Raw genomic sequence first — 72,089 nt, 5'->3', positions numbered from 1 at the left:
TTATGCAAGTGCCCAAAACGACTTTGAGTATTATAACCAAAGAAAGACTTTTTCTCAACAAAAGGAAATATGGACCTCTGATGAGCTTGCAGGTCATTGAAAAACCTCTTAAAAAGGGCACGTTGCCCACATGTGACAATATGAGCCTGAAACAACAGAAATGTAGGGAAAAAATAAAAATCACCATTAACTATGTAATGTAAAGTGATGTGCAACAAGAAAGACCAAGACTATTATAAACTCCAGAGAGAGGTCATATTAGGCGTACAATGGTACACAAAATCTTGCCCTGCATGATGGCTTTATTTTCTTGGTTAAATCTAACCAAAGTATTTGCAGTGTCGTATGGTTTGGGTGTGGTGGTAGAAGCCTGGGTGAGTCACGCTGATGACCAATTGTGTTCTTTTTCTCTATAGTGAAGAATTATGGTTTGCTCAGTGTATCAGCCAGGTCTAAATACTTTCTGCACATGCTCCAAGCAACAGTTCTTAATGGGTAAAAGACATGCTGAGAGAGGAAATTAGATGACTATTTTTTGAGTGGGAAGGGTAGATTAAGACATATAGAAAGGATAAGAAAATTAATTTGAAAACTTCTGTATCACAAGAATATAATAATTCATACGTAAAAGTTGATTCCTATGAACAACTTTGTCTTGGTAAATTCCAGACAGAAACAACACATTAAAGGATTAATCTGGCTTTGTTAAGAATCTGAGGCAAGCTGCTTGCTGTTGAGAGAATTGGGCTGCTAAAATTTCTATCTAGAAAATTAACTTAATAAAAATGGTGTTTGTGAGTGAAGAAAAATGGAAGTTAGAGGGAAGCAGCCAGGTTTCAAGAATATAACTTAATTTCCAGAGATCCACTTGCCAGCCAGAATATTTAATTGCATGACTGATTCCTGTGTTGCCTCCAGGCCTGAGGGGTCATAATGAACATGGTACTATCCCAGGATGGGAACTACAGGACTTAGGGTTTGGGGTATCCGTGACCATGAACACATCATCCCAAACTTGTTTCCCTGTTGCCTAGCAAATACTGGAGCTATTTCAAATAACCAGGCATTCTATCAGCACAAACACAAATGAAACAAATATCTCCATCAAGTTCATATTTCCTGAGGAAACGGAAAAGCACCCATTTTCAGGCATGAACACGTCAGGGCGAATTCTGCCTGCCAGTTCAGTCAGATGCGTGAGTCTGGATTAGAGCTTTCCTAGAGTACTACTCAGCTGTGGATCATCCTATGGTCCTATGGTCTAGAGAAAGTCCAGAATGCTGGCTGAATGGGGACAGATCTAAAACATTCATCAACTGGACAGGACATTGCTTCTGACTTGGGATCCAGCCAAAATTGGTTTGCCCCTGTCCAAAAGATACTCTATGGTTTAAAAATTTTCAATTAATAATGATGATATATGCAATGTAATAACTGCAACCAGCATTTATTTGTACAATTATCATACACAAGGCACTAAGCTAAGTGCTTTTATATGTCACCTCACTCAATTATCAGAATAATCCTAGGAAGTAGGCATTCTGTTTTATTATCCACAGGAAACAGATAAGGAAACTGAAGTTCAGAGTGATTAAGTAACTTGCTCAAGGTTATGCAACCAGTAAATGGCAGAGCTGGGATTTGAACACAGCTGTGTGAAGCTAAAGCTCTTGTGTTTCATGCACTTTGCTGTCTTGCCAAAACATGATGGCCTCCAGCAAATGGAACTGACGTTCACTTTGGTGTTTACTTGGCTCTGTTCTTTACTTCTCTATAGAAATTCTGAGTCAGTATATATTTGTATGAAAATCTATTTCTAATTATTTTTAATATATATTTTAAATTTTAGAATAGTTTCAGATACATGGAAAAGTTGCAGAGATAGTATAGAGAGTTCTTATATAGCCTGCATCCAATTTCCCCTATTGCTAGAACTGCATGTTACCATGGTACATTTGTCACACCCAATGAACCAACATTGGTACATTACTATTAACTAAACCATACTTTATTCTAATTTCCTTAGTTTTCCCCTGATGCCCTTTTTCTGTTCCAGAATCCCATCCAGGACACACACTACATTTAGTCATTACGTCTCATTAGGCTCCTCTGTGCTATAAAAGCTTCTCAGACTTCCCTTGTGTTTTGATGAACTTGACACTTTTGAGGAATATTGCTTAGGTATTTGAAGAATGTCCCTCACTTTGGATTTGTCTGATGATGTTTTTTTTTTTAGTCTGGGATTATGAATTTTGGGGAGGAAGTTCCATAGAAGTGAGGGGTCATTCTTATAACATCATATCAGGAGTACTCACTATCAACATGATTTATCACTGATTACGTAGATCTTGACTGCCTGGATGTTGCAGTGTTTGTCAGGTTCCTCCACTGTAAAGTTACATTTTACACTTTTCTATACTCTTTGGAAGCAAGCGATGAGACACAGCCCACACTCAAGGGGTGGAGAGTTATGCTCAACTTCCTTCAGGAGGGAGTATCTACATAAAGTAGTTGGAGTTCTCCTGTATGGGATATTTGTCTCTTCTCTCCTACTTACTTACTTATTCAATTATTTATTTATATCAGTGTGAACTCATAGATATTTACTTTATACTTTGGATTATATCTAACACTACACTATTTCTTTTGTTGCTCAAATGGTTCTAGTTTTGGCCATTGGGAGCTCTTTCAGGTCAGCCTATGTTTCCCTTTGACATACCCCCATCGTTTTGCTTTTGAACACTCCCTTACTGTCTGGCACTACAAGATGCTTCAGGCTCATCTTATGTATAACCTGCTGCAGCACTAGAAATTAGCCATTTCTTCAAGGAGTCCTGATTCCTTTTGTTGGAAAGTGGTATTAGAAACCAAGTTTTGGGGGTTGGGGGGGGGTGATCATTGCTACTGAGGTGTCATAGCTTCTAGGACAGAGCTAGGAAATATGTGTATGTATACTAACCCATGTTTATATACCGATCTATAATTATTACTGTATATTAAGCTTAACATGAGTTCATACTGATATATCCAACTCTAATCCATTCTACAGGGTCCATTCTAGCCTTCTCTTTTGCTTATCTGTAACTTTCAGCCCCAAAAGTGAGAAAACTGGATCTCATGATCTGCCACTATTCACTTATTTGTTCAATCCCAGCTTACATGTACAGTGGTTCCAGAATTCTTGATCTTCACTCCCATAAGGAACAGCTTTATCAACTATAGTACAGCATTGATGTGAAGTCCCCTTTGTCTTTAGTTAGAACAGTGTTTTCCATTGTATGTATGTGCCACATCTTCTTTATCCATTCATCTGCTGATGGACACCTAGGTTGCTTCCATGTCCTGGCTATTGTAAACAGAGCTGCAATGAACATTTTGGTACATGACTCTTTTTGAATTATGGTTTTCTCAGGGTATATGCCCAGTAGTGGGATTGCTGGGTAGTATGGTAGTTCTATTTGTAGGTTTTTAAGGAACCTCCATACTGTTCTCCATAGTGGCTGTATCAATTTACATTCCCACCAACAGTGCAAGAGTGTTCCCTTTTCTCCACACCCTCTCCAGCATTTATTGTTTCTAGATTTTTTGATGATGGCCATTCTGACCGGTGCGAGATGATATCTCATTGTAGTTTTGATTTGCATTTCTCTAATGATTAATGATGCTGAGCATCCTTTCATGTGTTTGTTGGCAATCTGTATACCTTCTTTGGAGAAATGTCTGTTTAGGTCTTCTGCCCATTTTTGGATTGGGTTGTTTGTTTTTTTGATATTGAGCTGCATGAGTTGCTTGTAAGTTTTGGAAATTAATCCTTTGTCAGCTGCTTCATTTGCAAATATTTTCTCCCCTTCTGAAGGTTGTCTTTTGGTCTTGTTTATGGTTTCCTTGGCTGTGCAAAAGCTTTGAAGTTTCATTAGGTCCCATTTGTTTATTTTTGTTTTTATTTCCTTTTCTCTAGGAGGTGGGTCAGAAAGGATCTTGCTGTGATTTATGTCATAGAGTGTTCTGCCTATGTTTTCCTCTAAGAGTTTGATAGTGTCTGGCCTTACATTTAGGTCTTTAATCCATTTTGAGTTTATTTTTGTGTGTGGTGTTAGGGAGTGCTCTAATTTCATACTTTTACATATACCTGTCCAGTTTTCCCAGCACCACTTATTGAAGTGGCTGTCTTTTCTCCACTGTATATTCTTGCCTCCTTTATCAAAGGTAAGGTGACCATATGTGTGTGGCCAGGACATGGAAGCAACCTAAGTGTCCATCAACAGATGAATGGATAAAGAAGATGTGGCACATATATACAATGGAATATTACTCAGCCATAAAAAGAAACGAAATTGAGTTATTTGTAGTGAGATGGATGGACCTAGAGTCTGTCATAAAGAGTGAAGTAAGTCAGAAAGAGAAAAACAAATACCGTATGCTAACACATATATATGGAATCTAAGAAAAAAAAAAAAGGTCATGAAACACCTAGGGCCAAGATGGGAATAAAGACACAGACCTACTAGAGAATGGACTTGAGGATATGGGGAGGGGGAAGGGTAAGCTGTGACAAAGTGAGAGAGAGGCATGGACATATATACACTACCAAACGTAAGGTAGATAGCTAGTGGGAAGCAGCCGCATAGCACAGGGAGATCACCTCGGTGCTTTGTGACCACCTAGAGGGGTGGGATAGGGAGGGTGGGAGGGAGGGAGATGCAAGAGGGAAGAGATATGGGAACATATGTATATGTATAACTGATTCACTTTGTTATAAAGCAGAAACTAACACACCATTGTAAAGCAATTATACTCCAATAAAAATGTTAAAAAAGAAAAACAGTGCTTTCCAAAGTTACCTAGTTCTTTTTAAAAATTATTCTCTTATTATGAAAACAATATAGTTTTATTGTTGAATGTTTGGAAAATAGAGCAACGTTTAAAGAATATTTAATTATCTTATATTAACTACTATTAACATGCGGTTCTGTCCCTCTTTCCTCCTCTGTCTCTATGGATATATACATCAATACAGGTATCTCTCTACATGGAACTCTCTCCATATATGTATATCTCTCTATGTTTATGTAAGTTATCAAAGGAGCATTGTAGTCAGCAGTGGTTATGCAGAAGATTTAGAAATGATTCTGTAACCAATTTTTAAATTGAAACTTGATAAAAGCCAAGGGCATAGAAAATAATTCTAGTACATTTAAGTGGATCTAAAATACTTCCAACACATTTCTGTCTGGTGATCTAACTACCTGTAACAGTAGAACTTATGTCCTTTAAGTTGTCTAGATGTGAAACTGCCCTCATCTCTATTAATAGGACCTGAATAGCAATTACATCAAGACTGATCTCTCTAGAGAATGCTGTAAGGGCAACTATCCTGCTTTGTTGACCAAAAAGAAATCCCCAGCTATAGATACCCAATGTCATGCACCAGGTATCACATTCCTCTATAAACATTTTGGCTCCTGATAGTACGTGCTTGCCCACAGCTGAGGACAATCCACTAGCTCAAAGAGGAAGACTACAGAGGAAACTCCAAGAAAAGCCAACTTATTTTTTTCTCAGACATGATTTTGTATGTCATTAAAAACACAGATGAGTGTTTGGCTGAGACTTCACATTTCTATTCCACAGAGCATAGAAGAGCTAACTGTGGCCTCCATAACTCTAGGGATAGATTGTAGTTCTTAAACACCTTGATCACAAGTGTGGGTCCCTGCAGTTCAAGCTTTATGAGCTTCCTGGGAAATCTCTCTCCTTTTGTACACCTTCATTGGTTTACAGCAATTTCATCTTTCCCAGATGCATAGGATGAATAGGTCTAAAAATAAGAGTTATAAAATGTTGGTGGATGATTTATTGATACTGAACATGGAGCAGGACCAAGAGCCAACACATGAATTGAAAAAAAAAAAAAAGATGAAATAGTTCTCAAGAAGAATACAGAAGCCACATACCAGGCCCAGTGTGTCTAGAGAAGGGGAGAAGTCCTCAGCGGCAGGCTGGCCCTTTTTGGTAAAAATCTCCCTGGGGGCTGTAGGAGAGAGAAGGAGAGGAAACTGAGAAGGGATAGAGAAATGCGTGGTAGTGAAAGGTTCCTCTGCAGCATATGTATGCTTTTTTCAGGAAGAAACCCTTGGAATTAGATGGAGCGGATATAAAATATTGAGACCTGTGAGTTTAAGAGACTTATGGAAAGTGAAAGTTTCCTTGGTGTTGATAATGGCCGTGAATAGGTTCACTGTGGGGGGATGTACAAGTTGGGCTTTTTATAGTGTTCTTTCTGGCTACCCCAGAACAGAGGGTTTGAGCCCAATGATCAGATGATAAAGAAAGGAGGAAGTTTCAGCTGCCTTGTATTACCCCAACCTGACACTCTCTGGCACAAAATACTCAAGGTCTTTGGGGCAGCCTCTGGGATCCTCTGAAGGATGTAAAAGGCTTTTTTCCAAAGGAAGAGAAGCAATTGAGGTGTAGGGCCTGGTAAGGCCATCACTTACAGCTGTGCATCTCGTATGTGCATAAGAACACTCTAGAGAGGGGCCCTAACTCTCCCTTGCCAACCCTGTGCTCTGCCTGACACTCCACCTACTCAGGGAAGGCGGCTTTTCCAGCTGGTCCACCCAGAGGAGAAGTCTGTCTCAGATCTGCATTAAAGCTTTACAAAACACAGTGGTGACCCAGGGGTCCAATCATCTTTCTCCAAGGCCCACTCACATTTCTCTTCACACTATGAACTCTGTATATAAGTTTAACCTTTAAATTTTTAAACTTACTTAGGTGGACAGAATATTACATTATCATATTTTGCTTAAACAGTAAAATTTATTTATATTGTAAGACTGTTTTATCAAATAGAATGTCAACTAGTTATTAATAAAAAATAATAATCTGTATTTAGATGAGAAAAATGAGCTCTTTTATTGGGCTTATTTTGATGTTATTCTTTTGGGGAGATATCTTTACCCTAACTCTCAAAGGTTCATGAAGCCAGGCCAGTCTTTATCTGCTTAATGTTACTTTATGGTCCTGAAATTCCTTTGGTTACTGATCCTACAACAGTTCACCAGGGGAAGTTACTTGCAAGATGTGTCCCAAGAAGCTGAATTCATTTACTCCTGGACTAGGATTAGTTAGCTAGGATTAGTTAAAATGGAATAATGGAATGCTAGAAAGCCACATTCCAGAAATTTTTGGTTATATGAGACACTCATGAGTTAAAAATCTCTGAGTAGCTGTGTGAATGTTCTAGCTGAGTAGGCTTGGGTAAGCTACCTGGCCTCTGGGTGCCTTAGTTTCTCATTTGTTGCTATGAAAATTAACTGAGAAAAGAAATGTAAAGTGTTTAGGACTGCACTCAGCACATAGTAAACACAGTAGTAAAACTACATTAGTATTAGTCCAACTGCTGTTGTGCTGACCTAAGACATAATTGGCCAACCATTCAGCTTCTTTTAAAGATTACTCTTTGGTTACTCCTATAAAGCCGTGTTATCTGCATAGGAAGGATGCTCAGAGAGAAAGGGTATTTATTTACGTCATTAAATTGTGATATAATCCTGTTTTTACATGATTTTATATTTTGAGTCTCATTAATATATGGATATGAATGGCTGATTCATTTTGCTGTGCAGTAGAAGCTAACACAACATTGTAAAGCAACGATACTCCAATAAAAATTAGTTTAAAAAATTAATTGAAATTTTATTAAAAAACATAAGCAGCTCTTAACATATGAAAAGATGCTCATTTTAACTCATAATAAGAGAAATTAAAATTAAAATTATACTCATTACCATTTTTTCTACCTCTCAGAACTGGCAAATGTAGACAATTTCAATAATGGTGTATCGGTAAGAACATAGAGAAACAGGATATCAAATAATTACCAATATCTATCAAAATTCAAGTGTATCTAACTTTTGACCCATAGAACTTCTAGAAATGCATATTATAGACATATTTGCACATATACAAAATGGTTCTAGGAGTTTTTAATTGAAGTACTGCTTTTAATAACATTTTGGAAACAACCTAAATTTCTATCAATAGGGTATTCATTAAATAAATTATGGTGCATACAGCCATAAAAAAGAATGAGGAAGCTCTTATTGTATTACTATGGAATGGTCTCCAAGGTATAAAAAGCAAAGTGCAGAGCAATATGAAAAAGATGCAGCTATTTGGCTAAAAGGGGAGAAAAAAGAAAAAAGATATGTATGTGCTTGAATATGTATTGAGTATCTATGGAAGATGTACAGGAAACCACTCATATTAATTGTCTATTAGAGGAGGAACAGGTTAGCTGGAGAACAGGGTGAGAGGAAGAGTTTTTACTGTATATCATTTTACCTTTTTTGAATCTTAAATTTGTAAATATACTGCACATTTTTCAAATAAATAATATAAAGTATACCTCATTGGTCAAGAGATGATCCTTACTCTCCCCAATTCTGGTGGTAGTTTTAAACATAGGCTTTGATGAGATCGTGGAAAATCTCAATTTCTTGAAGTTTAAGATTTTAGGTAAGAAATGAGGATAGTACTATTATTATTATCCTTTTGCAGATAAGAAAACTTGAGTCATAGAGAGATCAAGTTGGGAATTTAAGTGTTTTTGACTTTCAAAATCCTGCTTCTTAAACGTGGCTGTGTACCTGGACCAAACGGAATTTGACACTTCCAAGATTAAATATTAGTTATTGAGAAAAACCAGGGTCTTAGGAAGCAGGAGGGAGGATGAGGTGATGATAGGAAAAAGTAGAGGAAATTATGCCATTCAAGATTATCTCTTATGAGCCAAGTTGAAGAATCTTCAACCTGAAGCAGAAGCAATTTTCTAACTCAGCACAGATGAAGGTAATTTACTATTTCAAAGAGGCAACTGAATGGCAGTAACCCAGTCTTGGAATAGCTAGCGGAATGGATGGTGAGCATCTCTTCCTGATATCCACTCGGATGGAAACAGATGCTTGGGCTTAGGTCACAACAAGAGATACTTCAGTGTACTAAAGAAATGATTTTCTGATGTGGAGGTTGATTTGGAATTGTAAAGTTACCAAGGAGATCATATTCTCTGTATCTAGAAACTTTAAAATACAGCTTTAAATCAGCCTAGGACGACTTATACCTTACCCTGCCTCAGCCCAGAGAGATGGAGTCCATGCATTCAAGATCCCATGCAACCTCTCGATTTTATAAATAGTCCACAGTTCCCAATCAACTCAGAGGGTGACTGTATCTAAGTTTTCTTTCAATGTGTGCCTAGTAATATTTGTTCCTTCTAGACTCTCATCTCGCCCGCTCAAAAACAAAACAAAACAAACAGTTTGGATTTGGAAACAAAGAGAATAGGGAAGGCTATATAATTTGATTCCACCTACTATTATTTCCCCGTAACGTCCCATCACAAAAGCCTATCTTAGGTAAAGATTTTTTTTTATTTTTTGCAGTACGCGGGCCTCTCACTGTTGTGGCCTCTCCCGTTGCGGAGCACAGGCTCCGGACGCGCAGGCTCAGCGGCCATGGCTCACGGGCCCAGCCGCTCCGCGGCACGTGGGATCTTCCCGGACCGGGGCACGAACCGTGTCCCCTGCATCGGCAGGAGGACTCTCAACCACTGCGCCACCAGGGAAGCCCAGGTCAACATGTTTTAAATCTCCTCACCCTGCTGAACATCAAGACCCATTTCCGGGTACAATGTCTCTGCTCACATGGCTCTTCCAGCACTTGAGACATTCTTTCTCATAGGCAATCTACCCACCTAATGTGTCATATTCTACTCAGTGTTCAAGGTCTCACTCTAGTCATAAAGCCTCTGAAGATCATCCTCGTCTCAGAATTTCTATGATACCTGAAGTCTGAATCACAAAGTTTACTGCTGAATTACACTGTGATACAATACCTATACTTCCAAATAGATTGTGAGTTCCTTAAGTAAAGAAACCTTGTCCAGTGCTTTTCTGTATCCCCCAAATTGCTGAGCAGTCAGAATGAAAATATTTGTTTTTAATCACACAAAATTTTGTAGGTTTATTTTCATCCTTGAGGTTTAATGAGCTTAAAAGCTCAAAAAGAGTAAAAAAATTACAGTCCTGGTAGAATACCAGAAATTGGTCAAAAATGTAAACTATGTTGGGTACAACACATCTCATTTCAGAGGGAGCACTACTGACGGTTTTTTACTAATGGGGTTCAGAATGGAGATGCCCTCAATGTTCAGGAAATGAGGCTGCTTCTATCCTCTCCAATCCCAGCTCTCTGGTCCCCTATTTCAAGATGAGTCCATTCTGCTTGACTCACTTTATCTGAAGTTTAAGTGTGGAAAGCATGCCATATTTTGAAAAAGAAGGAAAGGGGGAAGAAACTAACATACATTAAGCATCTATTTGCAAGGGGCTTTATATACATAGTTTCAGGTAATCATTACAACAACCCTGCATTGTAGAAACTGACTTTCATGAAACTTAGATAATGGGCATAGGTCAATGAATAAAAGAACAAAGATTTGAACCACTTTTATTCTTTCTGATTCGATTATAAAAGTTAAACTGATTTAAAAGCACAGTAAAAAGCTAAATGGAACATGCACACTCTGCTAAAAAAAATTGTGCACATTCTTCCAAAATCAAAACATTGCTATGTGCCCTTACAGATGATAAGTTCATTATGCAGTCAGAGAACACGACCATAGTGTACACAGTATAATATTTGGTTTGCTCAAGGAACTTATACTACCAGGCTAGCCCGAACTCAGAAACACTAAGGGAATAAAAACATAATTTCTCTCCTTTTTTAAACTGGGGGAATTAGGTTGAGTCATGAGTTGTTCTAATTGGTTGGAAAATTAGAGAAGAGATACACACTGGCTGTGATTAAAAGAAGAGGAATAGATTTTAAGAAAGGGAAGATCTGAGATGCTATCTCCCAGAATGACCAGTGTAGACTGTGTTTCTGAGTAAAGCTGAGGCTTTTGCTAAAATTACCAAGAAGACAGGCCTAGCTTCATGCCAAGACTTTGCTATTTCTGTCCGTCTTCTTGGCCTCTCATAATCAAAACATTATAATCATTGATTTCCTCCTCTTCTTCAGATTTAACCAGCCACCAAGTCCCAAGAATTCTTAATTCCTAACACCTCTCCCATCCCTTCCTTCTTTCCCATTTCTACACATATTAACATACACCAAACTCACCTCCACACAACCATACTCGAGCAAGTTCCTGGCAGGAACACTCCAGGCTGACATTCCCCTAATACAAATCACCTATCAATCTTCTTCATACACTGGTAGAATCATCCTCATGTCGCTACTCCCCTTTGTGTGGAGAGTGAAAGACCAGCTGCAGCCTCTGTCCCATCTTCATCTCCAGACTCATTCCCCATTCCTCCCTCTCCCTAGCACTCCTAATTGACCTGCTCAGTCTTATTTAAAAGCCTCAGTGGTGGCAATTCTTTCCTCTTTTATATTTTCCATAAACATTTACTGGGTTCCTATTGTATGACTGCCCCTAAGTAAGCCTTTGGGACAAAAAAGGTGAACAGAACATGGTCTCTGCCCACAAGTAAGGGAAATGCACATTACACAGATTTGGGCCTTTTGGTGTATTGCGGTGGGTATTATAATGTGGATATATGCCAGGTAAAGAGAGAACACTGAGTGGAGAGTTATTTCTTCTCACTTGGGGGAGTAAAGGTCACGGAAAGTTTTACATGAGAAGATGCTTAATCTGAAAACCAAGAAAACAATTCCATTTATAATTGCACCAAAAGGAAAAAAACACTTAAGAAAAGATTTAACCAAAGAACTACAAGGCTTATATACTGAAAACTACAAAACATTGTTTAAAAAAATTAAAGAGGATCTGAATAAATGGATTGAAGACTTACTGTTGTTAATATGGCAATACTATTAAAATTAATCTACAGATTCAATACAATCCCTGTTAAATTTCCAACTGCAAGGGACACAGAATAGCCAAAACAATCTTGAAAAAGAAGAGCAAAGTTGGAGGACATGCGCTCCTGGTTTCAAAACTTACTACAAGTCTAAGTGGTCAAGAAAATGTGGTACTGGCATACAGATGGTAATATAGACCAAATGGAAGAGAATTGAGAATCCAGAAATAAACTCACACATTTATGGTGAATTGATTTTTGACAAGAGTGTCAAGAACATTCAATCGGGGGAATAATAGTCTTTTACGAATGGTCTGGAACAACCGAATATCCACATGTAAAAGAATGAATGTGCATTCCTTTCTCACACGATGTACGAAAGCTAACTCAAAATGTATCAAAGAGCTAGTATAAGAGCTAAAACTATAAAACTCTCGGCGGAAACATAGGTGAATATCTGCAAGACATGGTATTAGGCAATGGTGTTTTAGAAATGACACCCAAAACATAAGCAATTTAAAATAATAAATAAATTGGGCTTTATCAAAATGAAAAGCTTGTGTGTGTCAGAGCACACTGTTAAGGAATGAAAAGGCCACCCGCAGAATGGGAGAAAATATTTGCAAATCATACATCTGATAAGGGTTTAGTATCCAGAATATATAAAGAACACTTACAACTCAACAACAAAAAGATAAACAGCCCAATTTAAATCCAGGCAAAGGGCTTGAGGAGACATTTCCCCAAAGAAGATATACATGAAAAATGGTCAACATTATTAGTCATTAGGGAAATGCAAGTCCTCTTTGGATCATAATGAAATATTACTTCATAACCACTAAGATGTCTGTAATAATACTTAAAAAAAAGACAATAGCAATCATTGGCAAGGATGTGGAGAAAATGAAATAGTCATACATTGCTGGTGGGAAGGCATAGTGATGCAGCTTCTGTGGAAAACAGCTTGGTAGTTCCTCAAAATGTTAGTCATAGAATTACCATATGACCCAGCAATTCCACTCCTAAATATACCTGAGAGAGAAAACAGGTGTTCACAGAAAAACTTGTATGTAAATGTTCAAAGCAGCATTTTTCACCATAGTCAAAAAGTAGAAATACCCAAATATCTATCAGCTGATGAATGGATAAACAAAATTTGGTATATCTACACACTGGTATATTATTTAGCCACAGAGAGAAATAAAGTACTAATCCATTCTGTGAACCTTGAAACCATCATGCTAAATGAAAGAAGCCAGACACAATAAGCCACATATTGTATGATCCCAATTATATGAAATACCCAGAATAGGCAAATCCATAGAGAAAGAAAGTAGATCAGTGGCTGCTAAGGGGGTAAAGGGGAATTGGGAATAACTGCTAATAGGTACTAGAGTTCTTTTTGGGGTGATGAAAATATTCTAGAATCAGGTAGTGGTGATGGCTGTAAGACATAGTGAATATACTAAAACCCACTAGAGTATATACACTTTAAAATGGTGAATTTCATGTCGTTTTCTTGAATGATTAGAAGATGGTTTTCTTCCCTCTTGTATTTTGGTCTTCAGCTTAGAAGTAACTTAACTGATCAATAAATGAAGGATGTCTGGGTATAATCCCTCTGCCTGGAATGCTCTTCCCCTGACTCTCCGTGGCTCACGCCTTCCTATCTTTTGAGCTCAACTTAAATGTCTTTTTCTAGAGAGGACTTCCCCGACCCCACCATGAGTAGATTCCCACTGCTCACCTTTGTTCTCCATCACTGCATTCTGTTAGTAGTCTTCACAGGCAATTATGTTTATTTGTTTGTTTATTGGGTTTTTATCTCTAGTCCAATAGTAAGCTCTGAGGTCAGGGAACATAACTGTGTTAGTCAGTGATATGTCCCAGGTGCCTAGGACCGTGCTCCATACAAATTAGTTGAATGAATGCCTAACTGTAAAGGCAGAGAGCTGTGATCAGGAGATCCAGCCTCCTCCAGGTCAGGCCCCGAGCGACCTGGCATTGCCTTGACTGAAACCGATACTGTTGAGCCTTGTCCATGATATCCTGGGCTTAGCTGGTCTAGGGCTCGGCTGTAGTTTAATTTTGTGTTTGCAAAATTTATAGCACTTGATAGCAAAAGAAGTTCATCTCTACCAAAGTCATCACCGGATAAGGGTTGTGACACACAGCTCAGCCTGGGTAAGTCACAGTTGGGCAGAAAGGGGTGGGGAGGGCATTTCTCTAAGGCAGCAGAGCAGTGGATTTGAAAAACAGGAAGTAAGCAAGCCCAAGCTGCTCGAGTGGAAGCTCTGTAATTCTACCTTTAATGTTACTATCTTCAAGAAAAGAGAAAAGAAAGGCAGGGAGGAAATGAACTTCATTGAAGTCCCAGTGCCAGGCTCTTTCCATATTATGTGTTGTTTAATTAGGAGGAATTCTTTCACAGATAGATCACTGAATGTCAGGAATCAAGATGCTCCCTCTTATGCCTGTGAAATCAAGGTCTTATTTGTTCCAGATGCTAAATTCTAAGTACTTCTGGATGAGATATGCAGTGCAGACTCCGCGGGAGCCAAGAAGGGCCAGCATAGATGAAAAGCAGTTTGTGTAATCGTATGACTGCTTCCTTCAGTGACAAGGTCTTTCTTAATTGTTTGTGTTCTAATAGCGCAGGGAAACAGCATCGCATTCTTGCTTTCTAATCTGGGCTCTGAAGGTTAAACTGGGTAACTTTGGGAAAGCCACTTAACATCCCAGGTTTCTGTGACTTAGGTTATCTCAGAATATTATTATCCTCACTTTACAGATAAGGAAGCTGGGGTGTGAGTGATGAATGATGTCCTAAGGCCTCACAGGTGACAAATGGCAGAGCCAAGCCTGGGCAGATCTGCCTGCCTGGCTCTAAACCAACATACTTTCAACTACATCAGTCAGTCTCCCAGATTCTTAAAACAAAGAGGTTGATTGGATGATTTCTACTGATATATTTCCTTCCATTGTTAATGTTTCGTGTGCTGTCAGGGCATACTTATCACACGGAAATAGAAACCTTATTCAGTTCACATGCACAGTTTTAATGCTATGTATTTATAGAAGGGTTAAAACTGATTCTTGCCATCTTTGGGGGCAACTCTTCTGAGCAGCATGTAACCGAGTGACACCCTTTTAAATTCCAAACATTTTAGCCATGGGGGAGTATCTGATCTGCTAACATAATTTATTCATTAATTTTCTTTTCTATAGAGCATTTTTAAACAAGTTTAGGTAAATTGCCAAAACTATTTAGTGCATATCATTACAAATGGGGCCTTTGTGTGGTGAATGATAAATGGATAATTAAGCAGAGAAAAGTTTTTGTGCACTGAGATGGTCACTTTAAAAGGATGCTTCAAAAATCAACAATGTTTAAAAGGATTTACTTCTCAATGTCTGTAGAAGAAAAGGTAACATTTATTTTCACTTAAAACAGGTATTCGGCTCCTATGATAGAATCACCAATAGCAATCAACAGACCAACAAATCTTTCCTCTTCACCTTGTAGGATGAGGCACATGCCCAGTGAAATGAAAAGGAAAGAATGGCAAAAGGCTAACTTTCACCTTCAACATTCGCTTTATGACCAGGAAACAGGGTGCCTGAGGCATGGGACTTGAAGAGGGTCCTAACACCTTCTGGTGGTATCCTAGGGGCACAAGGAACTAATCACCTTGTTGGGCCCTTCTCTTCCTTCCCAAAAACCCTGCAATCAAAATCAATCCAGGAGACAGTAAGGACATTTACATTTCTGGCCACTGAACACAACCTTCTTCCCTTCAAACAGGAGTTTTCTCAGGAAGTATTCTGTGCTTAAATAAGAAAATATTAACACCTCATTTTTTTTTTTACGCTTTTTTAGCTATCCAAGCATTTTCACATGGTGGATTGCAGAATTTTTGGGTTTCACGACTAGTAAAATTATAAAAAGAAAAAAAAGTATCAACAGAGTGTCCAACTTGTATTTTGTCAGATAAGATATTTAAGAGAGAAAAAATTATCCTATACAATCACCATAGCAAAGGAGCAAGGATGTCATTTCATATAAAGAGTCCTTGAAGCCACCTAAAATTGACCTTTTGGAAAATACGCTACACTACCCTGAATTTTCTCTCTCTCTGCAGAGGAGTAAAATTTTCGTCAATGACTTTCACAACCAGCCTCTAAAGTAGGCGAAGCGTGTACTACTCTCCTCTTACCTGTCAAGAAACATGGGCTGAGAATGTGAGGTTAACAAGCTCTGGTGATGCTGACACAGCTCGCCCACAAACCACTCTTTGAGGGTCAGAGACCTAGATCCTGGGCTGGAATGCTGGTTTCGCGGCTCACCAGCCGGGAAAGCATGGGGGGACATTTTAATAATACCTGAAAGCCCTAGATGAGCGATATGCAGTCAGCTTGCCCGGAGGGCCTGGAGTTTTAGTGGAGGGCCAAGGAGCAGGTAAAGTTTCATTGGCTCAGGTGCCTCTTCTTGGCTCACCTGCAGATTAGAGTCACCTCCCCAAGACCGGGTCACTCTGTGTCTTTCCTGGATTTCCCAGATTATAGCCAAGGTCCAGTTCACTGAGCCAGCAGAATGCCATTTGTGCCGGTTATTTCTCCCTGGCTTTGCAGACCCCAGAGAGACAGATGTAATTAGATACTGCTCTTCAGAGACTGGCCCTCTTGGAAAGCCTATGAACTCCCTAGTATCCTTTAACAAATTCCCTTTCTTCTTAAAAAAATACTAGGGAGAGTAACAAAATAAGAGAAAGAGGGTTGCTGTTTATTCTGAAAATCTAGACCTACATCCCTGAGTGTCGGGATAAATTGGGTGGGTATAAATTTAATGTACCATTAGATAAACCAGCTTGTATCTCCCCCAACTGTATGGATTTTGGGGGCCTGTGAATACATTGCTTGAACCCGAAGTGAACGATAACCTGAAAATTCTTTGGGGGTTCATATGCGTACTTGGCCAGCAGCAAGGCGACCTCTTTCATTCTTTCTTTCTTTCTGTGAACCCTGCACTTATGGAGGAAAAGGGAACAGAAGTTGTGTTGGAGTGGGGAATAGAGGCAATCCTACTTTTCTATTTTCTGCTTTATCACTCTTCTTTCAAACTAAGTTGCCTTACTTTTATTAGCTTAGATGATTTTACTGATGAGAAACTGAAAGCACAGAGACATTAGGGAAATTGTCCACGATCACAGAGATTGTGGTAAAATAAGATCAGAATTCTGCCTCCTAGTGTTCTATACAATTTTGTTGCTAGTTTCAAGCATTTACCAGGAAAACACTACAAGGAGAGAATTTTGGACAAAATTTTGGTCTATCCTATTTCAGTAAAGATTAAGGGAGAATTCATATTCTACTTTCTACAGGGTGTGTGTGTGTATATATGAGAGAGAGATGCAAAGAGAGAATATAGAACCTTAACTAGAAAACTAGAAACACCATCATTGTCACACTCTACACTAACTAGTAATCCTAAAAAAATTTTGTTTTGAGATCTTCTTAAGAGAGAACTTTCGTGAAAAATGAGATATTTGTCAGAGTACTAGTGCTCTGTACTGCTGCTCAGAATTGCTGACATAAATGTAAATTCTGAGAACCAAAATTGTATCTCACTTCTGCTTCAAATATTTACTATAAATGAGACAGTCTCACAGGAAATTAACCTTACTAACTTAGAAGGACCATGTGTCCATAAAAATTGCACACAGTAAGTAGCAAAGGCACCAAGAGCTCTTCCCTGAATCTAAGTATTGACATGGAAATAGATAACCAAGATGATACCATGATTTCCTATCTCTAGAAGCAATCATTGTACAAAGGGAATACAAACACAAAGCCATATGAAGGGATGAGAATATTTGCTCACTAAATGATGCTGGTTCATAGTGATTAACCCCATGGTAAACACTTTGGCTTTGCCATTTTTTCTTTTTGAGACCAGTTTGTCTTTCCAGCTTATGAAAAGTGTCAAAGTCAATATCAAAGATCTTTATTATTAATGATCATGTTCATAAACAAGAGACAGTGTAATACTATGAGGCTTCATGCTATATGGCTGTGCCTCTAGCCACTTATTCCATGATTTGGGAACATTAAAAATATCACTTTGGGGTGCATTATATTAGCAATACTCATTTATTTTATGAAATTTGGAAAACACCAAAAAGAAAAAAACACTTGGAATCCTACCATTCAGTGGTAACTATTGTTATAATTCTGGTATAATTCTTGCCAGATTACATGCATATATTATAAAACAAACTAGACATGTGTGTGTATTTACAAGATTGGAATCTCACTATACTATTTTCCCAGACAGTTCTAAACTTGTTCAATGATATACACTTCGTCAGTGGGAAGAAATGCTCTGTTACCTTTCCCACAGAAAGGTGTGCCTAGAAAATGCATGCACAGGGTGGGTATCAGAACACTTCCTCTTGAAATAGTAGTGGTTATTTCCTCATTATATCTATAAACATTTGTGGAGAGTGCTGGTATAGCACATGGATAAATGCTAGGTCCAAATAATAATCTAGAAAAAGATACAGAAAGCTTTGGGAGCAACTTAGATCTGACTAAAATAGTGTGGCTTAAATTTCATTGGAAAATTAATTAAATTACGGTGATCTAAAAAAAGGCCTTAACATCTCTCTCCTTTTCTTCCAAGAAGGTATGCTAAAATAATGTCAGAGGAGAAAGGAATTTGAACCTTCATGAGGCAATCAAATGTAGGAGAAAGTAGCATGGGTTTGGATTCAGACAGGCCCAGATTTAAATAACAGTGCCACTTGATCTCAACAAGACCTTGAGACTTTCTTTCCTATTCTGAAAAATGGGGACATAAATACTCCCTTAGAGCACTGCTGAGAGAATTAAATGAGACTATGAATGTAAAGCTATATGTAGAGTGGGTTCTCCACTTAGCTGTTATTATTGCTAGTACTGACTTTTGGAAGAATTAACCCAAGGGCTCCATGCTCAACCCCATGTATTATACTATGGATTTAGCAGTGTCACTTAGCTTTAATGTTCTCTTTACTGATTGCTTTGGAACTGATGAAAACAAGTGCTATTACTATGTTTTAGACCCTGTGACCTGTCACCTAGACACAAGCACAGAAGAGGACAGTTAAGAGAATCAGGTTATAAAAATTACTGAGGCACATTGGATATGATGCAACTTATGAAATACCAGAGATAAAATCTATTTGTGGAGGAAAACCAATTTATATTTCTCATGCAATGAGGCATTTCACTAAGAGACACAATTGGACATGACTGCTCTGAACTCAGAAGACAGCACTAAGTGTTCTTTCTCCATCAGGGCTTATGTACTCTAGCTGCTCCTGGCAATGTATCATCTCCTTCTGGAGGGTTCCACAAAGAATGAGTCAGCAAATGGCAACTGCTTGTACATTTCAAATCTTGCTTTTTCTTCCTTGAGAAAAAGGCCTGCCCATTCCTGTTTTTCAGTTTGGAATGGAGATAACTCCTGGTTGACTTTGCTTTCAGTGTTTTCCCTAGATAGGCACTTAATTCACATATCTAGTGATGCTTCCGTCATGGGTCATAGCTGTCATATTTGTGCAGCCAACTCTAGCACTTACTTCTCATCACTATTTTTAGCTCAAATGTTGATTTGGTTTATTGCCTGTACTTCTGAGATTAAACCTGAATATTAGAGAGAATCATGTGTCCTTAGGAAAAGAGTCAGAAGAATTCCTTTAGCATCAGGCTAAGTACTACGTGCATTGTACCCAGCTGATGTCTTTAGCAATGTTAGCTCCAGTTTGCACATAGCAACGAAGCTGAAATGATTTACTCCTTGGACAGGCTAGAAATTGTCTCAAAAGATTTCTTTTTCTGCAGCAATCAGCCACCACTATATTACCAATTCTAAGTCATGAGCTGAAGGTTCATTGGTCATTTTATATTTCCTATGTGAGTCATGATCAATAAATGTTAGAGAAGAAATAGTCTCTGTTCTTAAGCGTTCCTGGCTGCTTTCAGAAGTTAATTTCATTACAGAGATGAGGAACAATCAGGAAGCTATATATAGAACCTAGGAAAACACAACAATCCTTAAGCCCCCAGATAAATGAAAAGTCTATACTGTAGGTTTTAAAAATCCTGAGACCAAACATCCTTTGGAAATCTGACCCAATGATCAGTATACCGGATAGTATAATTCCCTTCATTCTTTCTTTTATTGATCACTGAGGGGTGACTACATTTGGGCTGGTCACCAGAACTGGGGTACAGAGAGACCTGAAGCTACAGTGATTCTAATCAGCCAGCTGCCAGGGAAAACAACAAAACTGTCACTAAGTATGGGCTCCCCACTTGGTACATTTTCTAGGTGCATTTTCCCCTTTCTTCCTTAGTATCTGAACCCTGATTTTATGTAAGGCTGAAACTTACCCAGAAAACAGTATATTTCCCAATATCTTTTGCAGCTGGTGGCAATCACGTAATTAAGCTCTGACCAATGAGACGTCAACATAAGTGTTGCCTGGACTTCTGGGAAAGCTGCTCAAATGGGACTGACTCAGCAGTCAGACTCTGTACACGTTTACCTTTCCTCTTTCTTATGCCTTAAATGGCCTGTAATGATTGGAGCTCCAGCAGCCCTCTGGGAGCAGAAAGTGACTTTTAGAATGGAAGCCAGCTCTGAGAGGGAGGGAGAGAAAGCCTGAAGATGCTTTGGTCCATGACGGCTGTAAAACTGCCAAACCAGACCTTTCATGAGGGAGCAGAAATCAACTTCCATCTTGCTTAACTGCTATAATCTTATGTTTTCTCCTATGGGCAGCTGAACCTCACGGAACTGATGTAGCCATCAAAGCATCAGACTCTCCGGTGTGAGAATTTCCTTCACTGGGAGACAAAGACTTTTATTTTACAAGACAGATTTAAAATGCCAACACTTTTAGGAGTTTCTTTACTTTTCTTAAAAATAAATTTATTTATTTATTTCATTTTTGGCTGCATTGGGTCTTCATTACTGCAGTCAGGCTTTCCCTAGTTGCGGTGAGTGGGGCTACTTTTCGTTGAGGTGCACAGGCTTCTCGTTGCGGAGCATGGGCTCTAGGCGCGCAGGCTTCAGTAGCCGTGGCTCATGGGCTTAGTTGCTCTGCATCATGTGGGATCTTCCTGGAGCAGGGATCGAAGCCGTGTCTCCCGCATTAGCAGGCAGATTCTTAACCACTGTGCCACCAGGGAAGTCCCTAGGAGTGTCTTTTAAATCACTTGAAGTACAGATGACTGCTAGCAACTCCCTTTCCTAAGGGCAGATTCTGAGGGGGGAGGCAGGGTGTTTGAGGTGCCTGTGGGGAGTTTCAAGAGGAAGAAGGTGTGGGAGGAAGAGAAACAAGGATTTGGAAAGGGAGTTAAAGGTTGGCTTTGCCGCTATCACATTTTAATCTTGGGCATGTCCTCCTGATTCCCATGGATTGAGGGCCTCATACCTGCCCTAGAGGCCCTAGGGGACTTGGAGGAGGGAACTGCAGGTGTTTTAGTAGCCCCGAGGCACCCCAGAAAGCCTGGCCTTCCTGGCAACAAAGGCAGCAGCACAATAACAACAACAGTATCACTGAAAGACTGCCCTTCTGCTTGCTGACTGCCTGCTAAATCCTGGGGGTACTACACAGGTGGTCCCTGATTTACGGTGGCTGACCTTTGATTTTTCGACTTTATGGTGGTGAGGAAGCAATGAGCATATTCAGGAGAAACCATACTTCAAGTTTTGAATTTCGATCTCTGCCTGGGCTAGCGATACACGGTAGATACTCTCTGGAGATGCTGGGCAGCAGCAACAGAGCTACGGCTCCCAGTCAGCCACGTGATCATGAGAGTAAACGACTGATACACTCACAGCCATTCCATTTCTCACCTTCAGTATAGTAGTCAATAGATTACGTGAGATAGCCAACCCGTTATTATAAAATAGACTTTGTGTTAAATGATTTTGCCCAGCTGTAGGCTAATGTAAGCGTTCTGAGCACGTTAGAGGTGGGCTAGGCTAAGCTACGCCGTTCAGTAGCTAAGGGGTATTAAGTGCATTTTCTGTTGTGCTTATGATATTTTCAACGTACGATGGATTTACTGAGACGTAACCCCATTGTAAGTTGAGGAAAACCTGTACATACATTATCCCCATCTAATCTTCGCAAACTCTGAAACACAGGGTTGATAGCCTTACCTTACAGATGTGAAAACTGCAGCTCAGAGAGATTAAGCATCACTTAATCCAGAGCTCAAGTTGCGTGACCAACTATCTTGGTGTGCCCAAGACTGAAGGGTTTCCTGAGATGCAGGTGCTCTTTCAGGAGAGCACCAAGCAAACCAAGATGGTTGGTCACTCTAGCCGTCTGATAGCAAAGCTCTGTTATACCATCTTCAAGCCCCAAGAAGCACAGAGTCCAGACAGAGCTCCTTAAAGAGCTGGCTCTAGCTTCCTAAGATGCTCGACTTTTACCTTCAGCCTGGGAATCTGCTCCCCTCTCTAGAGGTGGACTGTGGAGTAGACTTAGCAGGACTGTATGATGGAACTAAAGTCTCCTCTGGTCTGTCTTCCCAGTCCAAACTAGGACCCCCTGTCCCCAGCTCCACGCACCCAGTAGCTAACAGCAAGTGAGAGCCCTGTACTGTGCAGGGAGCAGACCCTAGCGCTCCGTGGGGCAGAACCCAGGTCCTTGTCTCACTGGGAAATGTCCTCCAAATCTTTCTCCCTCATTTTTTACCAGATGCAACCACTTCAAACTATTAAAATACCTTTAAATTTTTCCTATGAAAATGCTTTTTCCAGAGTTTTAAAAGCACTATTATTTATGTCCACCTAAAGTTGTAAAAGGTACAAATTTAAGATGAATAACTTCCAAATCCTATCCCTTCTTATTTTAGCTTATCCCTTACTAAAGGGTGTCAATGGCATTTTGTGAGTGTGTCTTAATTTAAATAACCCAAATAACAGCCATCTAAGGCAGGGGTTCCTAGCTTGAGGTTTCTGGATTCAGGGGGGACATGAACTTCCCTGAAGTTGTGTTCCCTTGTGTGTATGTGTATGTGTGTGTGTGTGTGTGTGTGTGTGTGTGTGTGTGTGTGTGTGTGTTTATAGGGTAGAAGGTCCATAGCTTTTCACTACGTTCTCAGGAGAATCTGTGACCAAAAGAGAGCTGAGAAGCCCTGGTGAAATAGCAAGAATTAACTTAGATGACTTTTAATTTTTTTAGAAAAGATGTCTTTGTTTTATGAAATGATTCACTGTAGCAACTGACCCCAGCGTATTAACCTGTGATTCAGGCTATGGCCTTGATACATCAAAGGAAGAAGGCAGAGAGCCATAAGGAAGATGTAGTCACGGTAGCAGCAGGGAAATGTGGCTGAAAGCTCTAGTGCCTGGGGCACCACGCCCCACAGTGACAGAACCGGGGTCCTCAGACCCAGAGGAAAGCCATGGGGTTCAGAGCTGATTGCCTAAGACTTTCTTATTCTCTTTGTCTCTAACCTATCTCTAGATGATTGGTTTCTTATTTCTGGTGTTTTGTATTTTTGTTTATTTGTTTTACAAAGTACAGCTTCTCTTATAAATAAATGAATTCGATAAACAACTATCAGGTGTTATAGCGCAGTGTCTGAGAGCCCACTCATTGGAGTCCTGGGTTCATAGCACAGCTCCACACTTTGTAGCCATATGACTCTGGAGCAGTGGCCCTGACCTCTCTGAGCTTCCATTTTCAGGGCCCCAGTGGCATGAAACCTGTTCCCTGAGCTCTCTTTCCTAGCAAAACCTTGAAGCAGCAACCCTTAACTAATAGGGTCACTGAAAATCTCGTAACCACGATCTTCTTAGGCTCCCTGGCCTGCCTAGCTTCTGGAGCAGTGGAGCAGGTTACTTTCTCAGTCAGTGCTAATCTCAGCCAAGCACAGCCTCAAACTACCCTTTTCTGTTTGCTTCATTCTCTGCAGTGCCCATTTGCCCCACTGATGAAGCAATCTGAAAGACGGTGGCAGTGCGCTCTGAAAGATGCATGCTGACTGCATCAGTGGGAGAGGTGGTAACTGTAGAATAAGGAGAGATGAGGAGATGGGACTGACCTAAGCCACCACATACTTGAGCCTGCTCAGGGTACACTGAGGCTGACACTGGGGCCTCCCCAGTGCACAGGCTTATTCTTGTGAGCAGCTACAAGTCAGGAGTCCATTCTCCTTCTTAATGAGGCTGTTTTCACCTTACCAAGCTCAGGGTGGGAACATTAGGATTCCATTCCATGATTTAAAAAAAAAAAAAATTTTTTTTTCAGAAGAAGAAGAAAAAAAGAACTGAGTAAGAGGGATGGCCTGAGGACCCTCAGTACAAGCTAGGCCTGGGCTCTGTCATGAAGCTAATGGTCCACAGACATATTCCTTGGATTTTCCCTGAATCTTTGGACTCTACTTCAGGTTTATCTGCCTGAACAGTTTTCCCTTCCGCCATAACGAATGAATCATTTCCTCCTCTCATATCCTGCCAAATATTTCAAATCATGCCTCTCATTCTTGGTTAAGTGCTTAAGTTGAACTTACTATGATGGAAAAGCAACTGATAGAAAACCATTTTTCATTCTCATTTATAAGCCCCTTGAAATAAGCTTTTCGGGAGAAGCTGTGGTCATGATACCCTATCCCAGCTGGATGCTCTTGCTGAAAATCCACTGTCCACAGCGAAGCGCTATGGTAGGTAGGATATCACAGAACCACAGGGTGAAGGGAACCTGATTCCTCTCCTTGAAACAATCTAACAAGTCAGGCATCTGCCAATAACAAGCCAGAGGGAAGTGGAAAGTCAGTCCTGGTAAAATAATGAACTTCTGCTGCCATCTGGTGGAATTATCACCTTTAATCATTGTTAATTAGATGGTCACTTTCCAGAGAAAACTATAGAGCCGTGGTTCTCAAAGTGAGCTCCTTGGGTGTTACTGGTCATTTACTACCTATGACAACTGGCGAGTTACTTAATCTTTTCAGGCTTAGTTTTCTTAGTTATAAAATGTCTAACTCATAGCATTATGAGGATTTAAACAGAAAATGTAGATAACACGAGCAGTAATAATAAAAGATGTAAAGAGCTTAGTATTAAACCTAACAAAAAACTGGTAATTATGAAAAAAGGTATAACATTTCATTGAAAGATATTTTTGGATGCCTAAATAAAGGAGCTCCTTGGAAAAGAAGACTCTCAGACTCTACTCTAGACCTACTAGATTGAGAGGTACATTTAACAGGATCTCCAGGTTATCTGTGTAGACATTAAAGTTTGAGAAGCACTGTTCTTGATGTTTTCCCCAGAGAGATAAATGATTTTATTATTGCTATTTTGTGCTTTTGAAAACAAAGTTGTTTAATTAAAAAATGTTATCATTGAAGACACTCATCACAAGACAGTATGGACTGGAGGCGAAGAGCACTGGATTGGGGGTCAGACAGCACTTATTTTGTATCCCATTCCTGTCACTTGCCACCAACGACATGTGATGAGTTGCTTAATCTTTCTGAACCTTACTTTTCTTAGTTATAAGATAGAAAAGAAAATATCTAACTCATAGCACTGTGAGGATTTAAACAGAAAATGTAATTAACGTAATTTAAAATATAAGGTGCCTACTATTAAAACTAACAAAAGATGTTCGATTGTAAAAAAAAAAAAAAGTATGAAATTTCATTGAAAGACATTTGAAAAGACTTAAATAAAGGGAGAGAGGAAACCAGGTTCAAGGATAGGAAGACTCAATATTGTAAAGCTGTCAGTCCTCTTCAAATTCATCTCTTCTAATGCAATTCAAATGACAACCTCAACTGGGATTTTTGTTGAACTTGACAAGTTGATTCTAAAGTTTGCGTAAAAGAAAGGGGCTAGGAATAGCTTAAACAACTTTGAAAGAGAAGACCAGATGGAATAGTCACTCTACCAGCCATCAAAACTTACTATAAAACTATAATAGTTAAGGCAGTGTGGCGTGACACATTGAAGGACATAGTGACCAGTGGAACAGAATAGAGAGTCAGAAAGAGGCCTACACATATTTGGGAATTTGATATATGACAGTGGTGGCATTACAAATCAATGGAAAAATGCATAAGCTAATTGATAAATGGTCCTACAATAATTGGCTATTCATATGGAAAAATTATACATACACACAAAATTTGATCTCCTCTTTATATCATATACAAAGTTAAGTTGTTTCCAGATTGATTAAAGATCTAAATGTATAAAGCAAAACTAAGAATCTTGGAGAATATTCATGATCTCAGTGTAGGGAAGAAAATATTAAAGAAAATCACGTAAGCCAAAACTATAAAGATTTTGATACATTTGATTACGTTAAAATTTAAAAATTCTGTGCAAGAAAAGACACCATGAACAAAGTGAAAAGACCAGCCCTGATTGGGGGAAGATATTTTAATTGATAATTGACAAAGGATTCATATCGGAATACATAAAGTACTCCTATAAATGAAGAAAGACAGATAACCCAATGGAAAAATGGACAAAAGTCATGAATGTGCCCTTCACACACACAAAAATACTACATATGTTAGACATATGACAAAGTGCTCAGCCTTGGCACTTAACAGCAAAATGCAAATTTAAAAACAAAAAAATTATCTTACAACCACCAGCTTGAGTCTGATGATACCCAGTGAAGGAGCATTCTCTTTGACTGTGGGGTGAAAACTAGCCCAGCATGCCTGGAAGACAATTTGGCATGACCTTGTAAAGTTAACAGCAAAACCTTGTAAAGCCATCAATCCCACTCCTATGGGTTTGTTCTGGAAACACACCCAAGGAGGCATTTACAAGGACTTTATAAAGCTTTTCTTGTAAAAAACAAAATTATTGGGAAGAACCTAGAGATACACTAACACAGTAGAATAGATGAATACATTTTCGTGTGGTATTGAATACTATACAGCAGTTAAGACAAATGGATTAGAGATGCACATAACAACACATACCGGGACTTCCCTGGTGGCACAGTGGTTAAGAATCTGCCTGCCAATGCAGGGGACACTGGTTCAATCCCTGGCCCGGGAAGATCCCACATGCTGCGGAGCAGCTAAGCCCGTGTGCCACAACTACTGAGCCCACACGCCACAACTACTGAAGCCTGTGTGCCTAGAGCCTATGTTCCGCAATAAGAGAAGCCACCGCAATGAGAAGCCCTCACGCCGCAACGAAGAGTAGCCCCCACTCGCCACAACTAGAGAAAGCCCGCGCGCAGCAACGAAGACCCAATACAGCCAAAAATAAAAAACCCACATATCTCAGAAGCATAACGTTAGGCAAAAAAAAAAAAAAAAAAAAAGGCAGTTGTCAGATACGGGAAGAAAATAATACCATTTATAAAATGTTCTAACCTGTAAAATGTTATTAAAATTATTTCTGTATATGTACCTATGCACTAAGAAATAATATAGGTATGTGAATAATAATCACCAAATTTAGGATAGTAGCTGTGTCTGGTGAGGGAGAGATGATGGCATTCCAGTAAGGATACTGTATCCTTACTGGAATAGGATCTGTAACATTTAATAATTCAATAAGATCTGTATCATTTAATAATTTAAGGTTAGTGATACTTTTAAAATAATATTTTCTGGAATTTTTATGTTTGAAACAGTTTAGAAAGAAAGATAATGTATATAAAATGAATGACATATATTAAAATATGGCTATGATCATTAAAGAGGATTGAAATCCTTCCAAATAAATGATTCTGAGATTAAATAATTATATATGGGAGGAAATTTTAAAAACTTTTCACCTTAAAAGATCTCTTAAGCCTACTTCGTTTTATGAACATGTCTACAGAGCAAATTAATCAACCAATAACTTTTCTCTGGGCACCTATCAGGGGTCTAGCAGCAAGCTGTTTACTATGGGGAGGCTACAAGGGGAAGAACAGCTGGCCTGTAACATACCTGAAATGAAGAAAAAAAAAAAAAGAAAGAAAGCGGGGGAGAGGAGAAGGGGGTGGGGAAGGGAAATGGGGAGGGGAGGGAGAGGAGGAGAAATATCCCAGGCAGGATGGAGTCAACTTGCACACTGCTATTTTAGCAAACACACTACTTCATACATAAAAATGAAGGCTATCTCATTCAAAGTAGCCCCCTCATGACTTGGACATTTATCCTGGTGATTTCACTAATAATTAAAATATTTTTGGAACTCCTCTTAGAACTACTTTCAGGGTATATAGCACTCTAGCTTGAGTTTCTCTAATTGGGAAGATATCTGGGAGATAAATTTGATTTTGGAGAAGAGCCAAAAGAGTGGCTAAGTCAGATAAAATGGCTTTTGGTCAATAACTAGGTATGACCAAATAGTAGTGCCTTTTTTCCCCCCAAACTACGAAATGCTATTTGCATGGCACACTAGATAAAATGGATGAGGCTGTTTATGACCAGATGTGGAGATCTTGGGAGCTCCCTCTGCTGCCACAATCTCTGTGCAGCCACCCTGAGACCTGAAGTGTACGGTATCTCCACACACCTATAACTAATCACTGCATGTGACTGTGTCTCAGACACTGGCTGGAAAGCTCTTTAACACAGTGCAGCTGATCGTCCAGCCCAGCTTGTAAAATGACACTGGCTATGTGGCAGAACCTGGCAGATGCTCACCAATACCGTTTCCTTTATCTGGGCACAGGGATTTGGGAGATCCTGTGTGCAGTTAGCTGGGGGCCACCTGACTGGGTTTTGACCAGTGGACTGTGGGAGCCCTTCTGGTCCTGATCATAGACCTCCTGTGCAACTGTCCCATGTTCCTCTCCCTCAGCCTGTAGCCAAGCATTCTAAGGCGCCAGAAGCTCACAATGGAAGGAGCCTTAACTCCTAAATCAGTATTTGGAGCAGAAAGTCTCCAGGGAAGGCCCCAGACCTGCTTTGGGCTATGGCTTGACTGAGAAATAAACTTTTATAGTATTAAGTTAATGAGATATTAGAATATTTTTGCCATGTAACACAGCCTAGTGCATACTAATAGAGACAATTCGAAAAAAATAAAACAAGTTCCAAAACTGTTCTAAGCGATGTCAGCATCATCATGAACCCATAGTCTCTTCAAATGGTAAGAATGACAGCATTGATTGTCAAGTATATTGGCGCTTGTGGTTTTACTTAAAATGTGATATTGGGTTGGCCAAAAGGTTCATTCGTTTTTTTCCGTAAGATGGCTCTAGTAGCACTTAGTTGTCTTTAACTTCATTTGAAACAATTTTGTTAGACATCAGGGGTTTCCCTGGTGGCGCAGTGGTTGAGAGTCCGCCTGCCAATGCAGGGGACACGGGTTCGTGCCCCAGGCCGGGAGGATCCCACATGCCGCGAAGCGACTGGGCCCGTGAGCCATGGCCACTGAGCCTGCGCTCCGCAATGGGAGAGGCCACGACAGTGAGAGGCCCGCGTAACATAAAAAAAAAAAAAAGACATCAAAATTGGTAAATTTTTGTAGCCATTTTAATATTGAAGATGGAAGAAAAAAGCAACATGTTCAGTATATATGCTTTATTATTTCAAGAAAGGTAAAAATGCAACCAAAACACAAAAAACGATTTGTGCAGTGTATAGAGAAGGTGCTGTTACTGATTGAATGTGTCAAAAGTGGTTGGCAAAGTTTCATGCTGGAGATATCTTGCTGGATGATGCTTCATGGCTGGGCAGACCAGTTGAAGTTGATAGTGATCAAATCGAGACATTCATTGAGAAAAATCAACGTTATACTATGCGGGAGATAGCCGACATGCTCAAAATATTGAAATCAAGCATTGAAAGTCATTTGCACCGTTTGGTTATGTTCACCCCACCAATGTTTGGGTTCCACATAAATTAGGCGGAAAAAACCTTCTTGATCAAATTTCTCATGCGATTCTCTCCTTAAATGTAACGAAAACGTTCTGTTTTTAAAACAAATTGTGACGGGCGATGAAAAGTGGATATTGTACAATAATGGGGAACAGAAGAGATCATGGGGCAGGTGAAATGAACCACCAACAACCGCACCAAAGACCGGTCTTCATCCAAAGAAGGTGATGTTGTGTACATGGTGGGATTGGGAGTCCTCTATTATGAGCTCCTTCCGGAAAACCAAACCATTAATTCCAACAATTACTGCTCCCAATCAGACCAACGGAAAGCAACACTCGACGAAAAGCATCCAGAATTAGTCAACGGAAAACGTGTAATCTTCCATCAGGATAACACAAGACCGCATGTTTCTTTGATGATCAGGCAAAAACTGTTACAGCTTGGCTGGGAAGTTCTGATTCATTTGCTGTATTCACCAGACACTACACCTTCGGATTTCCATTTATTTTGGCCTTCACAAAATTCTCTTAATGGAAAAAGTTTCAATTCCCTGGAAGACTGTAAAAGGCACCTTGAATAGTTCTTTGCTCAAAAAGATAAAAAGTTTTGGGAAGATGGAATTAAGAAGTTGCCTGAAAAATGGCAGAAGGTAGTGGAACAAAAGGGTGAATATGTTGTTCAATAAAGTTCTTGGAGAAAATGAAAAATGTGTCTTTTGATTTTTACTTAAAAACCGAAGGCATGTTTTGGCCAACCCAATATTATTATTTTGGAATCACACCACGCAAAGTTGTACGGTAAAACATTCATGTGCTGAGAGCTTGATTTCTCCTAAGAGCTGGATGTTGAGATCAGGTTAGGATTTGAGTGGGAAAAAAGAGAAGGGAGGGCATTTCAGGTAGAGGGGAAGATGAAGCACCTGAGGAAAAGTCCTCTGATTGGGGTGGGAAGCAGCTCATTATAAAGAGGAAAAATATTCTCCTCACCTCACTTTCTTTCTCTTTTTTTTTTTTTACCAAAATAAAGCAATTAAGAACAGCCAGATCTTGTAATCTCCTCCTAGTTTTGAAAGATACAAATTTTACGTAATGTCTACCTACTTCAAAATTCTGCAAGTACTTCATACAATTTTTTTTTTTTTTTTTTTTGGCCACGCCACCTGACATATGGGATCTTAGTTCCTCAACCAGGGATCAAACCCGTGCCCCCCTGCAGTGGAAGAGCGGAGTCTTAACCACTGGACTGCCAGGGAAGTCACTGCAAGTATTTCAAATTGTTATTAAAAGCACAAGCCTTCTGGAAGTCCCAGGACCAATAGCTAATGTTTATGGAGTATTCAACACGTTCCAGGGCATAAGCCCAGGGCTTTAAACTGGGACAAGTAGCATCGGTGTCCCCTGGGAGCTTGTTGGAAATGCAGGATGTCAGACCCCACCTCAGACATACTGGATCAACCAATGTCTGCATTTTAAACAGAACCTTGGGTGATTCATACACATGCTAAGCTTCAAAAAGCACTGCTTTGAATGCTTTATCACAAATCCCACAAAAATCCTATTATTCACTTGTGTCTCCTTACTTCAAAAATCGACAAGTACTTCACATCATCATTAAGAGACTTCTGGAAGTCACAATACCAACAGGCAGCATTTACTGAGTATTTAACATGTTCTGCAAAAACCCCATAAGGTAGGCACAGGTATGATTATTGACCCCATTTCAATTGATAAGGAAATAAGGGTCTCAGAGATAAGTAATTTACCCCAAAATACAAGTTTAATGTCTCTGATAATATACACATAATCACACCTATGCCTGGCTGATTCCAGAATCCAAACTTTTACATCTTGTACTGGGGGTCTCTCCTTGTGCTGTGAAGGGCATTGTGGCTGGAAATTAGGCTCACCAGTGACAGACCAACCTGACTGGAAGAACACACCTAATTGGGAAGAGCAGCAGAGTAACCTGTGACATCTAGAAAAGTGATTGTGAAAGGAACTCTTTGCAAAGGTGAATAAATAAGTAAATACATATTTAAATATATGAAAGAACACACATTCATACACAGGTAAATATACTAGAAATTTGTAATTTTAAGTGTTGTCTGAGGGCTTTAGCAACTGAAGTCTAAAAGATGATTTTGTATTTCTTTCTGAAGGAAAATTAAATTATTTGGATATCCCCTCATTTATTAAATTTACTGAGCCAAGAAGACAAGACTTAGGAGTTTATTTAACATGACACAATAGTGGATGAAATGAAAAGTGCTGTGGCTTTGACTTACTGCTAACTGTTTTTATTGCTGAGGGCACCTGTCATAATACTTCAATATAGTGGGTCTCAAATTTTAGCATCGAAATCATCTGGGGAGCTTGTAAAACAGTTTGCCGGGCCCCTTCCCCATTCTCTGATTCAGTAGGTCTGGGGAAGGGCCCCAAAGTTTCACATTTCTAATAAATTTCCACATGATACTGATGCTACAGGGCTGGCATCTTGAGGACCACTAGGGTGGTGTGATGTTGGCATCAAACCCCAAGAACCAGGTTTCAAGTTGTGCACAGGTGCTGTAAGCATTCCCAAGTCAAAGTCAAACAAAAGAGAAGGGTGATTGGGAGTATCAAGGTTTTCCACACTGTAGGGCTTCCTCAGGGTGAAATTTCACATTCTTTTTGAACCAACCTCTTGCTGTTAGCTGGATTTCAAGAAAAATGTAAGAAGCAGGAAACACATCTTTAAAAGGTGGAGGCAGGTCTCAGTTTGCTCTGTAGGGCCCTTTCCTGCCTCTCTTCTCTGCTCTGGCTTCTCTCTTCCTCCAGCCCCTTACTTCTGTCTTGGCCCCTCATCCTGGCTCTCAGCCATTCCATCAACATTTATTGCACAGGGCACTGGGCACATCTTATCCCTAATCCTCAGGATAACTCCACGAAATAGGTGTTATTCTTATTGTACAGATGAAAAACTAAGACACAGAGAAGTTATATAATAGACAAAAAATGACGAAGCCAATAGATAGTGAAATAGGGTTCAAATTCAGGTTTATCTAACTCCAAAGCTCTTCCTCAATTCTCTGTACCACTCTCCTTGGGGCAGTTGGTTGCCTATTAGGATCATACTGATGCTGGGGCCCCAGATCCATTAAATCAGCATCTCAGGTGGGTTCAAGGGTGGTATTGTTTTTTAAAAGCTCCCCAGATGATTCAGATGTGCTGTCAGGATTGAGAACCACTGCTTTATGGGTATCTGTGTGACTCCATTACAGATCATTACAGACATATACAAACACATATACATGCATATATATATAGTTTCTAAAATGATACTGCCCTGGGGCTTCCCTGGTGGTGCAGTGGTTAAGAATCCGCCTGCCAATGCGGGGGACACGGGTTCGAGTCCTGATCCGGGAAGATCTCACATGTCGCGGAGCAACTAAGCCCATGCACCACAACTACTGAGCCTGCACGCCACAACTACTGAAGCCCGCACACCTAGAGCCTGTGCTACACAGCAAGAAAAGCCATTGCAAATGAGAAGCCCGCGCACCGCAACAAAGAGTAGCCCCCGCTCGCCACAACTAGAGAAAGCCCGTGCATAGCGACGAAGACCCAATGCACCTCCCCCCAAAAAATGCTCAATAAACATTAGTTAGTGAGTGAATACACAGGGAAAATAAAAGAAATACTATGCAGTCTAGAATGGTGTTTAATATTTTGCATTCAATCTTTATTGTCATTCATAATTTTGTCCAAGATTGGACCCATTTCCAGTGGTTAAACGTTACTTTTTATGTCAAAAACAATGGAATATAGAACTTTCTCCAAAAAGTGGGTTGCTGATCATGCTGAAGACAAGGCAGCTAGCCAGAGGGACACACACACTCACACACATACACTCTCTCTCTCTCTCTCTCTCTCTCTCTCTCTCTCTCCCTCCCTCTCTCTCTCTCTCTCTCTCTCTCTCTCTCACACACACACACACACACACACCCCTGAACTGCAGTGTCATACAAATCGAAGAAGTTATTTTCCCATAACCATTAGCTAGCCGGAGAGCATTTTGTAGACCCCTTTAGAGAGAAGTAAAGTCTTTTTAGCAAAAAGGATGCCAAATTCTATGTGAGCTAACAGCAAGAGTTGATGCAGAGACTTAGATATGCTTGTTAAGGATATTAAAAGGAAGCAAAATCCCAACTGAGTTGGTGTGGGACACAGAGGCACATCAACAGAACCTGGATCATGAAAGAAGAAAAAATCTCATGGGGAAAAGAACTAAGACTATTCCTGGCTATGTTAAATGTTCTTAAGTTCTTCAGTGAGGATGTACTTCAAATTAATATCAGAAACTCAGTGATCATGTTGAAGTAAAAGGGGATGGGCCACAGAGGGACTAGCTCAGAGACAGTGGCTGGTTCAACAATATACCACACCATAGGGACGATTGGCCAGGACTCTCTTCCCCCAGACATCATTTAGGTGAGAACTGCCAGGTTTCACCTCCAGGACTTTTTTTGTTTCTGTATTTTAATGGCTAAACAAGACTCAGAAGAACACATTCTTTCTTTGGGTAGTATTAATGTCACTCAATACCTCTTTGTCTTCCTTTTACTATTTAACCTAAAGACATTCCAGCCTTAATATGATGTAGCATATCTTTTTTCTCATTTCTGATAGACAAATTAGAGTGATATTGATATTCCAGGGGCTATATCCGTGTTGCCACATACTCCCTCTCCATTTGTAGTAACTGGCCACAGGGATGCGCACAGGACACCGGCTATCTGGGCCAAAATTCCTCACTTCCCTAGCCATAGGGATTGGTTCAAGGATTAGTACAAAGTCAGGGTAATCAGGGTCCTTCCCTGAGTTTTTCAAATTGAGTTGGGAGGAAAGAAGCAATGTTTGTTGCTTGATTAGGATGCTGTATGTAAGCTCAGAGCTGCCAGCATCCATGGTTCTAGCCTAGTGGTAGGAGAGACTGAAACCAACATGCAAATAGAAGCAGAGAAAGAGAAGCTGGTGACATAGAATCCATGGTTCCAGCACCCACTTTCACCTGTGTCCTTTCTGATTACATAAACCAGTAAAACCCTCCCCCACCCACTTTGTTTTCTCTTAATTTGGTTTGATTCAGATTTCTGTCTCTTGGAAACAAAAAGTGTCCCAATAAATATATAATCCATCATGTACTGATTTCAAAATTTAAATCTCAGAGGGCAATTTTACTTCTTTTCCTGTCCTGAATTGGCAATGTTTAGAGAGCAAACATCACTCTACTTCATTCATCACACTTCATCTACATTGTCCTTTTCTCTGGCCCTTGGACATGCCAGGCCCCTTTCTTCTTCCAGGCCTTTGTACTTGCTGATCCCTCTGCCTGGAACGACTTTCCCCAGCCACTTTTACACTTGGCATATTCTCAGTATGTGAGCCTCATTCAAATGCCACTTTCTGGGGTAGGTTTTCCCTGACCACCTTAAACAAAGCTGTCCAGTAAGTTTAATTGGTGACCCTGTTTATTTCCCTTATATATATATCCTAATATGGACTTATCTTGTTTGTTTGTTACCCATCTTCCTCCATAGAACATAAGCTTTACAAGGGCAGGATCCTTGTCTGACACTCCCTGCCTTGTTCCCAGTGCCCAGCTTGTAGTAAACACTTAAATATTTGTGAAATGTTAAAGTAAAATATCGTTGTAATGGTTACATACAATTATTGTTGCAGTAACAGTATTACATGAACTGTATGTACTTTGAATACTTTTCATGCCATGGGATGTTTCAGCCATTCTCAGCCATCCCCGACTCTCCCATGAAGTTCTGAGTCAGAACACGCCTTTGGATGTTCTCACATATAGCCCACAGGGACCCTACCCGACTGTGACAGGTGGGATTCTGCTGTTCAGAGTGGAGAAGTCAGGTCTAGTAGCCTCTCATAGAGCGAGCTGCCTGCCATCCAGAGGTGTTTGAAGCTAAATCCTGGGGAGTCCAATGGGGAGTTCAGGCAGAACCTTGGCTGAATGCATCATATACTGCAGTTTTTTATTAAGACACTAGGTGGCAGGTGACGATGCTCTTGGATACAAACAAGAGCAATTAACATTATCATGCTTAACAAACACTGGATAACTTTCTCTGGTGACATTAATGTCACCAGGAGTCATCATCATTTGACAGGATGGTAAGAATTATGATTAGGGCTTTGGCCTGAGCCTATGAAGAGTAGGATGTATTCTGCAACTTTCAGATTCACAAAGGAAATGTGCAACATGGAAAGATTAAAAGACTAACCTAGTAGGAAGATTAATATCAGCTCCAGGGTAACACCAAGAGAGTTAATGTCTATATAATAAAGCTAAAATTGCTATTTTCACTGCACTAAGAGTTCTGTACCTTTTGGATTAATAATCTAATTTAGTAAAATTGATTGCATCTTTCTCTTCTCTTTTCAACTTGAACACCAGGGAGCTGTTGTTGTCGTTGTTGTTGTTTTTTAAGTCTTTCAAATAGAAACTGATCAGAGAATCTGTCATTTCCCTGGTAAACTTCTATGCAAAGTCCCGGGCTTGGAGAGCCTTTCTTTTTTGCCAAGCCCACACAATACTGGGGAAAACAGTCTGAGGGACACATGCAAAAGTAGATTGTTCCGGTATTTCTTTTCATTAATCAAAAATAAAATGCTCAAGTCATCTGCAATTAAATAAAGAAAACAGAACACAAAATGCAATAAGCACAAGAAATCCCAATAAATATATTTCCTTTCCATTTGCAGTCTTTAAAGAGTGGTAGTAAGCAAAGTGACGGGGGGGAAAGGCAACCAGAGAAGGAAGAGGGTAAAAGGAACAGTAAGGGAATGAGAGGTATTGAAGCGGGTAGGGGAGAGACATGCACACAGAAGGGAGAGACCAGAGAGGAAAGGAATGGGAAGAGGCAGAGAGAAACCAAGGGAGTCACACAAAGGAAGATAAATGGTAGAAGGGGGACAGGAAGCAGGGAAAGAAAATATAAGGAAAGCAGAGGAACACAGAGAGAGAAGGAGGAAAACTCCAGAGGAGTAGGAGCAGGGGGAGAGGTTTAATAGGTTTTGAGATGTTTTCATCAGCGACTATTTCTCTAGGACTTTTAATTAATATCCTTTTAATATCTCTTTTTTCGGAGCACAGGCTCCCGACGCGCAGGCTCAGCGGCCATGGCTCACGGGCCCAGCCACTCTGCTGCATGTGGGATCCTCCCGGACCGGGGCACGAACCCGTGTCCCAGCATCGGCAGGCGGACTCTCAACCACTGCGCCACCAGGGAAGCCCTCTCTAGGGTTTCTTAATCTTCAAACTTCAGAATAAAAATCACCTGTTATTTGCTGCCCTTTGAGATGGTTATTCATCAGTGACTCATTGTTTACTGCTCTTTGACTGCCCTAATACTTAAGCCTTGGGAGTTTTACTTTAAATAAATGTGAGTGAGCCTCTTTTAGGTTGCAAGGACCAGAGAGAAGCTCGGGTTTAGTCAGAGGGTCAGAGTGTGTGGAAGGGATATGCAGAGAAGGAAGGAAAACAGGAACCACATGTAGCCAGGATGTTCAGAAAAAGAGGAGCTGGAAGATCTTTTAGGTGAGAGCACAGTTCTAGCCCCCAGGTGTCCTGTCACTAGGCCAGCACCACAGATCTACTGTTCTTTCTCCATTCCTGTCACATCGCCTTCCAGCTCTTCTTCTGCCATTCTCCCCATTATCAACGATTTTCTCTCTCTGAACTCAAATTTGGTAAGGCAGAGGATCCATGCCTGGTCGACCATCATCCATTCAGGGTGCCCTTACTGGTCAGAGCACTCTCTTGAGGCCATATCAGAGACTGGCTGGCCTTGGGTTAGGTTCCACTCATGGCTCATATAAGTCTCATCAGGGTAGGAGGACCACGGGGTAAAACATGTATGTGAGAGACCTTTCTGTATTAGGTAGTGTATATGGCAGGTATCCAGAAAGGGAGGGAATAAAACCGAAAGGCACACCGGTTGATAGGACCAGTGCATTCCACCCTTGCCCATCAGGCACACCATTATTTTCTTGGCAGGGTTGGGGAGAGCAGATATGGCTTCAATAATGCCTATGTTGTATTAAACCTAATTAAACCTCTCCAGGCACACTCACAAGCCCAGAGCAGTTTAGCCACTACATCCAGACGATATAATATGAATCACTTCAAACTTGTAGTCTGAAGTCAATGACCTTTGAGTTTCTTTTAAACCTAAAGCCCAGTGAAGCAATAATGCAGAATGTTTGGGGTAGAGGGGAAGGGGAAATACGGGAATTGAATAAGCTCTTTGAGAGAAAGGAGAGAACGAGAAAGGAAAGAAAAGAGATTTCTCTCTGGTGAGAAAGGGAGAGAGGTCTGAGGGCAGGGGGTATACCTGCACCCGCCTCTGTGCCCAAGTGGTGGCAACACATCAGAGATGATGATGGGACACCTTGGGAGGGGGGATTTCCAGCTTCTGCAAACATTTCTGGACCTCCCATGTGACCTGACTTCAAGTTTTAGGACTTGGAGGGACCACTGTGGGTTTAAGCAATGTAGATGTCACGGCATCCATGATGGTTTGAAGAATGAAGACCCCAGAAAGGCAGACAGAAAATAGAGATGTTTTCTGGAGACCCGGTAAGCTTCCAGATTCTCATCAGACCTGAAGAGGGAGCCAGTCCCAATATTACCTGAGGTGAATTTCCTGACAGTTTGGTTAGGTGTTTGCTTAAATTTATATTTCATTTGATTTATAGAAAATAAATGAATAGAAATAGATATTTTTTAATCCCTGAGTTTAGAGACTGGAAATCAAACCACTTGCACTTTTTTGAGCACTGGAGATAAGAATAAACGCAATCAGCCTGAGGACAGATTGGGACCCTAACCACCAGATTCCCCTTCTCTTCAATGCCCTAAATTAAGATAGGCCCTGGTCAAATCGTTGTTTTTACACTGGATACTTGTCTGACGACTTAAAAATCTTCTATAAACACAACCATACCTCTAAAATCTCACAAAAGTTGTGTATCAGTGATTGCTTAGTCTTCCCAGGATGCTATAGCAAAAACACCATAGATTAGGTGGCTTGTAAACACTAGACACTTATTTCCCACAGTACTATAGGCTAGAAGTCCAAGACCAGGCTGCCAGCATGGTCAGGCTCTGGTGAGAGCCCTCTTCTGTGTTACAGACGGTCAACTTATCATTGTGTCCTCACGTGGCACAGAACAGAGAGGGAAAGCAGCTCTCTCATAACTCATATAGGGACACTAACTCCATTCATGATACTACATCCCCATGACCTCATCTAACCCTAATTACCTTCCCAAAGCCCCACCTCCGAATACCATCACCTCCTGATACCATCACAGGGTAGGTTTTCAACATACGAGTTTTGGGAGGACAGAAACATTCAGTCCATAACAATGATCACCGTCACTTTTTCTCATAGAAAAATAGAAGCGGGACAGTATTTATTGGCTTGTTCTGTGGCACCAAGCCCACGTGGCCCAGCTCAGAGGACACAGAGAGAAAGAAAGTAAGTAGAGCCAGGCCATGGCCTGTCTTCCGAAAGATCAAGGCTGTAGTCCTAGAGAAAGGGCAGCTGGAGGAGGGTCTTGTTTCCCCCCGTGGTGGCATGGATGGGACATGACTGTCCTTTTTGGTCCTGAACATGGTGGAGGCTGGGTATAGGGAACTGGCTGGCTCAACTTGGATGGAGAGAAGTGTATGGGAGAAACGCAAAAAAAAAAAAAAAAAAAAAAGAGAGTCTCTTCTCATGCATTTGGGACAAAGGAAATCTACAGCAAAGACAGTGTACATTTTCCTTTAGGCCAACTGTAAGCTCTCATTAGGCACAGAAGCCAGAGCTTATTTATAGAATTGCACTACAGTGTTGCTGTGTCTGGACAGCTAGTCTAACCATTTCTCTTCAAGCAGGTTGTATAAGTTCCTATTACAATTCATTCCCACAAAATCAGTCTCTGGGCTTAACATCTCTGGGGAATGTCAAGGACCATATTGACTCTGAGGGATGGCAGAGACGAAGCTCAGCTGACTGTGCTGCTGCTACTCCTCCTACAGATTTCTCCCCTCTCCTCCTTCCTCCAGCCCTCTCTCCCTCTTCCCTTCCCCTTCCATCCCTCTGGATGCCCACTTTACTCATTTATAGAGGGAGGATGTCTACTTAGTCGGGTTACAGTGAGGCTGAATAAAATAGCACGTACGAATGTCCTTGCACAGAGGAGACACTTGATAATTATTGGGTAGGAAATAAGGAAAGAAAAAGGCAGTGGCTTAAGTGCTATCCAGTACTTGGAAAGATAAATCACTCGATGCAAGGTTTATTGGGTGGTAGGATGTGAGGAGGGTGAGTCAGAGCAAACTAATGAAGGAGTGTGATGTTGGAAGGTGCAGCCTGTCACTGCTGCTGCTGACGTTATTTGAAAGAGATATAAGACTAAACCTCCAGTCGGTGGTAATTAGAGGAGCTCCCTCGGCACTTTATGTAGCTGGGATGGTAACGATCACGTCCTGCTTGAGACCAATTCCTGTTTGTATAAGTATATCCTGACAGCCGGCCCTCAGCTGTATGGTTTTTACAAAAAGATAATATTTCTCCTATTGTACTTGCTGTAATTAGCATTTCACAAAGGTGATGAGGAAAAGGTGACAGGATGCATTGTGGTCTCTTTCTCTTTCTTAGGCCAGACGGGTGAATTCTTGGGCAGAATGTGGCATTAGGAAAGAGTGCATGAATATTAAAAGGTGTTCTCAAAGTATTTTTCATAATGCTTCCTGATATGGTCTTCATCACAATAACAGATATGAGGTCCCAGACCCTAAAAGTAAAAGATGGTGCTACCCTGATTGTCACTATCTGAGGTGGACTGAATTGTGTGCCCCCCTCCCCCAAATTCATCTGTTGAAGCTCTAACCCCCCAATGTGCCTATATTTGGAGACAGCCTTTTTAAGGAGGATTTAAAGCTCAGTGAGATCATAAGGGTGGGGTCTGGATCTGATAGGACTGGTGTCCATAAAGAAGAGATGCCAGAGACGTCTCTCTCCACGCACACAAAGAGGAAAAGCCACGTGAGGCCACAGTGACAAGGCAGCTGTCTGCAAGCCAGGAAGAGAGAGCTCACCCCGAACCAACCTGCTGGCACCCCGACCGATCCCAAACCTGTCGGCACCTGCGGGCTCCGGCTGCCATGCTGTGGGCTGACTGGACTGAGGCTGAAGCCCTCGCTGTGATCTGTGCGGATCACTGAGGAGGGAAGCAGCTCTCAGCAGAGTTCCATCATATGCACTTGGCTGCCTTTGGTTTTTACTGGCACAGCCGCTGCAATCACAAAGCGCTCCGCAGCTTAGTCCACGATCCTTAGTGCCTCTACGAGTTTCCAGTTGCTGCTGTAACAGATTACCGCACTCTTAGTGGATTAAAACAACAAATATATTCTCTTACAGTTTGGAGGTCAGAAGTAAGAACTCAGTCTGGCTGTGCTAAAGTCAACATGGTGCCGCCGGGGGCGGGTGGGTTCCCTCCGGAGGCTCTGAGGGGGAAATCTGTTTCCTTGCCCTTTTCAGCTTTTAGTGGCCAGCTGTATTCCTTGGTTTGAAGTTGCTTCCTCCATCTTCAAAGCACATCACTCCAATCTCTGCTTCTGTCTCTTCTGACGCTGACTTGGCCTGCGTCCCTCTTATAAGGGACACTATGATTGCCCTCAGCTCACACAGATAATCGCACCACCTCATAATTTGATCTCATCTGCTGTTCCCTTTGCCATATAAGTTAACATTCACAGGTTCTGAGGCTTAGGTCATGGTCATATATGGGGGAGCATCACACAGCCTACATACTGCTCTCCCCTGTATTCCGTACTCCCAGGCACAGACCCTTTATGGAGATCACCTCCATTTGCAGCTTTCTCTGGGTTCATTATAGTCTTCCTGCCTGGACTGAGTCTCTCCTCCCTGAATATTCAAATCTCATGCCACCTCCTCCAGGAAGCCTTCACTCACTTCTCCAACCTACTTTGACTTCCATACTACTTAAAAAGTGAGCTCCATTATTGGGCTCTAATGTGTTATGCTGAGTTCAATTCTATTTTGTTTCCAATGTATTTGTCTTATTTCTTCAACAAAATTATACGTTTCCTATCTAAGTTTTGTGCATCTTCCCTGCAGTCTTCCTCTCCATTCCTTGAAATAATTTCTTTGGCCTCTCGGTCACCTTCTTAGCTGGACTCACCGATGCCCACAGGTTCTGTGTCACTCCCCAACTAAGTGTCTGAACCCACTGGGGTCCCTGTTTGTTGGTTACCCATTCCATCCTTGGCCTTGGTTGTGGGTCAGTCTCCTGCTCTGGTCCGTTCTGAGGTCTTGTTCTGGGAACCTTCCTTGACTCCACGGCCTTCCAAGACTGGGGTCCTGCCTTGTCATTTGAGTTGTCCTTCCCTGGGGCTTGGAATTCTGCTGCTGATTCCCAGTTTCCCTAGTGCCCAGGGCGCAGTTCCATGCACACAAACTCTCCAGACAATACCTGTTTGATAGGAATCTAGGGACCCAGGCCACAGCCTGGCCTTGCGGCTGAGCTCAGTCCATGTATTAGGACCCTTCTACCTCACCTTGAGTTGCCCATGTAGGAATCGTGCTTTTATTTATCTATATAAACATCCACTTTGGCATGGCATCTGAGGCATATCTCCCAGCCCCTCTGATGCCACAATGTACATGTCTCCTGTGAGCATTAGCCACCTGCACCATTTATCCGTTTCTGGGCATAAGCAGCCAGACCTCATGAATGACTCCTAGATATGTGACTCTCCCTAACACACCTAACACAGACATAGCAGGTGCTCAAAACCATATTTTTATGGTTTTATTCTCCCTACTCCATATTGCCACATTCAAGACAAAATATACTTTGTTAGGTGCACATTCTAAGCAGGAAAAAGAGCTGCTTATGTTGTCTCCCCTTTCTGGAAACATTAAAATTAGCTGCAGCTGCCTTTTGAAATTCATCTTTTGAGAGCCAGCTTTATGTAAGCACTAAGGATACCAAGGTGAAAAACATTTTCCCTGCCTTCAAGAAACCCCTAATCTAATATGGTACACAGACAAGGAAAGCAGAGATTATAATTGGGTCAGCTATATAATTTGCAGGGTCAACTGAAAAATGAAAGTATGAAACCTCTTATTCAAAAATCAGCATAAAAGTACCATCAGCACTAAAATGTAAAGCTTCTTGATATGCTCTCTACCTTTAGCTTCCTGGTGAATAAGGAAGGGCTGAAAGTGAAGGAACTATGGGTTGCCCTGCCTTTCCCTTTCTCCCATGCTATCATTTTCATTATAAGTGGGTGGCTAACACAGGGAAGTGATAAGCTTAGGAAAGGATGATAGGATTCCTTGCTCTTTCTTCTTTCTTAGAACATCACTGCCTTTTTTCTGTCTTCAAAGTGAGTTCTAGAAAGCATGCCCTCTTGGGCTTGTAAATACCACTGCTTACTCAGTAGTAGGTGTAAAGCATTGCAAATGTTTTATGTGAATGGGGCAGTTTATGGAATGGCTGACACAGATACTGCATGGATCTCCTCTGCTCAGGGGTATGTTCCATTGTCCCATGAGACTTCACTTCGAAACACAAATTCACAGATGAAATTATTAGGAATTTCAAAATGGTCGTACCAGAACATTAGGTAAAGTACAGGGCCCTCCAGAGAGCAGGGTTGTGTGTAACCACACAGCTGTACACACACAAGGCTGGTCTGGATGAAAAAGTCCCGTGAGAAATTCCATGATCAAGACATACACAGGGTTCCATGGGAACAACTCACTAGAAGGGAAGAAGAGAAGAGGACTTTCCAAGGTGGGGAGGTGGCACTGGAGCTGAAGCCTCAAGGATGAGAAAGGCTTAGCCAAGCGAACAAAGGAGGAGGAGAGCATTACAGTCGGAGAGTCAGCAGGTGCAAAGACACAAGGCGTTATAAAGCATCGCATGTCTGAGGAACTACAGCTGCTTGATGTGGCTGGAATGCTGATGGGCGTGGGATAGCAAAGGAAGCTGAGACTTAAGAAGTCCTAAAGGAACGTGAGTGTTAAAAGAAAGAATTTAAACTCTCCAGAAAGCGATGCCACACTATTGGAGCTGTGTAAGCAGAAAAGTGACATTAAAGGATTTGTATTCTCCAACATTCTCTCTGACGTTTATGTGGATGATTGGGTTTGAAAGAGGGAAACTATAGCAAGAGAAGGCAATTGGAAGCCATTGCTTTGCCCCAAGAGAGAAGCTAAGACTGTGGAGTTCTTTAGTTTTGTCCCATTAAACTTAAAAATAAATCCATTAATTGAAAAAGGCAGACCCATATTAAGGAATGAAAGTTAAAATATTAACTGAAAAATTCACTAAAGCACAATGCCACAGCAATAACAATCGCTATGGAGTTGGGTTCTTATATCAATTTCTAAGCTACTCTCTTCAAAGCATTTAACAAATATGGCTTAGAGAAATGTTTTTCTAATTTGGCCTATATTCTATTATTATTCCGTGGTCCCTCCATTGCCATTGCCAAGGGTTTACTGCTGAACAATTTTATGCATGTTTTTTTTTTTTTTTGCGGTACGCGGGCCTCTCACTGTTGTGACCTCTCCCGCCGCGGAGCACAGGCTCTGGACGCGCAGGCTCAGCGGCCATGGCTCACGGGCCCAGCCGCTCTGCGGCATGTGGGACCTTCCCGGACCGGGGCACGAACCCGTGTCCCCTGCATCGGCAGGCGGCCTCTCAACCACTGTGCCACCAGGGAAGGCCCTATGCATGTTTTTGACTATGCTGGTTTACCTTAAAGCAAGAACTATGAAAAAAAAATCTGCCAGGCAGGAGCTATTCTTCCAACATCATTTGGCTGTTGTATAAGTTCTGCTTATTTAACGATGCAAGGAGTTGGAGAACAGACGCAAATCTCCAGTCCATCTTGGCTTCCTCGCTTTTGATTTGTCTGTGCCCAAGAGCATTGATTTCCTACTTCTCTATACTTTCCACCTCTAATCCTTCCCATAAAATATTCCCCCATTAAATCTAATTAATCAGAGCAGCATTCTGTTACTTCATTCATGTAGCAGCGCACACAGCAAATGATGATATCTGTATGACACACTGGGGTTAATGGACAAGGTCACCTGCAACTGTAGGGGCTACTCTGGGGGGTTCTGGCTGCGTCAGTCCCCACCCACCTGCTCTGAGGGCCAAGGGGGTTGTTACTTCAGGGCACCTGCAAACTATTTGTCGCACAGCAGCCTGCCTCAGCACATAAACTGGGAAACTCTGTAATAAACAGTTTTTAGCCCCTCCGAGTATCATTGTTAACTAGTTTGCTGCTTCTCAAATGTTAATATGCTTATGCAACACCTGGGAGACTCATTAAAGATGCATGTTCTGATTCAACAGCTCTGAGATTCTGCATTTCTAACAAACCCCCAGATAACGCCAGAGGGGTTCATGGACCATACTTTGTGTAACAAGGAACTGGATAGCTCATTAATACAACTTGCTCTGGAAACATTATAACATTTTGAAAAATTAATTTTGAAAAATTATAAGACTCATAAAATTTCTTGATTTTTACTATTAGTTACTAGAACACTAGAAACAGTATAAAACAGCCTCTTTCAAATTGTAGGTAAAGTCCAACACTCTTATTTGACTAAACCTGCCTTTTTTCCATTTACATATCTAATTAGAAGCTTCATACTATCGTTCTTGGTGACACACTAAAACCTATGTAAAGTGATTATAATCGACAGTTCCTATTATAAGGAAAAATTATCTGGAGTGCAGAGAACTACTAAATTTGGCTTTTGTACAATCAAAGAAAGATCCTTGTAAAAGAGAGGTGAGAGCTGATTATTTAGCAAGGCTTTTGTGCTAGGTTGAACATACTCAAAGAAACTCATAATTATTAAAATTAAATTATTAAAATTAAAAATTATTATATTCTCATGGTCCTTGATTTAGAGAAGTTCTGCCATTAAAAGAATCCCTTGACATTAAACAAAATATCCTTTCCTCCTCAGACTGTGACTAAAACTTTTTGCTCTAGAAACAGTTATTGTTTCTCTCCAACTGTCAGTGACTGCAGACTCAGGTGATATGTTCCATTTTCAAATGGAAATAAATTTAAAGGCAAATGTAAAAATGACTTTAGATAAAGTGGAAAGTGGCACTTAAGATAAACTCAATGGCTTTATAATTTTTTTGAAAGAGGAAATGAATTCCCAAGGTTCAAAACATTTTGAAACTTAAACTTCTTATTTTATACATACCAGTTTTTGAATAACACAAAGCATTGACATGCTATGCGACTGAAAGTGAAAAATACCTCTATTCAAATTCAAATTATGGAAAATTTGGGAGTTTTTACAAAAATGTTTATTCATATATAAGACCCAAACGCCTTACTTCAACCTCTTTGAAAAGTTTACTGAACATTTCGTCCATCAATTTTTGTAATATGAGCATTAGTTGAATATAAATTGATCCATAGGGAATGAATTTGACATTATTTAGAAATCTACTATCTTTAAAGTAATATAACTGAGCTCATTGTTTCCAGAATCCAAAGGTCTTTGGAAGGAAGGGCAGTTGCAATAATAGGCTTGAAAGGCTGGAAGGAAAACGTCTGTCTTTACAATACAGGGAAGAAAAAAGAATATGGGAGAAGATAACTTAGTGATTCTGGAGGCCTAAAAAATTACTGCTTTTATTTGGACATAAATTATGAAAGTGAAATGCAGAATCCCATTACCATTTTACGGAGGTCCTCCTTCTAAGCAGAGCTAAAAAATGTGGTTGGGCTTTCTCCATCTGAAGCAACTAGGTGATCAATTTCATACCAATCCTTTCTTTGAAAATCGCACAGAGAAATCATGGCACCAAATGGATGAGTAGTTTTATGGTCAATAAGTTGTTGTACATGGTGTTTCACATTAGAGAAAAGGGCAATCAGATTTCATGATTCAGAGTGTAAATTGATTACTCTCTTGGGATCTAAATATACATCATTTTTCTGGCCATTTTACTGTAATTTCATCCAGTTGGTAAGAGCACCTTTTTTTCTTATCTGCACTGAAATAATTAGACGTAGACCACTACAGGTATCAAATGGCAAAACCTGTTGAACTTCTATCTTATTTTAATGAAGAAAATATAAATTTAACATGGGTTAGAACATCTACTTTAGTTGCATGTATAGGTTTTGGTTAATGAAAGAAATAACAGCATTCTAGAAGCTATTGTTTCCCCTGAGGTGATTACAGTTTAGGTAATTACACCCAGGTGGTGTCTGGATCACGGAACAAAAGTCTGAACAGCTAGAGTTTCAATAAGGAAAAGAAAGCTGAACTACATACACCTGTGACAAGCACTGTGCTACATACTTTGCACATATTACAAGAAAGATTATATGTAAGAAAGACTACTTTTCATAAGAATTGAACCTTTTCTGAAACAGCTAAGCAAAGCTTCCAGAATATTTCTTATTTAAATACCATACACAATTAGAACACAAGTAAAGAATACTCTCACCTTAGTAGTATCAGGAATTTATCTTCAGTGTTTCTCAATCAGCAGTATCCTCTTAGCTTGAATATCACTGACTATTTCTTGAAGATAAAACCTCTTTGAACATGTTCACAGAGCTGAAATTGTCAGTAGATTTACAATTTATCATGATTCATTATGCTCAACATTCTTATTAGTTACACATTTTCTACCCATCTTTCTGCTCAAGACACAGATGCATTTAACAAATCAAAGAAACAGCCGTCTTGTTCTGTGCCCCAACTATTCTCTCCTCACAAAGAGGAAACTCAAAATATTTACCAACTTACATGAGTAGCAACCAATCAAGAAATAATATTTCTAATGGTTTCCTCTTATACTTACCAGCATGACAATCCTTCCTCTAGTCAAGAAGTCTTCATCAGTCTCCCCAGTGAACCACTTTCAATCCTAGGTCTTTACCCTTTGAAAGACAGAATGCATTATTACGCTGTTGTATAGGATTTGCAAACTCTAGGCACCTGCAATAGACCTTCTGAGCTACAGAGACAATGGCTCTGGCAGCTGTAATGGGTTGCTGTTAAATATAGGTTAATTTTGCTTTTTTATACAAAGAGCTGCTTTACTAGCTGATGTGGTGAATTGAGAATGAGGGTCTTATTTTCTGAAAACAAAACTCTATTGCTTAAATAACCAGACCAATTATAGAAACAAATAACACTCTATGTTCAGTAATAGCTGAAGCAGCTTGATACAGTAAAAAGATCATAGGCTTTAAACGCTAATAAATCTGGGCTTGAAGGCAGTTTTCCTACCTCGGTGATCTTGAGCGTGTTCTGTAATATGGAGATAAAAATACCTTAGGGTGTTCATTTGAGGCTTACATGGTAAATGTAACATATAGAGAGTGCTTAGCAGGGCGACTGTTTAACAGAGTAGGTGCCTCATGAATGGGACCTCTATTACTCCTCTGCTCCTCTTCCCTTTCTGAACTAACCCCTGATTAATAACCTGCTTCATTAAGTAGATTATTGTTATTAATAACTTATTAACCTGCTCCTAGTAGGTTTGCATGTTTCTAGTCCCTTGGTAGGTTTTTATGAGACACCTGGAAGATTGGCCAGCTCTCTGAATGCCCTTCTGTCTCTCAACTTTTAGTTCCTCTACCAGAAACAGAGTGCTGGGTGGAGCTCATCATAGACCTGATTGATTGTGATAATTCTTTCATTTTATACACATTTTGCTTTTCTTTAGGTCCAAACTCCAAGCCCCTGCCCCCCAACCACCTTGCTATGTATGATATTAAGACAAGGGCTCTGAGCAATTTTAGCAGAAGAGACCTGACACAGGAAGTGGGCAGGATGGAAGGAGAGGAGGCAACTTGTAGTTCACGCACAGAGTTTGCACATTATTCTACAGGTTGTAGGAAGTTAGTTAAGAGTCTTAAGCAGCGGAGTAATAGGGATTATTCTGTGTTGGCAGATAGGACGAACTGAGGGTAAAAAAACTGGAGGCAGGGAAATCAATTGGGAATAATTCAAATGGGACATGATAAGGACCTAATCCAGTGGGACTGGGGACAGACAGGGGCTGAAGAGTTGAGATCATATATAATAAAAATAGTAAATCAAAACATGAGGTCCAATTGGATATAATGGAGTCTAGAAGACATCCAGTTTAAAATAATTGCTTCTTCTGTAGCACACTGTATTAGTGGGCTAGGGCTACCACAGCAAAATACTACTAACTGGGTGGCTTAGACAGCAGAAGTTTATTTTCTTACAGTTCTGGAGGCTAAAAGTCCAAGGTCAAGGTGTCAGTCAGCTTAGTTTCATTCTGAGGCTTCTCTCCTTGGCTTGTATATGGCCACCTTTTTTGCTGTGTCCTTCCATGGTTGTCCCTTAATCTGTGTTGTCTGTGTCCTGATAGCCTCTTCTTATAAGGACACCAGTCATAATGGATTAGGGCCCACGTTAACAGCCCCCTTTTAACTTAATGACCTCTTTAAAGGCCTATCTCCAAATTCAGTTATATTCTAGGCTACCAGAAGTTAGGGTTTCAATATGTCAGTTTGGGTGGACACAATTCAGCCCATAACACACATATATTAATGGCAATTAACCGTAACAATATGTGCATACATCTGTGCTGGTTATGAAGCGACTGCCTCTCAGTTCCAAACCTACCTGTGATGCTGGAGCTGGGGACTTGGTCAAACACTTTCCACTTTGCCAGCGGCTTGCTATTGAGGCTCTGCCAATAGGAGGCGCTAGAGAAAAATGACAAGGCCTGAGAGGGGAGGAGGGACCAGTTCATTCCTGTCTGCTTCTTGTCCCTGCAGCATCACCCCAAGAACGCATCTTCACTCTGGCAGCCCACCTAGGTTCCAATATGCAGTTGTCTTTTCACCCTTTCAGAAGCAGCCTGCTTATACCCCCTCAGAAACACCAACACCATACTGTCAGCACCTCTTCCTGGGTTCCGAGGGGGTCCTATTCCAACTTCTGGGTTCTAATGACCCCAGATTCTGCCTTGTGTTTCTCCCAGTCCTAGAGGTGAAAGCTGCTTCCTACATTTACTTTCTCTATATTACGTCTGTGTCCCTATTTGCCTTTTCAGTTCTCCAATGACTGTTAAACCAGTTTCCTATATAACATTTTGTCTGTTAAAATAACTGGGGTGATTTGTTTTGTTTTCCCAGCTGAACTAACATCTTTCTTTGTGAAATTTTTTCCTCCTTTGCTTCACACAGTGACAGTATGGCCAGTTGTCTTATATTTACACAAAATAAATATTAGAGGAGTGAAGAATGGCCAGTGTTAGTTATCATCTAGGGGACATCAGAATTCTGTACCTATGAAAAACAGTAAGCAGAAAAAAATCAGCAACCATTATTAACTTTAACAGCTCTGTCTTGCAACTATGACAGAAGGTGCACCATAGAAGAAAAAGTACTAGATTTAGGTTAAAGGACCTTGTTCCTATTTGCTCCCTTCTACCTCCATCACTTACTGTTTGGTGTCTTCTCAGAACCTTGGTTTCTACTCACAAAGTTTACTGAAGAATTAAATAATAAATGCAAAAGTCTCATGACAATTCTATAACATAAACAATTGCATACTGTGTGCCTCTTAGCCTTCCTCCTTATTTTTGTATTTGGTACCCACAGTTCTCACAGTAAATTTGGGCAAAAAAATGTATAAAAAAATAGTGGCACTAATATTTGTGGAACGCTTATCACATGCTAGACACCATGCTGAGTACTTTACGAATATTGTCTCCTTTGATCTTCACAAGAACCCTGTGATGACAATGCTATTATTATCCCCATCTTGCAGAAAGGGAAATTGAGGTAGCACTTAGAAAATGTGCCCATGTTAGGGTTCACCTTAAAGATAGTGGAACTAGAACTCGAACCGTGGCACTCAAACTCCAGATCTCTGTTGGAAAGTTTCCTAGCTCACTTAATTTCTCAGAATATGTTTGCAATAGAAAAAGAACTGAATGCTTTAAGAAGAACTTCTTTCCTTCAAACAGAAATTGTCATGCAAGTCATTCACCAACCTTTAACTTAACTCCAACTCCCAGTAACAACTCCCTTTCCCCCCAAAAAATGACAGAAAAAAATAAGAATTAAGGAAGAAGAATGATCAGATTCTGAAAAGAACAAAATAGATTTAAATGTTCTAAGGTGGAATAAAGCATTTTTGTTTTAAGGCGGGGTGTTCTGAAGGAGGTGTGGACCATTTAAAGATTTGAGAACTATATGAATTAACCATTTTAATAGTAATTTTTCAGGCTTCACTCATCCTACCTTTACTTTTCTGTTTTCCCTAACTTGTGATTTGGGGCAGTGATTATCAAAAACTTTAGCAGTGAAATTTCCTATTTTCCAAATGATACTGAATCATAAAACAAACAAAACAGTATTTTAATACACAGACTTATTTTATGCTTTGATATTCATAATATTTGCTTAAACAGCCAATCAATGAGAATGTACATTAATACTTTGTTGGTTTCCAGTGTGTTAAAATTGGATATACATCACATATGAATGTGTTTGGTAGTTACTTTTTATTTATTTATTTTTTATTTATTTTTATTTTTATTTTTATTTTTTTGGTAGTTACTTTTTAATTACATTTTAAAAAATAACTATTTAAACATACTTTAAACACTTGCAACGAATGGTTGCTGGGCCCCTGAAGCACGTCTGAGGAAGTATCCCAGTTTGCAAACCACTGATAGAGGGAAATGCAGGCATCCAGCCACTTAACGCCATCCAGTACATAACTAGATGGCATTCTCCCATTCCTGAGTACATTTATGCTGGCCCACGCCCCTAGCAAAGGAGCAGGCATCAGGCTCCATCGATCTTAGACACATAGAGTCACTTATCCATATGCTCCGAGTGTTTAATGCTGTGTCCCTGTGCAGCCACAAATTAGTCACTTTCCGTTAGTGACTGTGAATATAAAGGAGGCATTTTCTGAACTATGGATCTTGTTTCAACAATTAGGGATAGACAAATGAATAATCATTTTTTCTTCATTTATTATGTGTCTAAATGAAATAGCTTCAGTTTGCAGCCTCTATACGTGCTAATGAAAACATTCTACCCCTTAAACCTGCTCCCAAAGTCCCAATTCTAAAATGAGGAGAGCAGATAAAAATAGGGTAGAAAACTTGCCTCCGTTCCGTTTCTTCCTTTCTTTCATTGAGGTCACTGTGCTCAATTTATAGAATTACAGAATTTCAGAGTCAGAAAGAAACTCAGAAATCATGCAGACTAATGTGTTTATAATTCTCTATAAGAATTCCCCTACTAGCATTTCTGATGGCCTCCGATAGAACATTCCAGTGCAAGGAACTTACTACCTCATTATTCCACCCTCGGAAGGCAGGAATTTATGTAAAGTTCTCCCTTCCATTGCATATGCCACTGTTTAGCAGATCACTAGTTGATCGACATTCAGGTTGTTTCCAAGCTTTTTTCACAAATATGTTACCGTAAACATCTTGGTGATTATATTCATAATTCTGGGTATATTTCATTAGTGAAGGCTCTCACAAGTGGAATTGCTGAGTCAAAGTATATGTGCACCTTTTTAATTTTAATAGCTAACGCTGGATTACTTATCAGAAAGGTTGTGGTGATTCATATACCACCAAAAAAATGGCTATTTTCCCATTGGATTTTATCAAGCTTTTGAACTTTTGCCTATCCACCAACTGAATGTTTATTATCATCTATGTTTGGTCTTCTGAGATTTTTTTTTATTGTTGTTGTTGAATTGTTTGCCTATTTGTCTTTGGATGGTTTATATCATCAATTTGAAAGAGCTCTCACTTGATTAAAGGTTGATCTTTCTACTGATACTCATGGAACTTAGTGTCTAACTTCTTTTTTTGTCATTGAAATATGTTTATTAAACACATAAAAGGAAAGGAAACAAAATAAAGCTCCTTTAGAATCATGCCAATCAGAGATAACTGTTGTTTCCAATTTGAGCTTTCTTTTTTAGTGTCTAACTTCTAACTATCCTGCCTTATCTTCTCTGAACAAATTCATTTCTCAGTGATTCTCTTAAGATGTGGTGCTTGCTCATAAATGAATATCTCACCCTAGAAGTGATCTGTATGGTATAGGGCCTTGCTCCTCAAAGTGTGGTTCCCTGACCAACAGAGCCAGCATCACCTGGAGACTTTTAGACCACAGAATCTCAAGCCCTATGCAGTGTCTGCTAAATCAGGATCTTCTGTTGTACAGGATATCCAAGTAATCTGCATGCACATTAAAATTTGAGAAACACTGTGACAGAGCATGAAGAACTTTACCTTTTGCCCCGGTTCTGAAATTTATATTAAAATTATCATAGCTTTTCAGGTCATAGTAACTATTATCATAGCTTTTCAGGCCATAGCAACTAAGTCTTTTATTCTGCTATCAAATAAACTGTTGTTAAACTGTTTCCCCATCTGTATTCATTTATTAATATTTTCTAAAATACAAGATTTTACCCTTATTCTCATTAAATTTCATTGTATTTATGTCAACTCATAATTCTGATTTATGATACACTTTTTGGATATTGAATCTGTATTTTAATTTAGAGGTTCCCATTACTCAGTTTTGGGGAAAATTAATCTAAAACTTCGAGTAAGTATGTGTGGTAAGACCCCAGATAAGTCCCTTATGGACATGTTAAATCCAGTTAAGGTGAATTTTAAGACAAGGCCTAAGGGGAAAGAGAAAGAAGGATATCTTCATAATATAAACATTTAACTGAAGATATTTATGCATGTGGCAGTACTTTACTGACCTTGTTATTTTTTCAAAACAATCACCTGTTGACCTCTCATCCTCACCAGCTGCTTCTATGACAGATCCAGGCACCAAGTCACAGAAGAAACTTCGGGATTGTTTTGATGCCTCAAAGCAGCAATGCCTGGGAACCATTAGCGCAATGATGACTTTGGCCCCTGGAATGACTAAGTTTCTAAACACAGAAAGGAGACATTTAAGAACCAAAGACAACTCCTCTTTTAAAAATATACTCAACCACTGGTCTGAACAAGATGGTGTAGACCTCTTTCTCCTTGCTCATTCCCCTAAATATAACTATAAACTCAACTGGAAATAACTCAAGAGACAGCCAAAGGAGACGTGATGGGTGGTAAGAAGGAGGGAAGCTTGTTTGGGACCCCAGACAGAAGAAACAGCATAATGGCAAGGCATCCTGCAGGCCCTACCCAACAGGTGATCCAGACTCAGCATTTCCCTGGCTCCCAACCTAGCAATAGATAGCAACCCAAGTGGACTCATTCATGCCCTGGGTTGAAAGGGAGCTCCTCTGAAAACATCCTTCTGAAACCAGCCTGACACCTTGGGCAAGGGGAATAGAGCTAGAGATCCTCCTAACAATAAGTGGCCAAGAAGTGCTCTCCTTCACTGTCAGGCTAGAGACTACCCTTCCCACCTCCCAAATACCAAAGCTAGTGGGAAGAACTGGCAAGAGGGACCCGTAACAACATGTGACTCGACTGGGGAGCCTCTCTGACCCCATGTACCCTGTCCAGAGACATCATGGAGCTGGGGTGGGGGTATCTTTAAGGGGATCCTACCACAACAAGTGCCTAAAGCACCTCCCTACCTCCTCTTGCCAGAGACTCCTTTTCTCCACTGGGACAATTATCAAAATCAGGAATGAAATAGTATATATCACTACAAATCCTGCAATCATTAAAAAGATAATAATGGAATATTGTGAACAACTTTATGATCATAAGTTTGATAACTTAGAAGTTAATCAATTAGTTGAAAAACCTCAAAATTCCAAAATTCAACCAAAATGAAAGAGGTGATCCAACTAGCCCCCATTATAATTTAAAAAATTAAATTCATAATGAAAAATTTTATGAAAAATAAACCTCCAGACTCATATGGTTTAACTGGAGAATGGCACCAAACACTTAAAGAAGAATTAACACCAATTTTACACAACCTTATCCAGAAAATAGAAGAAGGAATACTTTCCAACTCATTTTATCAGTCCATTATTACCCTGATAACAACCAGACAGATACAGTACACAAAAGAAACTACAGGTCAATATCTCTCATGAATTTAGTTAAAAAAAAGAAATCCTCAACAAAATACTAGCAAATCAAATCTAAACATGATTTAAAAGAATTATACACCATGACCAAGTGGATTTATTCCAGGTAAGCAAGACTGGTTCATCATTCTAAAATCAATCAAGGTACTTCATCAGAACAACAAAGTTGTTTAAAAATCAAGAAAAATCTTATGGTCATGTCAGTTGACACAGAAAAAGCATTTAACAAAACCCAACACCCATTCAGGATAAAACCTTTCAGTAAGTTAAGGAACTACCTCACCTTGATAATTTGCATCTACAAAAATCCTACAACTAACGTCATACTTAGTGGTGCAGAACTGAACGCTTTTCCTCTAAAATCAGGAACAAGGGAAGGACATCTACTTTTACCATTCTATTCAATACAGTACTGGAACTTCTAGCCACTGAAGTAGGTTGAAGAAAAGAATAAAGTCATACAGATTGGAAAGGACTAAATGAAATAATTTCTGTTTACAGATGACATGACTGTCTACGTACAAAATCCCAAGAAATGAACAAAAAAACATTCCTAGAATTCATAAGTGAGTTCAACAGGTCATAGCATAAGTGAGTTCAACAGGTCATAGATATCTCATTTTTGTATCCTAGTAATAATGTTAAGCTGAATTTAAATTACAGAATACTTAAGTATACACTTAACAAAATACATACAGGATCTGTATGCTGAAAACTAAAAAGTCCTGATGAAAGAAATAAAAAAAGACTCAAATAAATGAAGAGGTATACCTGCTTCTAGATTGGAGCAGAGTGAGGATTGCAATTCTCCCCAAAGTGATCCATAGGTTTAATTCAATTCCTATCAAGACCACAGCAAAGTTGTTTGTTTGTTTGTTTATGACACAGACAAGCTTATTCTGCCATTTATTTGAAAAGCATAGGCAGAGGGATAATAGACACATAAATCAATAGAACATAATAGGGAACCCAGAAATAGACCCACACAAATATGCTGACCTAGTTTTTGACAAAGGCGCAAAAACAATTTTATGGAGGAACACTGTCCTTTCAACAACCGATGCTAGGGCAATTGGACATCTGTAGGCAAAAAGATGAATCTTGACCTAACTCCATACCTTATATAAAAATTAACAAAAAATGGATCATGGACAGAAATGTAATAAAACTATTAGAAAAAGAAAAACGGGAAAATTTTGGGAATCTAGGGTTAAGCAAAGAGTTCTTAGATTGACATAGAAAGTATAATCCATAAAAGGAAAAACTGATACATTGGATCTCATCAAAATGAAAATTATTGCCATGTGAAAACCCTTCTTAAAAAGATGAAAAGATAAGCTACACAATAGAAGAAAATATTAATATTTGCAAACCACATATTCAGTGAATGACTTGTACCTAAAATATATAAAGCATTATCAAAACCCAACAGGACAAAACCAATCAATCCAATTAGAAGATGGGAAAATATACGAGGGTTTGGATAACAAATTTTGAATATTTAGAGTGGAATACTATTCAGCAGTCAAATTGTATTAACATTTAATGAAATACTAAAGCATAAATCATGGAAAAATCTCAGAAGCATCATGCTGATCAAAAGAGGTCAGAAAAAAGAACATATGCTTTCACTCTAGAACAGGCAGAGCTAATCTATTATATGGAATCAGAAGACTGGCTGCTTGAAGGACTGGTGGGTGGGATTGTCTGGGAAGGAGCACAAGGGAACTTTCTAAGTGTCAATATCTTCTATCTTGTTTGCAGTGTGGGTTACATGGGTATGTGCATGTGTCAGTGTTCATCATTTATGACCTGTGCTTGTCATTTTATATAAACTATACTTCATTAAAAAGCATAAAAAGACAAAATAAAAAGAAGAAAAACCAAATTTCAAGGTGACTGAAGATGCCTTGAAGTTCAAATTTCTGATCTTCTGGGGACTCCCATAAAGATCTGGTAGAAAACCATCTGGCTCTAACCCAGTTGAGTCATCCCACCTAGCGCACAGTCCAAGGGCATAAACCATAAAAGGTTAAAAAAAAAAATCACCTTAATGGGATAGACTCAGCAACCACAGCAGTTACCTACATCCTTGTCCTTCAATATCACAGTTTTTGTCCTTCTCCCCAGTTAGTCATCAAGTAGCCTGTTCCTGTCACCACTCAACACCCTGCCTGGTTTATTTCTATTTTGTCCTGAACACACTTGTTATTCATTTGACCTTTCTTCCTGCTGTCTTACCACGTCCCACCAGGCTGTGCATAATGCTGTGAGCCATATCCTCTAGGACTGTAGACAGCTGGTAGACAAATACAGACTCCCTTCAGCTCTGGCAGGCTCACAGCTGCTCTGCTGGCTGGCAAATAACTGAGGAAAGAGTAAGCCTGTCCAAGGTGCAGAGATTAGCAGCAAGCAAGCTTTATTTTCAGCCAAGGGACCTATGCAAGCCTTGTTTTCATGTCCAAGTCAGATGTAGCTGGAGGGGATAGGGGAAAGGAAGACCAAGAGATCCCAAGCTCAACACAAAGGTGTTATTGAATGGTTTCCCTTAAAAACCCTCTCCAGGGTTGTGGCTTTGAAGCATATTAAACTACCTGACTTACAGCTATTCTACAAAGTAAAGTGTTATAAAAATAGCACAAGTTATATAATAAGAAAGGATCAGGTTCAAATTCCATATCTATAACTTACTGTGTGAATATTTTGCAGGCAAATTCTTTAGCTTCTCTGAGCCTCAGTTTCCCCATCTGTCAACTCTAGAAAGCAACACTTACCTGACAGGGTTGGTATTGGATTTAATTGTTTAATGTTTATAAAGTTATCATTGCTGGCACATGGTAGATGTCCATTCACTTATTAACTAATTCATTAATTCCATTCAACAATTCATTTACTAATTAATCCTATATTTATATATTCAACAGTAAAAACTGAGCACCTTGTACATGCTAGGCACCATTTTAGAATACATCTGTGAGCACAGCAAAGCTCCTACCCTCATGGAATTTACATTCCATTTGGAGAGATAGGCAATGAACATGTAAGTGAATGAGCATGTAATATAATGACAGGGAGTGATAAGACCTATAAAGGAAAGTTAAGCAGGGTAGGGGTATAGAAATTGGCACAAGATGTTGCTTTTGATCAAAATCCCCCTTTGTGGAGATCATAATGGAATAGAGACCAGCCTGGTGTCAAGGAGCAATGGACTGAAAAATCTGTGACTCCTTTCCCCCTTTCTTCCTAGAATGGTTATTGCTATCAGAAAACTTATCAAGCATGCTAACTCCATTCAACAGACAATTATAACCATCCCCAGGTGAATGGACCTAGATCAAAACTCAACACGCTTCTTTACCAACTTCATTCTTCCACAAGCCCCATCAATAACTATATGGAATATTTTCAAAATGAATAGTATTGGTATGTCAAATAAATCAACAACAACAAAAAGATGAGCAGAGAATATTTGTGTGAAGAAGAGAGAATCAGTTTCCACCCTTTTTCTGATGAAAGTGGAAAGGTATTAATGAGAAAGTGAGTTAAGCCTCCTGAGGTGTTAAGTCCCGAATGACTGAGCAGCTTCTTTACAAGTCCCCCACTGCACTCCCCCAGCACCTATCTCCCTGTTGCAGTGACGAGCCCTGCAAAACATGGAGCCAGAATGAGGTCCAGGTTTTAATACTTTCGATATAGCTCTGAACTTGGACCCGTTACAAACGACAGCTCTGGCTTCTTGGACCACTCCTTAACGCCTACCATTCAATTTCAGAGGCTAAGACACTCCAGCAGTTTGACAGAATTAAGCTCTCATAATATCATCATGCAGAAAGACCCCAAATTCATAACACTGTTCAAAGTTATGGGGGATCACCAGACTGCTAATCAAAAGTTGGGAGCATTGGGCTTCCCTAGTGGTGCAGTGGTTGAGAGTCCGCCTGCCGATGCAGGGGACACGGGTTCGTGCCCCGGTCCGGGAAGATCCCACATGCCGCGGAGCGGCTAGGCCCATGAGCCATGGCCGCTGAGCCTGCGCGTCCGGAGCCTGTGCTCCGCAACGGGAGAGGCCACAACAGTGAGAGGCCGGCGTACCAAAAAAAAAAAAAAAAAAAAAAAAAAAAAAAGTTGGGAGCATTGACATTGAACTTTTTGGTCAATGATGATGTTGGCCTAAGGGTCATCTAAGTTCACTGCTTCACTTAACCAGGTTATTCTGTCTAAAAACCAGATAAACTTGGGTCACCTTGTGGTCAGTTTCAGTACTTTATGGCACTCAAAAGGAATACCAGTTTAATATTCTCCCAAAAGTAGTGAAAATTGATGTAAATCTTTGTTGAAGTTGGTTAAAGAAATGCTAAAGAGGGGAAACTCATTATAGGACACACTGCACATGTCTTAAGGATCCTCTTTAACTTCTTTGTATTTTCAATACAACAGTACAGAATATTCATTACAGAAGGGGCTCCCCTTAAATGTCTCTGTTCTTTTCCGTCCCTTCCCCAGCCCTATCATTTTTTAGCCTTTTTCCTTCATTCCCTCTCTCTTTCATCTTTATATTCAATTGTTCTTATTTGAGTTCCAGGACCATTCTATCATAAACTAATCTAGCTTTTCCCTATCGTTCCAATTCAGCCACTATTCCCTTTTCCTTGATCTCTACAACAGTAATCTAGGCCATAGCTCCATGATCAGTGAAGAAAAGGGAATTCCCAGCTAGCACGATGGGAGGAAGTTGCGAATACATGAACGCTATTATTTTTATTGGTCTTGAAAATCATTTCATAAACATTTTTGAGGGTCTACTCTGTTGGGCACATGTTCACAGGGGTAAACAAGACACAAGCATTTTTTTCCAAGGATCTTAAGGCTCTCACAGTCTGGGGAGGCAGACAGACAAGTTTATGAATGTGGTTCTCAACCACAGTGCTGTCAACATTCACAAGTAAGCTACCGATTTTAGATCAAGCTATAAATTTATTTTTGTTATATCTGAGGATACAGCCTGTCACTGTGATGTCAGTCAGATGGAATTAGACTGAGGTCTTAGACTGAGATATGTGGTTGAGAGACAGGAGCCACCTGCTTTAAGCGAATGAAACAGGTGAGGCATAATGTCAAACCAGGGCCATAATCAGATGTCTAGTTTACTGGCTCTGAGGAGAAATGGGCTCTGTGCACATGTAAGAGGGTAGGCAGGAAGTCAATCGCTCTATTCAAACAGTAAAACAGTGCGGAGGGGGGTCCAAAGGAAAAATGCAACAACCGTGGGTGCTTTTATAGGCACTTTGAGATATTCCACTGGAGCAGTCATCATGTTGTCACTATTGATGACTTGTTTATGGCTGTTTTGAGACTTTTAGTTGCTTCAGATGACACCTTCCCAAATTCTAGTATTCCTAAGTTAGCAGTAAAACAAAACAAGTTGAGAATATCAGTAAAACAAAACAAATTGAGAATCACAGAAGAGGAAATTGACGATACTTCTTGAATGCCACACATGTCACATTTTTGTGGCAGAAACAGAACTCCAAGTGAGGAGGTCTCTTACTGTGTCTGTTTCTTTCAAGGGCTGGAATGTTGGGAATGGTTTTTGAATATGTCTATTTCAGCAGGGAGGTGTTCCACAAAACGAAGTTTATTTCTATTGGTTTGGCACCTAGAAACCCTCAGGGAGTTTCTTCCACTCATTATCCTAAATGTGTAACAGCAATAGCTGAGGAGGTGACAGCCTTAGGTTTGGCACCGCGGGGTGGCCGGTCCTGAGGAGAGCTGGTCTGTACAGAGTATTGCTGCTGCTTTGCGCCAGGGCACTCTTCTATTTTTGGCTCTGACACAACAACAAAGGCTGTTTCTGTGCTGATTTCGCACATGTATATTATTCCCTTTCCATGCAACTTCCAATGTCCCTTCTGTTTGGTTTTTGTTAACAATATTCTTCATAAGTATAGATTTAGTTATGATACATGGTGGCAGAGATCCAGTCACTTTAGCTGTCTTTTACCAGCCCTTTGAATTATTCCCTTGCGCAACAAGCAAAGAAAGTAAACATTCCCATGAAAAATGAAAGGAACATGCACAGAAAGAAGGAAGAAGGAAGAAGGAAGCACCTTACTCCTTGGTGCTTGGAGGCAAAATATAATGCCAGAATACTCCCCAACCTTCTCAGTATTAAAGGAATAAATCAGCCACCTTTACCTTCTGCCTCTTAATGGCAAACAGTGAAAGAACATCTGTCAAACGTGTATAGTGGTGTGAGAGTCTCTGGAGGGCTAAGCAATCCACCAACTTTCTGGTGTGGATTCAGCCTCGATTCAGAGCTAGAGACACCTGCTTGTCCCTCCCCACTTACAAACATTAAAGTCTCTCCCCTACCCAGAAAAGAGGTTTCCAAACTTGGTTCAGTCAAAAAGTGCCCTTTCTTCAAAAGAAATTCTGACTCAAAGTTCAAGAAGTCTAAATCGATATAGTCAATAAAACCAAAGTTCCTCTGGTTAAATCAGGAAAATGCATGTCACCTGCCCCCTCCCCCTCCATGGGACTTGGAAGCTCTGCTAAAGCAGGGTTTAATAAAAGATTAATTGCAGCCCTATTTACAATAGCCCAGAGATGGAAACAACCTAAGTGTCCATCATCGGATGAATGGATAAAGAAGATGTGGCACATATATACAACAGAATATTACTCAGCCATAAAAAGAAACGAAATTGAGCCATTTATAATGAGGTGGATAGACCTAGAGTCTGTCATACAGCGTGAAGTAAATAAGAAAGAGAGAGACAAATACCATATGCTAACACATATATATGGAATTTAAGAAAAAAAAATGTCATGAAGAACCTAGGGCCAAGACGGGAATAAAGACACAGACCTACTAGAGAATGGTCTTGAGGATATGGGGAGGGGGAAGGGTAAGCTGTGACAAAGCGAGAGAGAGGCATGGACATATATACACTACCAAACGTAAGGTAGATAGCTAGTGGGAAGCAGCCGCATAGCACAGGGAGATCACCTTGTGCTTTGTGACCACCTGGAGGGGTGGGATAGGGAGGGTGGGAGGAGGGAGACGCAAGAGGGAAGAGATATGGGAACATATGTATATATATAACTGATTCATTTTGTTGTAGAGCAGAAGCTAACACACCATTTTAAAGCAATTATACTCCAATAAAGATTTAAAAAAAAAAAAGATTCAAATCTTTAGGTGACTCTAAAACATCCATTTTGTCTGGTTCCAAATTACCCTGCCCGTATCATGCCCTCCCTACATTCCAGATACTGCACATTCTAACATTGACATGAAGACGCCAGCAGGTCTTAAGTTCCCCCCTCTGACCCTACTTCCCCGTCCCTCCCACCATGGTCCACCAGTGTTTGTTGAATTAATGCGTTAGGGGAGCATGTACATGAAAAGGAGGATACAAGGCACAGCCTACTCTCAAGGGACACGTTAAGAGAAAATCTAAGAACATGTAAGGAAAACGCTGAACAGCCAGCTGAGTGGAACGCTCCCCACCCCGGTTTCCAAAAGCAACAGCCAATCAGAGAACACCCTATGGAGGAAGGGTAGCGGGCAGTTTCTCAACGGATGAGTGAGGATTGGGTAGGTAGAGGGAGGGTATGGAGGTGAGAATTAGTAATGCCATTTTGTGGTCAGGGAGGAGAGGAGACAGTCTGGCAGGAAGGAAGGGCTGGCATTGAGAGAAATAGGAGCTAAGTGTGGATAGATATGCTGGAGCGAAACTGTGGAGGGCGCTACAAATCAGGGAGAATTCGGTGTGATCTGATTTTCAGTGGGGAACCATCATCTATTCTTAACTAGGAGAGTGACATGATGAAAGTGGTAAATTAAGATCTTGAGGAGAGGAATGATACGATTCGAGTCATAGACGAATAAAATGAGTCTAGCAGTGTTATGCTGACGAAAGAGAGTGGCTAGAAGGCTGCTTAAATAATGAATGAGCTCTCTTCTTTCCTGCTGATAAAGAGATGTATGTGCCTACACTGAGATTCAGAAACTCCCACATAATTTGCAGCAAGTGCTGACACCAATTCTTGCGGCCATTCTTGTGCAGATGAAAGCAGCCCAATGTTGGGTTTAAAACAAATTCATATGTTTGCAAACAAGTACTTTTGGGAAAAAAACATAAAGCATTCTCACTGTTTTACAAACTCAATGACAGTGTCTATTTTTAAACTCCATTTGTATACTCAATTACAGTTGTGGCAGGTTTTTCTTTTAATTTTAACAGCTTCAATTTTTAAAACTTCCAATTGTAAATGCGTTGGTTTCTGTACCTGTTTCCTGGCAGTAGTGGGGTCACGTGTGGTTTGTATGTATTTTTAAGTTGTTAACCCTTTCCATCCCTCTGCCAGCTCTAGACTTTAGATGACTTGAGGCTATTCTTTCTTTCTAAGACCGCTTCGTGCCTAACTCAGTGCTCTGGAAATAGTGACCAGCAAGTGAATATGTAGATTGTGATGCTCTCAGAACACATTTCCAGCAGGTTCCATTTCTCTTTGCAGAGATTTCTAGCTTTCTTTCTTAATTGTCTGTGGTTCATCCTGTTTGAAGAAGGGGCAGAAACTGCTTCTGGTTGTTTTCTCCAATTTCATTTCATCACTGATGGATTAGCATCACCCTGTCACATCTTCTCACTCATTTTTTCCCTTCCTGTTTTGCTTTTGGGGCTCATCTGCTTCATTACCATCTTAATTTGGAAGAGAAGGGATTACATTAAGGGAACAATGGAACCAACAAGTCTAATATACGAATCAGACAAATTCCTAAAGTGCTTTTCTCCAAGGCAGAATTTGTACACAGAAATTCACATTCATTAGGCTAAAGGCAGAGCATGTCAAGCTAGTTGCAGGTTTAATAGAGAGGTCAGACCCTTTTCTCTCTGTCATTCCTACTGACGACATCATTAGAGCTACAGTAAAATAAGAGAATGTCACAGAATGTCAGCCTAGTCATAGTGCAACTGTTCTTTTTTCATTAGTGACTCAGCTGGTTGCTATGGCAACCCCATTCTAGTATCAAGGATACTAGGGCCAATGCTTTCTGCCTCTATTTTCAGTTAGGATAAATTGTGCTCCCACCTCATGGGCTCCTGCCATGATATTTATTTTTGGGTCATGATTATAGAGGCAGTTGGAAATATGTCTGTTGAAAATCTAGCCAGGCAGAGAGCCTTCCCACTAAAAGGGAGAGTGAATATAGGATTTCTAGGTTTGATTTGAGCACCAATTATCCTGTAGGAGGGAAGGTATTCCCTTCTGCCCCGTCAGTCTCGTGGGGAGACTGCAGACCTCTCATGTACTCGTTCTTTGCTTTCTCTAAAGCTGGCCGGCTGGCTCCAGAAAAATTAGACAATCTATTCTCCGTGCTCCTCCCTGACTCTCCCAAGGGTCCATCTATTTAAAAGTTCCTTCTGAGTGGGCTCAGTACCACTTCATTTATCCACTCCCTCATTTATTTATTAATTGCAGAGTAATTAAAATGGACCAAGCATCGTGTTAAACAGCACATTTTGCTGCTGATTTGGGGTCTAGCTATTCACATTAGCTAGAGGGAGGGCCAGAGAGGGAAGCAAGAGTATAAATAAATGCTTATAATACCATGTGATACATGTCTTAGTTGAGGTCTGGGCATGAAACTTCCTTTGAAAGTTCAGAGGAAGGAGAGAGTAACTCTACTTGGGTGAGTTGGTAGATACTTCAGAGAGGAGATGATATTTAAATTGGGATTTTAACGATGTGTTCTCCAGTTGAAGTCCACACTGAGTCAGAGCTGAGGTGAGCCTGAAGGACTTTGGTGACAGCAAAGAGTTACCTGGTTGAAAGTCGGCTTACTCTTTAAAAGTATGTTAATCCTCTTGAACTCAAAGTATTTTGCTGGTTACCAGGGTGAGTTTCTGTTTTAAAAAGGTAAAACTTTGGAAAACAAAGCAAGCTTCAGGCAACGGTCTTTGGAATCAGAGCAGACCCAAGTAAAAAAGTTGATGGATGTGAAGACGTTGTTGTCAGTTAATCTTTTCTCTGGAATTGATATATTGTGAAAGGCATCCATTATATCTCTGAAGCAAACACAAAACGATACTGAACCAAAGTGTTCTATACTCCTTACAGGTGGTGGGGCATAAAAGGATCCTTCATTGCACCTATTTTACACAAAACTAAGGTATTTTGGGACCCTATGGGATTAACAAAAACACCTCTCTCTCTTGCATATCAATCATTGCTCAGAAGTAGAGGCAACAGCTTAATGAAGCCATCATGTAGAAGGCAGTGTTCTTTTCGAAATGTATCATGGACCAGGGCCTCTTCATGGAACCAAAATGATATTTATCATGGACTGGAAAAGTCCTTTCCTACTGAGCCTGTGTCACTACGTAGCACAGATATTCAAGCAGCACGTGCTAAAATGAATGCTCTCCACAGCCTGCCGACAGCCAAGTGTGTTGCCAACAGTCAGTGAAAGGCAAGAAACATGAGTGACTGTGTCTGCGGAACAGATCAGGACACGGGTCTGTGTAGGATCAAGGGGCCTCACGCACGTCATCTGCCTGGACCCTTGAACGGGAAGGGCAGGCGTGGTATGGAGAGGAGGCTCCTTGCCAAACTCTGTTCCTTAAAATCCAATTAGCAATGGAATCCAGCAACTGCAGCAGCAAGCAACACCAGCATACTGTAATCTTTTAAAAATAATTTATAAAAATGAATATTTTTGCATAGGTAATATATATGATACAAAATTCAGAAAGTATCTAAATGTAGACACAGTTCAAGTATGCCTCACACCCACTCCCGACAGTTCAATATTTCACTTCCTTGGAGAAAACCACCATTACTATCAGTTTCTTGTGTCTCCTTCCAGGGATCTCATGCTTACAGATACACATAAATATTTATGGAAATAGTATAATACTATGCAAATTTTCTGCAGTTTGATTTTTTTCACTTAAAAATATTTCTTGGACATCATTCCACATTCCCAATGAGCTGCCTTTTTTTTTTTTTTAATGAGCTACATCGTATTCCACTGAATGGACATATCATAAGCATTTAACCAATCCCACCTTAATGGACATTGTCTTAGTCCCTTTAGGCTGCTATATATAGACTGGGCAGATTATAGAAAACAGAAATTTATTTCTCACAGTTCTGAAGGCTGGAAGTCCAAGGTCAGGGTGCCAGCATGGTCAAGTGAGGGCCCTCTTTTCGGTACATAGCTCGCACTTTCTTGTTGTGTCCTCACATGATAGAAGGGGTGAGGGATCTCTGTGGGCTGTCTTTTATAAGAATAAAATAATCCCCTTCATGAGGGCTCCATCCTCATGACCTAAGCACCTCGCAAAGGCCCCACTTCCTAATACCATCATCTTTGGGGGTAGGATTTCAACATATGAATTTTAGGGGGACAAGCCATACCAGACATTGAAGGTAACTTTCAATCACTAGCTAACACAAATAGTGCAATGGGTACAAGTATATCAATGGTAAAATTTGTAGAAGTACAAGTGCTGAGTGAAAGAGCGTGTGTACATGTAATTTTAATAATTTTGCAAAACTACCTATGGTTTAAGTTGTATCATATTTCACCCCCACCCAATGTGTGTGAGTTTATTTCTCGACACCCTATCACAATATGTTATACAACTTTTTGCTCAGTACTTCAATTTGAAAGGCAAAAAACCACATTTCATTGTAGTCTTAACTTATATTTCCATTTTTTTAACATCTTTATTGGAGTATAATTGTTTACAATGGTGTGTTAGTTTCTGCTGTATAACAAAGTGAATCAGCTATATGCATACATATATCCCCATATCCCCTCCCTCCCCTGCTCCCTATCCCACGCATCTAGGTGGTCACAAAGCACCGAGTTGATCTGCCTGTGCTACGCAGCTGTTTCCCACTAGCTATGTACTTCACACTTGGTAGTGTGTATATGTCAATGCTACTCTCTAACTTCGACCCAGCTCACCCATCCCTCTCCCCGTGTCCTCAAGTCCATTCTCTACATCTGCACCTTTATTCCTGTCCTACCCTTAGGTTCATCAGAACCATCCCTCCCTTTAGATTCCATATATGTGCTAGCATACGGTATTTGTTTTTCTCTTTCTGACTTACTTCACTCTGTATGACAGACTCTAGGTCCTTCCACCTCACTACAAATAACTCAATTTCATTTCTTTTTATGGCTGAATAATATTCCATTGTATATATGTGCCACATCTTCTTTATCCATTCATCTGTCGATGGACACTTATGTAGCTTCCATGTCCCGGCTATTGTAAATAGTGCTGCAATGAACATTGTGGTACATGACTCTTTTTGAATTATGGTTTTCTCAGGATATATGCCCAGTAGTGGGATTGCTGGGTCATATGGTAGTTCTATTTATAATTTTTTAAGGAAACTTCATACTGTTCTCCATAGTGGCTGTATCAATTTACATTCCCACCAACAGTGCAAGAGGGTTCCCTTTTCTCCACACCCTCTCCAGCATTTATTGTTTCTAGATTTTTTGATGATGGCCACTCTGACTGATGTGAGGTGAAACCTTATTGTAGTTTTGATTTACATTTTTCTAATGATTAGTGATGTTGAGCATCCTTTCATGTGTTTGTTGGCAATCTGTATATCTTCTTTGGAGAAATGTCTATTTAGGCCTTCTGCCCATTTTTGGATTGGTTTGTTGGTTTTTATGATATTGAGCTGCATGAGCTGCTTGTAATCCTTTGTCAGTCGCTTTGTTTGCAAATATTGTACCCCATTCTTAGGGTTATCTTTTTGTCTTCTTTATGGTTTCCTTTGCTGTGCAAAAGCTTTTAAGTTTCATTAGGTCTCATTTGTTTATTTTTGCTTTTATTTCCATTTCTAGGAGGTGGGTCAAAAAGGATCTTGTTGTGATTTATGTCATAGAGTGTTCTGCCTATGTTTTCCTCTAAGAGTTTTATACTGTCTGGCCTTACATTTAGGTCTTTAATCCATATTGAGCTTACTTTTGTGTATGGTGTTAGGGATTGTTCTAATCTCATACTTTTACATGTACCTGTCCAGTTTTCCCAGCACCACTTATTGAAGAGGCTGTCCTTTCTCCACTGTACATTCCTGACTGCTTTATCAAAGATAAGGTGACCATATGTGCATGGGTTTATCTCTGGGCTTTCTACCTGTTCCATTGATCTATATTTCTGTTTTTGTGCCAGTACCATACTGTCTTGATTACTGTAGCTTTGTAGTATAGTCTGAAGTCAGGGAGCCTGATTCCTCCAGCTCCGCTTTTCTTTCTCAAAATTCCTTTGGCTATTCAGGGTCTTTTGTGTTTCCATAGAAATTATGAAATTTTTTGTTCTAGTTCTGTGACAAATGCCAGTGATAGTTTGATAGGGATTGCATTGAATCTGTAGATTGCTCAGGGTAGTATAGTCATTTTCACAATGTTGATTCTTCCAATCCAAGAACATGGTATATCTCTCCATCTGTTTGTATCATCTTTAATTTCTTTCATCAGTGTCTTATAGCTTTCTGCATACAGGTCTTTTTCTGGTCCTTCTCCTTAGGTGGTTTATACCTAGGTATTTTATTCTTTTTGTTGCAATGGTAAATGGGAGTGTTTGCTTAATTTCTCTCTCAGATTTTTCATCATTAGTGTATAGTAATGCAAGATATTTCTGTACATTAATTTTGTATCCTGCTACTTTACCAAATTTATTGATTAGCTCTAGTAGTTTTCTGGTAGAGTCTTTAAGATTCTCTATGTATAGTATTATGTCATCTGCAAACAGTGACACTTTTACTTCTTCTTTTCCGATTTGGATTTCTTTTATTTCTCTTTCTTCTCTGATTGCTATGGCTAAAATTTGTTGAATCATAATGTTGAATCATAGTGGTGAGAGTGGGCAACCTTGTCTTGTTCCTGATCTTAGAGGAAATGGTTTCAGTTTTTCACCACTGAGAATGATGTTGGTTGTGGGTCTGTCATATATGGCCTTTATTATGTTGAGGAAGGTTCCCTCTGTGCCTACCTTCTGGAGAGGTTTTATCATAAATGTGTGTTGAATTTTCTCAGAAGCTTTTCTTGCATCTATTGAGATAATCACATGGTTTTTATTCTTCAGTTTGTTAATATGGTGTACCACATTGATTGATGTGCGTATATTGAAGAATCCTTGTATTCCTGGGATAAACCCCACTTGATCATGGTGTATGATCCTTTTAATGTGCTGTTGGATTCTGTTTGCTAGTATTTTCTTGAGGAGTTTTGCATCTATGTTCATCACTGATATTGGCCTGTAGTTTTCTTTTTGGGGGACATCTTTGTCTGCTTTTCATATCAGGGTGACGGCGGTCTCGTAGAATGAGGTTGGGAGTGTTCCTCCCTCTGCTATATTTTGGAAGAGTTTGAGAAGGATAGGTGTTAGTTCTTCTTTAAATGTTTAACAGAATTCACCTGTGAAGCCATCTGGTCCTGGGCTTTTGTTTGTTGGAAGATTTTTAATCACAATTTCAATTTCAGTGCTTGTGATTGGTCTGTTTATATTTTCTATGTCTTCCTGATTTGGTCCGGGAAGATTCTGCTTTTCTAAGAATTTGTCCATTTCTTCCAGGTTGTCATTTTATAGGCATATAGTTGCTTGTAGTAGTAGTCTCTCATGATCCTTTCTTCTTCTGCAGTGTCAGTTGTTACTTCTCCTTTTTCATTTCTAATTCTATTTGTATGAGTCTTCTCCCTTTTTTTCTTGATGAGTCTGGCTAATGGTTTATCAATTTTGTTTATCTTCTCAATGAACCAGCTTTTAGTTTTATTGATCTTTTCTATCGTTTTCCTTCATTTCTTTTTCATCTATTTCTGATCTGATCTTTATGATTTCTTTCCTTCCGCTAACTTTAGGGTCTTCTTGTTCTTCTTTCTCTAATTGCTTTAGGTGTAAGGTTAGGTTGTTTATTTGAGATGTTTCTTGTTTCTTGAGGTAGGATTGTACTGCTATAAACTTCCCTCTTAGAACTGCTTTTGCTGCATCCCATAGGTTTTGGTCATCATGTTTTCATTGTCATTTATTTCTAGGTATTTTTTGCTTTCCTCTTTGATTTCTTCAGTGATCCCTAAGTTATTAAGTAGTGTATTGTGTAGCCTCCATGTGTTTGTACTTTTTACAGATTTTTTCCTGCAATTGATATCTAGTCTCATAGCATTGTGTTCAGAAAAGATACTTGATACGATTTCAATTTTCTTAAATTTACCAAGGCTTGACTTGTGACCCAAGATATGATCTGTCCTGGAGAATGTTCCATGAGCACTTGAGAAGAAAGTTTATTCTGTTGTTTTTGGATGGAATGTCCTATAAATATCAATTAAGTCTGTTTTGTTTAATGTATCATTTAAAGCTTGTGTTTCCTTGTCTATTTTCATATTGGATGATCTGTAAATTGGTGAAATTGGGGTGTTAAAGTCCCCTACTATGATTGTGTTACTGTCCATTTCCCCTTCTATGGCTGTTAGCATTTGCCTTATGTATTGAGGTGTTCCTATGTTGGTGCATAAATATTTACAATTGTTCTATCTTCTTCTTGGATTGATCCCTTGATCATTATTTAGTGTCCTTCTTTGTCTCTTGTAATAGCCTTTATTTTAAAGCCTATTTTTTCTGATATGAGAATTGCTACTCCAGTTTTCTTCTGATTTCCATTTGCATGGAATATCTTTTTCCATCTCCTCACTTTCAGTCTGTATGTGTCCCTAGGTCTGAAGTGGGTCTCTTGTAGACAGCATATATATGGGTCTTGATTTTGTATCCATTCAGCCAGTCTGTGTCTTTTGGTTGGAGCATTTAATCCATTTCCATTTAAGGTAATTATCAATATGTATGTTCCTATTCCCATTTTCTTAATTGTTTTGGGTTTGTTATTATAGGTCTTTTCCTTCTCTTTTGTTTCCTGCCTGGAGAAGTTCCTTTAGCATTTGTTTTAAAGCTGGTTTGGTGGTGCTGAATCCTCTTAGCTTTTGCTTGTCTGTAAAGGTTTTAATTTCTCTGTCAAATCTGAATGAGATCCTTGCTGGGTAGAGTAATGTTGTTTGTAGGTTTTTCCATTTCATCACTTTAAATATGTCCTGCCATACCATTCTGGCTTGCAGAGTTTCTGCTGATCCCCAAGCTAGGTCTCTTATATACCATGTACTACTGATGATATATTGCTTCCATGCACAGTGAACCTTGTGGCTAGGTTGGTCAGAAAATCCCAGTTCATGATAGAAAGCTCAGGTCACATGGTCTTCTGATGTGCCATGATCAGGGATTCAAAATCTTTATCAATGCTTATTAGAAAGCCAGAAGTTTTTCTCAAAATTAAAAAAGTTATCTGAAATTAATTTGCTCCCAAATCCTAGGTCTTCCCTGGGATTCTCTATTAGTGCTTGCCAGAGGTCCATAAGCCATCTCTATTTGCCACATACATCATGAGTATTAGTGGATCTGGTGGATCCACTGTCAGGTTGTGGAGCAGATTGCCTTCTCTTAGACTCTAGGTGGATCAAAGCAGCACCCTCAGATGTGGCATATATTTCCTCCAAAATCCAAAAAGGCCCGTTGAGCATCACACCTCTTTTTAGTGGCAGGGGTATAAGGTGCAAAAGCTGATCTTTCATCTTGGAGTAGATATTTCAACACTCCCAAGAGTACTGAACTCTCAAATTTCACTGAAGTAGTGGGATATTGAATCGTCATGGGGTTAGCTCCTACTCTCTAGTTCTCATATGTCTTCCTAAGTCATCTGAAGTGCTTGCTATTTTCTGCATATCAGATCCAGTTAGTATATATCATCAATCTAATAGGACAGTGTATATTGTGGAATGTGAAGATAATCAAGGTCTCTACAAACTGTATTACAGCAAGGAGCAGGAGAACTGACAGAGCCCTAAGACAAGGCTGTGCAAGTAAACCATGCCATACAGGTAAAAGCAAACTGCTCAAGGTGGTCCTTGCCAATTCCTATGGAGAAAAAGCCATTTGCCAGATTGAAGCTGGAAACCAAGTTCCAGAGACCACATTGATTGATCTAGTGAAGATATTATGTTTGGGACAGGAACTGGAATTGGGAGTCACTCCCTGATTAAGTTTATGACAGTTTGTACTCTTTCT

This window comes from Monodon monoceros, unplaced genomic scaffold, assembly GCF_005190385.1.
Source record: "Monodon monoceros isolate NGI ecotype Baffin Bay Population unplaced genomic scaffold, NGI_Narwhal_1 Super_Scaffold_12, whole genome shotgun sequence".
NCBI classification, from domain to species: Eukaryota; Metazoa; Chordata; class Mammalia; order Artiodactyla; family Monodontidae; genus Monodon; species Monodon monoceros.
Note: the sequence above shows the minus strand (reverse complement) of the source record.